This window comes from Macaca mulatta, chromosome 8, assembly GCF_049350105.2.
Source record: "Macaca mulatta isolate MMU2019108-1 chromosome 8, T2T-MMU8v2.0, whole genome shotgun sequence".
Taxonomy (NCBI): Eukaryota; Metazoa; Chordata; class Mammalia; order Primates; family Cercopithecidae; genus Macaca; species Macaca mulatta.
The window spans coordinates 145,662,681-145,734,769 of NC_133413.1; positions in this window are offsets into that span (position 1 = coordinate 145,662,681).

A 72,089-nucleotide genomic window follows, 5' to 3' on the forward strand; every position below is an offset into this window, starting at 1 on the left:
CAATATTTCTAAGTCTTTGAGCCTGTTTGAATCCTATAGGTGACATATTAAATTCATGTACAGATGAATCTGACCATAGGCACGTATGCACTTGTACTCATCTGGAAATTATAAAGATTGGCTCCAAAATTAATTAAGTCTGAAGGTGAAGGAAAAAAGTCTCAGATAGAGAATTCGCTTTTCAAAAACCTGAGAGAAGTTCTGACAAAGAAAGATGTTACCCAAGATTGGAGACAGAATAGGCTGTCTTCTCTGAGTTCCAGGACTTGAGCAATCTGAACCCAGGTCCTTAAAACATGCTGCAAATCAAAGCCAAGGAAATCAATCTCAGAGTAATGGGCATCTGCAAGGTCCCAAATCTGAACCCCATGCCAAACATGGATGGGAAAAATAGTGCAAAACAAATCAAGGAGGGTTCTTTAGGCAAGACCTGGCCCTCCCACTAATTCTCCAAGTGACATTCGGCAAGTCTTTCCCACACACTAAGCTTCAGTTTCCCCACTTGTAAAATTAAAGGATTGGTACAAGATCGAATATGGTAGATGCATAGAATAGATTCCAACATTTGTGCTTTTGTAGTGAAGATGGTCATTGTCATTGAGTCAAAGCATTCTCATCCACTAAGCACAGACACTGCCTCAGAACCCTTCTCAACATTGTGTTTGAAAACCTACCAGAGATCGCCTGGGCATTTTTGAATCAATAATGTCAAAAATTCTTTCTGTAGTAAACATGCTTTTTAATTCTATGAAAAGCAGGTTTTTTTACGTCAAAGAATTTTGGCCAGTCTAACTTCTTCTCACTACATTAGTACCACCTCTACAGGTTGCCTTCAAATGTGTAAATAGTTTAAATAATGATTTAAAATTTCTACCCAGAATGTGCATGAGCCATCATTTCAAAGTATTTGCACCTGAAAGCCATACATAACCTGAAGTCCTTGATGCTGTGGGCAATCTTCCTGATAAAAAATCCATTAGAAAGACAAAGTCATAGGTGCTGGCAGGCATCTTAATGACTAAATCCTGACTGCTTTTACAACCAAACATGTTTTTCATTGGACTTCCTTGGAGACCACCTCCTCTGTGGTGTCTTGAGGAATGTTCTTGCATGGTAACCTTGTGTGAAGGACACTTCATAAGTTTGAGAGCTAATTATCCTCTGGAGGAAAGAGAAGAGGGACCCTAACCAGAAGCTGATTCCATAATCTAGGTCAACTCTCTGGAGCTGGTCTTTTGTTATTTCAATTTCCTCAAGCTCATTATTAGGAGGAACCTATGAACTCTTGATTAACTGTGCCCCAGTTGAACAGAATGCTCAATTTTCAGTAAGCTTTTCAGAGCTCTCCTATCAAAGAGCAAGAGGCAAATGATGGCACAACAAGTTCATGTGAAGGAACTCAGAACAGCAAAAGATGCTTAGGGAAAAAAACATGCATGGCCTTACAATATTTGTTGTATTATTATGTAATTTTGTTTGTTTGTTTTAGTTGCTTAAAACAGCAACTTGTTTTTGCTCATGCTTCTTCCATGGGTCAGGAGTTCAGGCTGGGCTCAGCAGGGATGGTTCTTTTGTGTTTCACATGGTATCAGCTCAGTCAGCTCTACTGGGTTACAGGATCTAAGGTGGCCTCACTCACATGCAGTTGAAAGCCTTGCTTCATCTCTACCAAATATCTTTCTCTCCAGATGTTCTTTCATCGGCCAGGAATCTAGACTAAGCCTTTTACATGGCAACTGGATTCTAAGAATACATATTATTTTCAAAGCTTAATTTTTTACTTTCCCTGAAATATTAGTATTTTGGGGAATATCAAGAAGTTGTGGGCACCCATAACTGTGGTAAGGAAAAGGAGTTCTTGGTTCTTACTCCTGCCTTTGGGATCTGCTTACTGTCACATCCTAGGCTACTTCTGATTTGGAGATACAAAGCAACTAAGATGCTTAGACTGGGAAAACATTAGGAAACCTTCAAAACTTGGCTTTCTTTGGTATAAGTTAGAGTAGAAGTCTCTGTGTCTCAGTGTGAGATTTCTCCAAACTTCTCCCTAGTACATAGCATTATGGAGTATAAGCCATTTGTCATCCTTCAAATCCACTGCCCACATGTACTGTCTCTGAGTTTATCTCATTACCCACCTGGCTGCAGACTTCAACAGCTGTTCCATTGCCCCTAAAGAATCCACTTGTACCAAAGCATTAGTGAGCAATGTGGATTAATTGACAATTACAAAATGGAAAAAAATTTACATAGCACAACCCTCAGCAAAATTAAGAAGAAATATATATCCACTGTTAGACATTTCTCTTTTCTAATTCCCATCTCCTTCACAGAATCTCTGGGATTTTTTTTCCCTCTCCAATTTCCTCCAATGACACCCAATCTCCCTGGATCCTTTCTCACCTCTAACAGATGTTACTAGGTCCTTCAAATTCATCTTGCCTCTATCATCCGGAGTGATTCAGCTTCTTCCTCTTAAATCCTTGACCTTTATATTAAAACTTTTTTCTGTTTTAACAGCTGAGCCTACAAAACCTCCAAAGTAGAACAGAGAGGAGCATTCTGAGCCAATTCTACCCAACTGTTCCATCATCAGTATCACCTCCATCCTCACAATCAAGACAAGAGCAATAAGACATGACTCTAGAGGCTTGTTCAGTGGCCTGGGTCTACTCATTTATTCATTTACTCAATGAACATTTACTGAGAAACCTAATCTATGTCAGATGCTGTGCTATTCAGTAGCACAAGGCTGAACAACACATGTCTACATGAATCTCATCATTCTATTTATGGCACACATAAATAGAATGATGTATAGATGGACTTCAGTGTAGGAGAGAAATATTGTTTTGATAGGAAATAGGACACACTTTTTTAGACAGGGTGGTTAAGAAAGACCTCCATGAGGATGGGGCAGTTAGGCTGAAATCTGAAGGATGAAGTGAAGCATTAAACCCTTTTATTCATCCTGCCATTTTTTTGCTCTGCAGGAACAATCCCAAAGAATGTTCAGAAAAAGAGAACATCAGCATGAATGACTAAATTGGCAAAGAACTTGGCATGTTCCAGGGAGTGTGGAATATTGTAAGCAAGGGGAAAATGGCTCAGAGTGAGGCTGGAGAGGCAGGTTGAGTCCTGCTTGTGTGGGACTTAGAGGGCCAGGTATTCCTCCCAGGGTTTGGTTGGGAAGTAGAGCCACTGCAAGTATTAGGAAATAAGGGATTTAGTATAGGTGTTGTTCCTCACACACATGTGGGAGGCACTAGGAAGTGGATGTATGGAAGCAGGGAGTTGAAGAATGAGAGCAACAGTCACTAAAACTCTAGCAAGGCGGACAGGTTAGAGCTGGTAGGAACACCCAAATTCACAAGCATGTCAGATGCCTAAAGTAAAACCCTGAAGGGGTGCTCATGATGGGTCTCTGGGAGCTACTGTCTCTGGGTAGCAGTAGAATTTGTGTAAGTGCTACCTATGGAGTTGCAGCCAAGTGTCTGAGTTGTGGTCAGAAGGTAGGAAGTTGAGCTGGATGCAGTGGATTATGAACAAATGGTGCCTAATGGCCTTCTCTGTGCCCGTTCATGACCTTCTATAACCACAGCTACCTTCTGAGAGTTGGAACTCTGCTTTCCTTCCAACCAGCAAGTCCCCTTCTTAGTTAACTCTAAACCAGAACCACACAGGAAATGGGATTTTGGGAAACAGAGCATCCAACTCCCCAGGTGAGGGTTTAGCTTTTATACTCATAGAAAGGAAAGCTCACTCACCTTTACCACTCCAGAGCCTATAATAGAAAATATCAGTTCCTCACTATCTGCCTTAGCTTTCTTTTACTCCTCCAGCCACCATCATTTTCCTATATTGGATTATCACTAACAGAGTTATTAAGTACCAAATTCTTGAAGTCTCCCCTTTTCTGATAGACAACTGAGAGTATCACATATTCTTTTCTTGGACATTTAAGTTCCTCCCTGAGTTTACAGATTTCAGTGCATGCCCCACCCCTTCACAGGCTTAAAGGTCTTGGGGCTGGAGGGAGGACAGGTTTTATAGACTTGACTCAGGATGCCCACGTGGGTACTATCCACTAGATGGTAATCAGGGGCAAGTTACCTATATGTGCTCGTAACTCACCCACCTATAAAAGGGTATGGCAAACCCTACCTCATCGAATTGTTAAGGAAATTAAATTAAATAATGCATTATAAGTGGACAGCTTGTATGCAACATGTTTTATTCACAGAAAGTGCTCAGTTAAGGTTAATTCACTTTTCTTTTCCTCCGCTATGCTGCCTGGACTAACACACAACTTTGGGGTTAGTCGTTGCCCCTTGACATTATTGATTTCTATTTCTCTTCATTGCACACCACCAACGTTGCAGACATTATTAAGCTACAAAGGCTAAACCAATTCTTTCATTTATCACCATTTCTAATACTTCAACACTATATTTAGCTTTCTTAACTGTAAACAGGCATGGTAATAATGGTCCCTAACTCAGATTCCTTATGAGGAGTGAACGAGATAACATGTGGAAAGGGGTTAGAACACAGCTTGACACATAGGAAAGACTGAATGAATGTGAGCTATTCTTGTTACCCCAATCATCATTACTACGTACATTCCTTTTCCAAAGAAGCTGGTCAAGTCCTCTGTGGTGTGGGTGGGAGGAGCCAACAGGGCACTGGACCCTAAAGTTTCCATATCCTCATAAAATGAGTGAGATCCTGGCCAGGCATGGTGGCTCACACCTGTAATCCCAGCACTTTGGGAGGTTGAGGTGGGCAGATCACCTGAGGTCAGGAGTTCGAGAGCAGCCTGGCCAACATGGTGAAACCCCATCTCTACTAAAAATACAAAATTAGCCGGGTGTGGTGGCGTGTGCCTGTAATTCCAGTTACTTGGGAAGCTGAGGCAGGAGAATCACTTGAACCCAGAAGGTGGAGGTTGCAGTGAGTCAAGATCATGCCATTGTACTCCAGCCTGGGCAAAAAGAGCGAAACTCCATTTCAAAGAAGAAAAAAAAAAAAAAAGTGAGATCCTGAGACACAGGTCAAGGAAAGGCCTTGGTTGTCTGCCTTAGGAGAGCTCTAAGCCCATGGGCATCACAAGAGGTCATGAAGTGAACTTTGTTCTACTTCCCTCTGATGTGAAACTCTGGAGCCTTGTTGCCCAGGACAAATGGGCATGTTAAGCTCCTTGAATGACTTTTTCCAGGAGGTCACTGTCCTTATGTAAAAAGTCCAGAATTGTTATCTGAAGGGAAAGACCCATTTTGTCCCTTTCTAGGATCTTCAACATATTTATAATTACTGTTCTAAATGCTTATATATATTATTTCAATAAAAACAATAATGTCCAACATTTATTGACCACTTAATATATACTTGCCCTTATGTTGAATGCATAAGATCCATTATCTCCACATTGACCACTGAAGTAGAAGCTATTATATCAATTTTATAGAGGATAAGACAGATATACATATATACATACATATATATACATATATATGCACAAACACATACATATAAACACATATATAATATATACTTGTATATACACACACATATATAGACATATACATATATATAAACATATATTGTGTACAAACATTGTTCTAGTGGTGGTTACTTGGCAGTCTGAAATAACCCAGAACTCTTCCTGCAAACTACATACAACATACAAATAGAAATGGTGGATAAAATGTCATAATTTAAAAGACAAAAAATGCATACACATAGCTTTGTTTTCAAGTAAAGAAAATCAGCAAATACCAGAAACAAAGAAGGAATCAAAAGCTCAAGTGTTAAATATAAAATCTTACAGTGGGGCCACTGAAGGGTAGGGAATAGTATTGGACTCAGAAAAATGCCCAAATGTTTATGGGCCTAGATTTCAATCTCATGTAGACATAGGAGATATTGTCTGAAGTCTGTGATAGGAGGAAAGTTGGAACGTAGGCTGCAGAAAGCTGGAACTGTAAAAAACAAAACAAACATAAAACAACAACAAAAAAACCAAGCCTGAATTCTTGGTGATCATTGAATTAGAATTAGAAGCTCGGTGTGGTGGCTCATGCCTATAATCCCAGCACTTTGGGAGGCTGAGGTGGAAGGATCACTTGAGCTCAGGAGTTCGAGACCAGCTTAAGCAACATAGTGAGACCCCTTTTCTACAAAAAATTTAAAAAATTAACCAGGCATGGTGGTACACACCTGTAGTCTCAGCTACTCGGACAGCGGAGTCAGGGGGATCACTTGAGCCTGGGAGTTTGAGACTGCAGTGAGCTATGATTGAGCCACTGCACTCCAGCCTGGGGAACAGGGTGTGACTTTGTCTTAATAATAATAATAATAATAATAAAATCAGTTTTAGAAAAGAAAAATAAACAATTTTAAAGAAAGTAGACTTAGAAAAACTCTAACTGCCAACCTTGGAAATTTACAAAAACAAAAACAAAAACAAAAAAGCCTCTCTCCGTCCAGGATTCTGTGGGAAATAAAAACCCTAACCCTTCATTGCAATTGGGTTTGGAAACTGAACTACACAGTGTGAATAGTTCAGTAATCTCAACCTAACAAATTAATATGAAAAACAATTTGTGCTTTATGGTAACTTTGGAGCCAAAACAAAGTGCTCAAAAACACAAATTTACTCCCCAAAATGCATGAATGTCCCACAAGGCAGAAAAATTAGCTCCTACTAAATATGTATTAACAATAAAAATGTACAAAACATATGAGGAAGTGACTCACCACAGGGAGCGTTAAAGATCACAATCATTAGGTGAACCAATGCTCCCAAGAAGTTGGGACAATAGAACACTCCAAAAGGGATGATAAAATAATAACTTTTAAAAATTATTAAACAAGTAAACTGTAGAGGACAATTAGATATTTTTAAAAGGCCAGATTACTTTGAAAGATTGGGAAGTTAAATGACTAGATATTAAAAATTGTTCCTGAAATTCCATATCCAATGGATCAATTGGCTGTCAGACTAGACACAGCTGAAGAGGTAATACCTGAATTTGAAGGTCAGTTTGAAGAATGTCACACAGAGAATCAAGACATGAAACATACAAAGGAACCATAAGGAAATCTAGTGGGTAGGATAAGAAAATCCATTGTTTCACTAGTAGGATTTGTAGAAGTAGAAAATAAAGAGATCAAGTAAAGGTGATATTTACTGATAGGACTATAAACTTACCAGAGTGAATAAGATGAAAGTTCTTAGAATATAAGCCCTGAGCAAGAAGGGTTAGATGAATTTTCTCAAGGCAAAATAACCAATAAGCAGTGGAGTCTGATTCAGATAGAATCAATCTGAATGTAAAGTTTTGCATTTTAACCAGCATTCCTATACTGCAAGCAAATCTTTGGTATCTTCCTTGAGAGCTCAAATTGTGACTAACTCATGGAACCCTTAGTTTTGTAACAAGGGTCAATTTCTATCTGGCTCAAATCCAATTACAATCATGAAGCTGTTGAGCCAACATTTTCTAAATGTGTGGTTTTGTAGTTGCTGTTGTTAAATTTGTCCCATCAGAAGACGTTCTTTTGAGGGTGGTGAAAAGTAGCAGTGGGGAGAACTCTCTGATCAAATAAATTTGGAAAACAACTACATATGGCATATCTTTTTGTAGAGGCATAGGAAATATTAGTATATTAAACTTTCTGATATGTCGGGAACAAAGACATCTGTTTGACTCCAGAACCCATTTCTCCCCAAATACCAACAACAATTGACTTTTGGAAAACTGTGTGTCACAGCCCTGAACAATATCACAACAATTTTTCAACTTTGTTTGAATATTTTAATTTTTAGGTAATTCACTACTGGCCAAGGTAGACCTCTCTGTTTTTAGATGACTTTTATTGAAAGTATTTTTTTTTTAATATTGAAGGAAAGTGTTTCATCTTCTACCCATTGGTATTAATCATACCTTGTAAGGTTACAAAGAAAATGTCTTAACCTGGTTAATTTATGTGCAGAGACAAATGACCACTAAATTTCAGTGATTTACAACAAACTTTTTTTTTTTTTTTTTTTTTTTTTGCTCAGGTATGTATCAACTCCAGGTGGGTAGAAGCTCTGCTCTTTGATCTTCTTTATTTCAGGACACACACTGAAGAACTAGCCTCTATCTTGGTTTTGTGGCCAAGGAAAAAATGGATAGAGGAACCACACATGGTTATTAAAGCTTAATTGTGGCAATCACTATGTTCTCTCACATTTCCTTGGTCAAAGCAAGTCATAGGGCCCAGGTGATTATCACAGGATGGGAAGGCATGGTCCTTCCGAGGACAGGACAGCTGATATTTAAGAACTACCGCACAGTCAATCACATAGTCAAATCTCTGTGTCAGAAATATTAGAAGACAGCTGCCATGTGCTCCACAGCCTTGTTTTCCCCAGCTTCTCCCATTTTCAATTCTTCTTCTATTCTTTTATGACGTGATATTGAGCCTCTTGGGATCTTTCTTCCTTGGATATGCTCCTGTTAATATGAATGTTAATAACCAAAATGACTTCTGGTGAATATGCCTGTGGCTATGCTTTGTCCTTTTCTGGCATCATCTCTTATAACCCTCACAACAGTCCTGGGGATAGGTGTTACTATTCCCATTGTACAAATGTTCAGATGGGTACACAGAGGCTCAGTGAACTATATTAATTTAACCAAAGTCACACAGCTGGTACATAGCAGAGGCTTTCTGAAAGTTCAGATTTATAGGCTGTCTATAGAGCTTAGCTCCTAACCTCCAAAGCAGGCACCGTCTCCTTGTGTAGCTCTGTTCCCCAGATATGTAGGAGAAGCCTGAGATGAGTTGCCGCCTTTCTCCTTCTAAGAGCATATGCTGTGGGACATAAATGTCCAAAAGTGAGATAGAAATTCTGTGATACAACAATTGAATCAAGAATAAGAATATGTTGACACATCTTTCAGAAATGCAGTGTCCTCCAAGCACCTGGAGGCCCTCTATGCATTTAGTGTACACTAAAACTGTCTGTACAGTCATCTGTCAACTGTCTGTACAGTTGATGACTGAGTGCAGTCATCAACAGAACAATTTATGGACATGATCTGGATCACAGATGTAAAAAACATTTTGTTCTATATATAAACTGATTTTTTTTTTTTTTTTTTTTTTTTTTGAGACGGAGTCTCACGCTGTTGCCCAGGCTGGAGTGCAGTGGCGCGATCTCGGCTCACTGCAAGCTCCGCCTCCCGGGTTCCCGCCATTCTCCTGCCTCAGCCTCCTGAGTAGCTGGGACTACAGGCGCCCGCCACCGCGCCCGGCTAATTTTTTGTATTTTTAGTAGAGACGGGGTTTCACTGTGGTCTCGATCTCCTGACCTTGTGATCCGCCCGCCTCGGCCTCCCAAAGTGCTGGGATTACAGGCTTGAGCCACCGCGCCCGGCCTGTTTTATATATAAACTGGTATTTTGTAAGTGACCAACTTGAGCCCTGTGTTAAGGAGGATCTGGAGGGATAATCCAGCGGCATAACCCAGAAGCAATGTCTGATAAAAAGAAGGAAGAAGGAAGGTATGCTTTTATATACCAAGCATTTGTCATCCCTGTCCTAGGGAAAGCCACCCCTATGATTTAGAGAATAGATCTTCTTGGAGAAACACTGGACTGATATTTAATTTTATAAAAGGAAGGAGAAAACTAACATTATTTTAGCACCTACCACTGAGCATACACTTCATTTCACTTACTCCTCACAACACAGTGCAAATGGGTACAGTGTTCCCATTTCCCAGTCAAGAAGACCAAGGCTCAGAGCTGCCAGCTAACTCTTTCTGAGACCCACAGTGAGTAAATGGCAGACACAGGACTCAGTCTTAGGTCTGATGGACTCTTGATGCTACACTACGGCACGCCACCTTCTAAAATCCTCAGAGCCCAATAAAAAGTCCCACTGTTCTATGAATTTGCTTTGCCATGATACGGCCCAATTTCAAGATATTTAACACTGCTCTGTTCTTGCTTTTCCTCCTTCTCGCTGGCTGAAGTCTCACTCTTCTCAAAACACAAATGGCTATGAGGCAAGGCACTTTGTTGGACCAGATCGTGCCTCTTAAAGGTGGCAAGTTTGCATCACGACTTTACATAAATGCTCTTGGCACTGACAGCGGGAGGCAGGCAGGAGTGCGGCTCTGCCATGTGACAAATATAGAGCTGCTGTCCTTAAAGCTCTAACAAGAGACTAACCCTCAAGGGAGACGCCATGCAATAAATAATTTTTGCCATAACACATTTCTTCCCTTTGCATAAATTTAACACCCTGCTCTCTGTACAATATGTGATCTTCCTGCTAACTCCCCATAGACAGAAATAGCTCTGGTTAGATGTGATAAAAGACAAGTGGCAGAAAGGAAGGGAGACACGACACATTGGAGAACTTGACTTTAGTGTCGGCTTCTCTACAATGAATATTATCTTTTGCATTCTTCATGATTAACAATATACAAAGAAGGACAGCAGTGGGGCAGGTCATTAGTCCGATGGGGTCCCCAGTGCATCAGATGAACTGTTTTTGGACTGTAAGATGCTGATTCCCTGTTTGCTCTGCCAGGTGTTACCTGGCTTCCAGCCTGTCTTCCTTCTCTTCCCCATAGCAGCGGTCACCAGACAACTTCCCTCACCCTAAACATGAAGGTAGCCCAGGTGCCAGCCTCCAGAGTCAATCCTGCCTCCGATCAAAGGGTTCTGAGAAGGTCTAGCAAAACTCAGATATTTATCTAGCAGATCTGTGGTTTTGTGGCTCAGCTCAGGTTGTTGTGGAACTTTGAATGGGGATATGCAAATATACTTGGGGTCCTTCTTTCCAGAAATCAGAGCACTGACACAAAAGTCTGCCTTAGATGTTTCCAATCTACCTACATAATTTGTCTCATATTTTACATCCCCCAAACAGGGCCTTTTGGCACCTGGAAAATCTTTAATTTGGGAGTAGTATCCTGTGTTCCCTTTGATCTAGAAAGCCTGCAGAATCATGGTGCTCCAATCTCAAGGGAGGAAGCGCACTGTTTAGGAAGTCCTCATTCCTGCAGATAGAGGATACCCTGATTAGGTAAGGGTGCCTGGTCAATACTCCTTTATTGCCAGAACTCTGAGAGCAGCACCTTTTCTCTCACGTTGTCTTTCTCCTATCTCATGTCATTCTGCTGGGAATGCCAATCATAGTCACACATCCTCTGCACCTCCAGGCGTCAGTGTGACCATGTGCTCACAACCCCACCTCTGGAATCAGACAAGCATTTCACAGAACTAAAGTGAGGATAATCAAATCACATGTTCAGAACTGGCCAGAGTTTTTCAGTTTCAAGTGACAAAATCTCCAGCCCCCAAAATAGAACACATGGGCCTATATAAACTGAAAATCGAGAGTAGATTTACTTCCGAAAGAGTCAAATCAAGGACTTTGAGGATGTGGTCAGGTATGCGTCTCTCTCCATGGACTCCTTGTCCTTTCCTTCACCCCCATATCCAGGTCTCTGCATTTGTCCGCATTCTTCACTGTCATGTGGCTCCTCCCGATGTGATAGCAAAGGTGCCCGTGGACAGCACCAGGTTGGGTCCATCATGTTGGCAATCTGAAGGAAGCCAAGCACTTTTTTCCAACTGATTCAGTCCCAGGACTGACTCTCACTTGCCAAGCTTGTGCAGGTGAGCCTATGACTAATCCCAAATGTGATGGGTAACATTAGGTGTCAGCTTCACAGGAGCGAGGGATGCCTCAGTGGCTGGTGGAGCGTTGTTCTGGGTATGTCTGTGAGGGTGGTTCCAAAGGAGATTGACGTGTGAGTCAGTGGACTGAAAGAGGAAATCCTGCCCTTAGTGTGGGTGGGCACCATCTAATCAGCTGCCTGCATGGAGCATGGCTGGAACAAAGCAGCCAGCAAAAAGGGAACATTCAGCTTGCAGAGTCTCCTCTCTGTCCCCAGTGGGAGGCTTTTTCTCCTCCTGCCTGTGGACATCAGACTCCAGATTGTTTGGCCTTTGGATTAAGGGACTTGCTCCAGAAGCCTTTTGGGAGCTCTCTTGTCTTCACCCTCAGATTGGTGGCTGCACTATTGGCCTCCCTTGTTTTGAGGCATTCGGACTGGGACTAAGCCACGTTACTGGATTTTTTCGTTTCCCAGCTTGCAGATGGCCTGTTGTGGGGCTTCACCTGTGTAATAATGTGAGCCAGTTCTCCCCAATAAACTCCATTTTATATGTACATATATCCTATTGGTTCTGTCTCTCTGGAGAATCCTCATACACCAACAAATAGCTTAAGCCACCTTTAGATAGAATTCTGTCGTATGCAACTGTGAGAGATGGACTAATATGTTCCTTTCTGAGGGGTCTTTGACTTAGACCCTGGCATATCAAGAACCCATAGGAAGGAGATTAAGGCTAACGGAAGACATACCAGGGCATAAACACATGTGAATTTGGGGAGATGTTAAAAAGACAGAACTCAACCCCAGTTCACCTCTCTCATCTTCTCAGAAACAGTCACTAGCTGCCTAATATTGCATTAGTGGGAAGTTCTGTCAACTGCTGCACTGGCCTGGTATGGTGCATTCCTCCTTGTGTTGGTCAAATGGGCTTGGGGTTTAAACATTCTGTAGAAGTTTACACATGAGCACTGAGATTGATACTACATTGCTTTCTACCACAATTCTAGTTGGCATCAAAAGTCAAAAGAGCCTCCTGATGGCTGGGCATGGTGGCTCACACCTGTAATCCTAGAACTTTGGGAGGTCAAGGCAGGGTGATCACTTGAGTCCAGGAGTTTGAGACAAGCCTGGGCAAGATAGCAAGACCCAGTTTCTACAAAAAGGTAAAAAATAACAATTAGTTGGGCGTGATGACACATGCCTGGAGTGCCTGGGCAGTAAGGCCCCATCTCTAAAAAAAAGTCTCCTGGTTACTCTCAATGATTCAAGAAACATCAAAGATATGGCATGAGAACAGTAAAAACTAGGCTTCTGCTGCATTCCTATGACCCAGGCTTCCATTCTTATCACTCAGTCCCACTCTAGGTCATTTGGCCCAGTGTTTTCAGTTACAGTTTCGGTTCCTGGCCTGACACATAAGTCAGGACTTTGTTCCCCTAGAAATTGAAGCTGTATCCTTGAACCCCCAGCCAGTGCTGGAGAGCTACTGTGTGCTGCCATTCTTGCAGGATGACCATAGTCTGCTGTATCAGTGAAAGTCATCGAGTCCCAAGCTCAGTTACTAAACATATCCATCGATACCACCCCTGGATCAACATGCCCAGAATTAATTGCATGCACCAAATCTTCTTCCCAATCTGCTCTTTCTCCAGTGCTCTCAGTTTTAGTAGATAGCATCAAGATGTCTCCATTTTCCCAATCCAGAAATTCAGAGGCCATGCCTGTCTGTTTTTCCTTACCCCCACCCCTATATCTAATCACCCAGTCCTATTGATTCTACTTCTGATAATTGTTTGTGATCTGATTCTCTCCATCTCCACTGCTAGCTCCTTGGCCCAAGCCACCAGCATCTTTTATCCCAACTGCAGAGTTACCAGTTTCCATTCTTGCCTTGCTCTTGCCAATTTTTCTGATAGCAGGCAAAGTGATCTTTTCAAAATACAAGGTGAATTGTGTCAATCTGACACACGCTGTCCTCCAATCGCTCCTCTTTGTCTCAGTCCCTATTCATCCTGTAGATCTTAGATTAAATACAACTGCAACAGGTCAATTTTCCATGACAACTTTTATAGCATCCTACATCTAGTCTTCATAATGTTTATCACAACTTGAATGTACCAATTATTTGTGTTACCATTTTATGTTTCTTCTCCTAGGTAGATTAAATTCTATAAAAGGTAAACACTGTGTTTAGTTTTCTCCCCATTTCTCCAGAACCAAGTTCCCCATATAGTTAATGCTCAGTGAATATTTAATGAATAAGTTTATAAATGAATGTCACAGCACATTCAAGCAGTGTCTAAGCAGAGCCCGAATAGTCATCATTCTGAAATGCTGCAAAGAGAAACCTCTGCTGTGAAGTTTGGACTAGATAATTCTTAAAGCTCTAAGTATTACTTTGATTCCATTTTAGAATCTCATTGTCCCAATGTTAAATACATGTCATCAGTGCTCAGTGTTACAGCTTCAAACGTAGAAGATACAAGAAGTAAATGCTGAGATTTCGCTATTTGTTAACCTATAATGGGAGGTACCGTTTGTTGTTACAGTGTGTTCATTGTCTCATCTCATTTCCATTTTTAAGCCCTTTCTCCCAAATATGGGAGAGAGGGACAAAATTCTATTGACCTGATTTATCATCATCATAAAGATTTAAGCCAACCAATCCAATAAATTAGGGGATGGTTTTAGACCTTATGAAGGGATTCACCAAAGGGGTTCCTTGAAACAGTAAGCTCTCTGATGGCACTTAAAATGGATTTGATTTACAAAAATTTGATTTGCGCATAACTATTCAGGAACATATTGATTGCTTTAAGTGAGGTACACTGGGACATAACTACCTTTAATCTTTTACAACAAAGGCAGCAATTGAAATTGCTTTTGCTAAGCAATTTTTGAAATTGAGGGTTCGATCTCTCTGCCGGCTTTTCCTCACTCAGAAGATTCCCTGTCTCCCCACACACTTTCCTTCTCCTAATTAAATGAGGTAACCATTTTGTATTATTTGTAGACTGCAGTAGCTGACAGAATCGTACTCTCGTCTTAGGGCTACTGAAAAAGCGGCGCTAGGGGCTTAATTTCATTTGCCTCCTTCTTTGTTAATACAGACAGTTCTTATTGTCATTTCTCGGAAGCATTTTAGAGAGCAATCGATTTGTTGGTTATTAAAAAAATGGTCAATTACCACGGCATTAGATGGACCCATATTCCCCAACCACAATGTCATTTTCAGTCCATGAAAAAGTTTGCCCTTTGTGTGTGTGTCTGTTTTTTTGCTTTATTTAGCTTGTGGTGTGGAGTGCCTAATAAGGAATCCTGACACTAGTTTGCACCATCTCCAGATTGAATTTCTTTATAGATCACCCTCAGTAATTCATTTCCCAACTGGTTCTGATCAATACAGCTTGACTTGACTTAAGGTTAGAGAAACCAGCACAACTGTGGTGCTCATAGGGTGTCTAAAAGCACCTCCTTCATAAAGGGTCTCTTTGATGGTGACCTGTCAAACTGATCCACGGCCTCTTAGTGGAGTCAGGACCTGAGCTCTACTCAAACCCCAAAGCTTCATTGTCTTGTTCTCTTTGATTCTGTGAATCCAGAGGCCACAGAGGCTTCTACGAAAACAGCATGGTGTGAGGGCAAAATCAGTAATGGCACATCAGGGTATGTGAGCCCCTGGACCAGTTGTACTAAGAACTGACTGATGAGCTTCAGTGAGTGGCTCACATCCTGAGATTCTGTTTCAGCATCCACAGACTAAGGCAGCCAGACCTGTTGATATCTAAGGCTCCACTGAGCTCTGAAGTACTAAGATTCTGTGTAGAGGCAGAAAGTCCTGCTGTATTTTTAAGTATTTTCCTCAATTTTCAACAGTGTACTCTGAAATGACCACCTTTTGGGTAAAGGGAGGGAAAATCATTGTTTCTAGATCATGGAAAACTGCTTTCCCTCTGCCACAAGGATCCCAAACCAGGCTTTCGTTCTTCCCAGCTGTGTGGCCTTGGCCAAGTCAAGTGATCTCCTCTGGGTTCTGTTTCTTATTTGTAAAATGGTGACACATAGTTCTTCCTTTTACCCATTGAGGGGTGAGGATCAAATGAGGTCACAGATGATGTGAGAAGCACTTTGGAAGCAAAGCAGAATGCATAAAACAGACTGTTTAATCAGGTGGCCATTGCATTTCCAGAGAACAGAGGCATGAATACCCCCCTGGAGCTTCATAAATCTGGCTTCCTCCTGCTCCATGCCCTCCCACCCTCCCCATTGTGGCTGTAGTTCTTCCTGGGCCAGAAATCATGGCTTGTTTACAAGCTATTTGAATGCAGAGACTCATTAATGCAGGCAATGACACCCATCCTTGGGGACTACTGCAGAGATTCAGCCAAATAAACTCAGCCATCCTGTTCACCCCACCTGGACAAAAGCCCTAATACCCACTTGGTCAACCAACCAGCCAGCCAGTCAATGCTCTGTCTTACACACTGCAAGCACAGGACTCACAAATGCTCCAGGGCAGGATCAACCTTGAGGATGAGCTGACCTCATATCCTTTTAAGTCAAGAGTGACATTCATAGACTATTCAGTGATGTTCTAACAGGAGGCATGTCTATATATTTTTTTCCTAAAATATTACTGATTTTTTTCTTAAATGGCACATCTGTAGACCCTAGGATCTGGAAATATAACTATATTCAGCAAAAATATCTATAATGTCCCACATCCTTACTACAAGTTTCTTATTAGACATGTTACACAAACGTTCTCACTTAATATGTTCTTTGCAACATCTCTGTAAAATAGATATTCACTTAGCAACATTACTTGAGTGAATGAACAAATTAAAAAATTAATATAGTTAAATAATGAACACTTGTTGAATGCTTTCTACATGCTAGGCATTTTGTTAAGCAGTGGAAATACAGAAATGAGCAACATAGGCAAGGCAGCCATTATCACAGAGCTTATGGTCTAAGTATTATAATCTCCATTTGTATACAAACAAGTTGAGAACACAGACGATGAATTAACTTGCCCAAGGTACACAGTAAGACAATGTTAGGTCAAGGGATCAAAAGTTAGCCCGGCTCTGGTCACCATGAAATGAGTGATACAAATTTCCCTTCCTGACCCAAACAGTGATGAACCTATACAAATTGTGTGAAGCAAATGTTTTCAGGCATTGGACGTCAAGCAGCTCAGGACTATCATCCTGAAGGAGAGAATCACACAAGATGAGCCTCATATTTATCCTGGTTTTCTGCTTCAGAGCACTTTCTCAACTTCAACACAGAGAAGTGGGGCCCAAGTGAAAGAGTATTGCTAATCCAAGGAAGCAGAGATCATGTTTGCTCAAAAGAGTACCCAAGAGGTAGGAGCTGTAAGAGGCACACAGGTGAGACATATGTTTGGGGGTTCCCACTGCATGGGCACCAGGGCAAGACTACACAAAGCCTAACAGAGAGCAGCTGCTGAGAGCAGAAAACCCAAGGGAAGTTGCTGAGGTCATGGGGAGTTGAGATACATTGGAGTTTCAGCCCAGCCAGAGTAGAGACCTCATTGAGCACCTCGAGTATCCAGTTGAGACCTCAAGGACCAACTTCAGAAGGGCCAAACTATAGGAGTAAGGACCCAGCTCTCGATTCAGGATCAGTCCTTAGGATAAGGGCAAAATGAAGACAAACCAGGCTTCAACAAAGTAGAAAACCAATTTTACAAAGGAAGGATTTGAAAAATTCTAAAACTGCAAATTCTAATAATTAAATGTGTATAATGACTTAACAGCATATTAGAGATGACAGAAGAAACGATCAATAAACTTGAGATAAAATCAATGGAAATCATCTAAATTGAAGAATAGATGGGAGGAAAGCTTGAAAACAGGAAAAGCACTTCATTGGCACGTGGGATAATATCAAGTGCCTAGCTGATGCATAGCTGAAGCCTCCAAAGGAGAGAATATGCAGGAAAAATATTTCAAGACAATTTCCAGACTGTCCCAAATTTTATAAAAACATCAGCTTATAGATCTAAGAATTTCAGCAAACATAAAGCAAGGTAAATAAAAAGAAACCCTGTAGTAGAAGATGGTATGACAGTACTGATCTTAAAGACACCAAAGAGCGGACAAAAAATATTATAATCACAGTTTTACTAATAAACTCAACAACTTAGATAAAATTGAGATACAGACCAATTCTTTGAAAAGCATAATGTAACAAAAGTCACACAAGCCCTTTAAAAATTGAAAATTTATTCTAAAATGTATATGGAAAAGCAAAGGACCTGAAAAACAAAATGGTCTTGGAAAAGGAAAATTTGGAAAACTCATACTGTCTGATTTCTAGATTTACTGTAAAGCTACAACAACATATACAGCGTAGTATTGGCATAAGGATAGACAATTAAATTAATAGAACAGAATGAGGGAATCTACAAATAAATCTAGACATTTGGATCAATTGATTTTTTAAAAAATCACGCTAGCAATTTAACAGGGTAAGAAAGTTCCTTTCAAGAAATAGAAGGAAAATAGAAATTCTAACACTTTCCTAATCAAACATGAAAATTAATTTAAGATGGATCATGGACGTACATGGAAAAACCAGACTTATTAATCTTCTTTAAGATAAGAAAGAATATTTTCAAGCTCTAGATAGAAAGATTTCTTAGAAACTCTAAAAAAAAACCCAAAAGAAAAAAACTGATAAACTGTACTTTATCGAAATTGAAGACTCTTAGACACACACACACACACACACTCCTGTTAATAAGATGAAAGGGCAAATCATAGACTTGGAGAAATTATTCACAGGACCTATATCTTACAAAAGACTCATATTAATAATAATAAAATAATCTCTGCAAATTAATGATTTAAAAAATGATGTCAGCTGGGCATGGTGGCTCATGCCTGTAATCCTAGCACTTTAGGAGGCCAAGGTGAACAGATTACCTGAGGTCAGGAGTTTGAGACCAGGCTTACCAACATGGAGAAACCCCATCTTTACTAAAAATACAAAATTAGCCGGGCATGGTGATTCATGCTTGTAATCCCAGCTACTCAGGAGGCTGAGGCAGGAGAATCACTTGAACCCAGGAGGCAGAGGTTGCAGTGAGCCGAGATCGCACCATTGCACTCCAGCTTGGGCGATAAGGGTGAGATTCTGTCTCAAAAAAAAAAAAAAAAAAAGATGTCATAAAAATAGGCCAATGACTTCAGTAGACACTTCATAAAAGATACATGAATGGTCAATGAGGTTGTAGAAAAAGCTCACTATTTTTAGTCATTAGGAAAATGCAAATTAAAATCACAATAAAATACCACTACATACCTACTAGAATGGCTAAAATTAAAAAAAAAAAAGAAAGAAAATGCGGGTTAGAATGAGAAACAACGGAAACCTTCATACATGCCATGGAAATGTAATGACAGACTTTGGAAAACTCTTTGGAATTTCTCACAAAGTTAAATGTACATCAGTCCTAGACATTTCTACAAAAAGACTTGTCTAAGAATGGTTATAAAGCTAAATTTAATATCCCTAATCTAGAAACAGCCCAAATGTCTACCAATAGAAGAATGTATAAGCATGTAATATATTAATTCAATGAAATGCTAATTAGCAATAAATGCTATGAAGTACTGATATCCACAGCAACATGAATGAATCTTAAGAACATTGTACTGAATGAAGTAGCTAGACAGAGCACAAACTCCATGATTCATTTATATGAAGTTCCAGGACAGGCAAAACTAATCTACAGTGATTGAAATCAGAACACTGGTTGCCTTTAGGGCAGCGAGGATTACCTGAGAAGAACCATGAGATAACTTTCTAGGATGATTAAAACATCCTTTATTTTTATTGGTATTTTTTAAAGGGGGGTATGTATTTGACACAACTCATTAAACAATACCTTTTAAAATCTGTTTCCCTATGTATAAATTTATCTCAGTTAAGATAATCCAGTCTGTTTGACTCCAAGGGCCACATTTGTTCTACCATGCTATGCTGAATATCAGGCAAAAGTTAACACCTGGAAATTTTGCTATCCTGAAATGAGGCAGTGCATCGTGGAGAAAAAAAGAATGGACTCTTCTATTAAATGAACATAAGTGAGCAAGCTGTTTATAAACTATAAAAGTGACAAATATGTATAATTATATTTAAATGCTATTATTACAAATTGTTAAGGCAGTATTGCACCCTACGGGCTTTGGAAACCATGACCATTTGTATTCATTATCGATTTCTGCATAAAAGTAATCACAAAACTAAGTGCCTTGAAACACCAAATTTTATTCTTTCATTTTCTGTGATCAGGAGTTTGGGAGTGTAAACAGTCGGGCTGTCTGCCAGGGTTGCAGTCATCTGAAGGCAGGAGGGTCTTCTTCCAAGTTTGCCCCATGGTTATTGACCTGTCTCAGTCCTTCACTGGATGTCTACAGGAGGCTTTAGCCCTCTCCACAGACTGCCACGAGTCCATGCGACATGGCAGCTGGCTTTCCCCAGAGCAAGTAGCCCAAGAGAAAACACGAAACCACAATGGAAGCTGCAGTGTCTTTTACATACTAATCTTGGCAGTGACATGCCATTACTTCTGCAGTATTGTGCTGGCCACACAGCCCTCCCCTGGTGCAAGTGGCAGGAGAGTGTTCCAGCATCACTATTTCAAGAGAAGCAGGGACCAGCACCATCTTGGGAGATTGGCTGCCACAATAATTTTTTAACCTTGAACCACAGCTCATTAGATGTGTGATCTGGGACAAGTTACTTATTCTCTTGAAGCCTCAATTTCTTAATCTATTAAATGAAATGTAACTATATTTACCCTGAAGGGACTAAGCTGCTAATGTTAGAAAGTTCTTAGAAGAGGATCTAGAATAGTTTTCGTTTTCATTAATGTTATACTGAACCGCATATAAATTAGTATAGTTCTAGAGAATGTCTAGTATGACTCTCCTGGCCAGGTAGTCTGCCTAAACACTCTTACAGTCTGCCTGTAAATCTGGCTTTTGAAAATGGCGCCTTCTAATTTAGGCACCTGAATCTAGTAAGTTCAATAATCAACCTACATTTCATAGCTTTTCCCATCACTGCTATATGTACCTCGTGTGTTTATTATCTTTTTCCTTTTCTTTTCCCATTAGACTGTGAGCTCTGTTAAAGAAACTCTGTGCTTTAATCTTCTTTGAAATTTTCATGGGCACTGTTTGAAGTTCACATTGATTTTCACGTAGGCAGGCCTCAAGCAGTGCTCGCTGGTTACAAACATTTTACAAAGCAGAACACCCAGAAAGTAAAGGTAACTGTCATAAGGTATATCAATCAGTTATTGACCCAAGATTAGTGTATAAGAAACCACCTCCAAACTTAAGTCCATGTAGCAACCACTTATTCTCTTGCTCATGGGTCTGTAGGTCAATTGAGAATGGGTTGATCTTGGCTGGACAGCTCCACTTCAGGGTCAGGGTCAGCTGGGCTGGGTTTCTTGCTGCAAGTTAGACTCAGGTCTATGCCACCTGGGCTTATTCTGGAACCCAGGCTGAGGGGCAGTGTCCGCTCTGAGGAAGCTCCTCTCAGGTAATAGCAAAAATGCAAGAGGGGCAATATAACCACGCAGTGCATGTCAAGTCTTCTTGCTTTGTGAAGGCTACCACCCCATTGGCCAAAGCAGATAACATAGATGAGCCTAAAGTCAGGAGTAGGGAAATGCACACTGTTTCCAGCAGAGGGATCTTTAAAGTTACGTAAGAAAGGGCATGAGCAAAGGATTAAAAATTGCGGCCAACAAATCTACTATGTACTGGCACAAAGTTATTAGAGCTATCTAAGAACTAAGTGTTGCTGAGAATATTTGACTTTCTGGAAATAGTTGAGTATTCTTTTCCTTTTAGGACTGAGAAACACTTGAGAAGTGAGTTAAACCTGAAAATCAACATGAGAGTGCTATGATACAAAGCATAGATTTTAGCAATCCTACTTTCCCCCACATACTGGTTGGGGACCCTGTCACAGGTCTTTTAACTTCTGAGTGTTTTTTTGTCCGAAGTAAAGGCAAGATAAAATCTATGCAGGTTGTGAAAATTAACATAAATTAACATATTACATATTTGTACTAGATGTTCTCAATGTCTGTTTCCCCATCTATCTTGCTGGAGAGGCATGGAGGGTGGAGGGAGCTTTAATTTTCCAGCAAACTTGGGAGCCCTGGACTCAGTCAGGAAAGGACTCAGCTTTCCTGAAATGAAAAGGAGGTAATGACAGAGACTCTATACCACATTCACCCTCGTGTTGCTTAAAGACAAATGCATAATCAACTGTTATTTATCTCAGGTACTGAAACACTAAGTTATTGCCATAGAGACATAATTATGAGTAATTAAATGGAAGTGTTTTCTAAAATCTTTTTGAATTAAAGTCTAAATATCTACCTTTCCACTCAATTCATATAAGCATAAGTTAAACACTGCAGCACATATCTTGTTTTCCTCCAAATCAAATCAGTGAGCTATTTGTGGCAATCTTATCAGACGCAAGTGAATGAAATCCTCTCTGGCCTTATTCTGAAGGTATAGCTTCCATTCTTCCTTAGGAGTAGAATCTGGCTTACCAAAGCAATCTGCAGTATAACGTTTTGTTTCTACATCTCTATAAAGGTCTGCAAGCAGGTCTGTAGCTTTCAAAAAAGCTTTTCCAACAACATTGGAATAAATCGGGGCTCTCTTTGATAGAGAATCCCAGAGAGGAATCCTTCAAGATTTGAAAGAGACCTGTGAGTTCTCATCACCTCTGTCTCTCTTCCTCACATGCTAGAATCAGTCCCCACCAAGCCAAAGTACATTCTGCACCCAAATCACATTTCAAATCCATCCACACAACCCCATCAGCAGCAACCTGGGTTACAACCATAGCCTCTTTTTTTTTTTTTTTTTGGAAGCCAGAGTCCTACTCTGTCACCAGACTGGAGTGCAGTGGCATGATCTTGGCTCACTGCAACCTCTGCCTCCCAGATTCACCAGGTTCACCAGGTTCAAGCAATTCTCATGGCTCAGCCTCTCAAGTAGCTGTGATTACAGACATGCACCACAATGCCCAGTTAACTTTTTTGTATTTTTAGTAGAGACAGGGTTTCACCGTGTTGCCCAGGATGGTCTTGAACTCCTGACCTCAAGTGATCTGCCTGCCTCAGCCTCCCAAGGTGCTGGGATTACAGGCATGAGCCACCATGCCCAGCCTATAGCCTCTTAAATGCTCTCCCTGCATCTACTCTCATCCACCAACCCAATTCATTTTCACATTGCAACTACAGTGGTGTTTTACAAACCCAGAACCATATCACATGTCTCTCTGAAAAGAAGGCTGAAAAGCTTCCAATGATTTCTCATTGTAGTTAAGACAAAAACTCAAAATTGTTAAGGGGTCATCAGGCATTCACTTGGGCCTGCTTGCACTCCTGCTGGTCTGTATATACCTCAACCTCATCTCTAGTTACTTAACCCCACTGTACTGAACTTTCTCCCAGCTCTTTAATATTCTACTTCTTTTCTTCTAGGGATCTTTGCATAGTTGTTCCCTTATCCTGAAACACCCTTTCCCCTACTCTTTACATGTCTGTTTCCCTCTTATCATGCATCTCGATTTAAAATTCACCTCCACAAAGTGGTCTTCCTTGATTCCAATAGATCTCATCATTCACTGCTACCACTCCATTCATTTCCTTTAGTATTTACCCTAATTTATTATTGTGAATAGATTTGTGATTTGACTTGTTTGGTGTCTGACTCATTCATTGGATGTGTGCTCTACAATGACAGGAGTAAAATCTGTTTGTTCACCATATCATAACAGTGCACAGTCCAGTGCTTGGCCCTGGAAGATGTCCAATAATTACTTCTTAAATACATGGATGGATGAATAAATAAATGCATGAGTAAATGAAGGAGGCTAAGTCATCAATATTTACATAGATATCCAAAATATCTTCAAAATCCCATCAGATGGCTCTTCCTGGGGCATTGCCTGTAGGACTAGGAATCTGCTCTGAAGTCAGGCAGTGTCTCCAGGAGGACAAAGCAAAGCTTGGAAGTAAGAGAGCTTGTGTTCTGGACTTTGATCTGTTTCCAATTTCCCACATGACCCTCAGCAAATTTCAGAATCCTTCTGAACCTTAGCTTCCTTGTAGTTAAAATGAGGGTTTGCAACCAACTCAGGGATGCTTAACTACAAGGGCCATGACCCCTATGGATGTCCATCTTATCTTATTGTAGGATAGTTAGCTTTCAAATTTTAAAATGTTTTTTTTTACTCCAAAAAAGGTTAAGAAGCATTGCATTAGGCTAACTTTAAAGTCTCATATGCCTCTGACAATCTGTGTTTCTATAAAAGGAAGGCCTATGTACTGGTCAAGGTTAGATATGGTTGCATGTAACAGAGACCCCAAACAACAATGTCTTAAACAAGATTGAGAACCATTTCTGTTTCTGTTCCCTATAGGTCTGGAGGTGAGCATTTCAAGGCTGGTAGGAATTCCAAGCTGCCAGAGACTCCAGCTGCTTCTGTCTCATTCCTCCACCGTCCCTTGGGCAGGGCTCTTATCTGAGTAGATATTTCACCACATGGATCAACGGATATTCCAGCCAACAGAACAGGGATGGGGAGGGTAAGTAAGGGGAATGGCCTCCATCTTTAAAGACAGAAGTGGAAATATCACATAGCACAGCTGCTAACTTCCTATTGACTACACCTGGGTGAAAGAGTGGAAAATGCAGACACTCTTTTGAGTGGCCATGAGCTCAGCTAAAAATCAGAGATTCTAACATTTTGGAAGACCAGGGTAACAAAGAGTCTTAGCCAAAATCAGGGATTCTATGCAAGTCTTGAGAGGTGTCAGAGCTGCCCACTGTCACAGGAGGTGTGCTAAGTAAAGGGGAGTTTGGCTTATAGGCTGCCTTCTGTAACTACAGAATTTACAGAGCTTGGAACATCTAATAGAATGTATGGTTGCAAGGAAACTTAAGAGTTGTATAATTGAGTCTTTTTGGTCTCCATCAATCTTTCTATAGTATCCATTGTGGGTTTCTTCCTGAATTTATTTATATATAGAATTAATTATTTATTGAGCACCTACATCTAGTATGTACACAGACAGTGTTTTAAACTCTATATAAAGTGTCAGGGGAACCAGCGCCCAATATTTCAACATAGGTTCTTTTCTATTTTCCCTAAGTGTCGGCTCGTCTGAGAAATAAAGAGAAAGAGTACAAAGAGAGAAATTTTACATCTGGGTCTCTGGGAGTGACATCACATATTGGTAGGACCATGATGATGACCCTGAGACACAAAATCAGCAAGTTTCTATTAGGGATTTTAAAAGGGGAGGGGGTGTACGAACAGGGAGTAGGTCACAAGGATCACATGCTTCAAAGTGCGATAAGATTACAAGGCAAAGGCAAAATTAGAATTACTAATGAAGGTCTATGTCCCACTGTGCATGTATTGTCTTGATAAACATCTTAACAGGTAACAGGGTTCAAGAGCAGAGAACCAGTCTGACTAGAATCTACCAGGCTGGAATTTCCCAATCCTAGTAAGCCTGAGGGTACTGCAGGAGACCAGGGCGTATTTCAGTCCTTATCTCAACTGCGTAAGACAGACACTCCCAGAGTGGCCGTCTATAGACCTCCCCACAGGAATGCATTCCTTCCCCAGGGTTATTCCTTGCTGGGAAAAGAATTCAGTGATATCTCTCCTACTTGCATATCCATTTATAGGCTTTCTGCAAGAAGAAAAATATGGCTCTATTCTGCCTGACCCCAAAGGCAGTGAGACCTTATGGTTTTCTTCCCTTGTTCCCTGAAAATCGCTGTTATTCTGTTCTTTTTTAAGGTGCACTGATTTCATATTGTTCAAACACACATGTTTTACAATCAATTTGTGCAATAGTGGTCCTGAGGTAATGTACATTCTCAGCTTATGAAGATAACATGATTAAGAGATTAAAGTAAAGACAGGCATAAAAAATTATAAGAGTGTTATTAGGGAAGTGATAAATGTCCATGAAATCTTCACAATTTATGTTTAGAGATTGCAGTGAGACCACTGTTGGAGGCCAGTGTGCATACTGGGGCAGAGGAAATGAAGGTGGCTGGTCATGAAGACCACCACTCAAATATACTTCCTCAAATGCCACAGTCCCTTCTCAGCCCCCCATTAGGTATAATGCTAATAGCTCATGCCTTTCTTATATGGTGCCTATTACCATTTCTAACCACACAATTGAGAAGTAGTGCATGGAGATTAAGAGTGCAGGCCCACTTTCCGGGCACAGATTTGGCCCTGACACTTCTAGCTGTGTGACCTTGGGCAAGTCACTTAAACTCTCTATAAGGTAGTTTTCTCATGTGGAACATGAAAATAAAAGTGTCTATTTCATAGACTTGTTGGAAGGCCTAAATGAAAAATATCACTTAAAGTGATTAGAATAGTGTCTTGATCATTAGTGCTTAGTAAATGTTAGATATTATTAGGTAGATCGATAGAAAATAGACAGATAGATTATATTTAGATATAAAGAGACAGATGATAGATGACTAATCTGTGAGATTCGTTGATTAAGGTATATCTACCATACTACAATGTAAGAAAGGGCAAGAACACATCTTACTATTATGGAGGCAGCCTAGCAAAGTGTCTGGAATGGAGAAGGTGCTTAATAAATGTAGACTGAAAGCTACATTTACTGAATGCAAAGATGTGGCTGCAGAGGTAGGAGGAGCCAGATGACATGGGATCTTGTAAGCTGTCCTAAGAAGCCTGAACTTTTCCCTGAGAGTTGGTCCAGGTTCCTGAAGGAACATGAAATGATCTGATTTGCAGTAGCACAGATACTGGACTGGAGAGTCACAGGTGGGGAGGCCCAGAGACCAGCCACTCCAGTTGAGTGAATAATCCAGGCCCTAGCCGATGAGAGTCTGGATTGAGGAAGAGGCAGCACGGAAGGAAAGAAAAGAGTTTTATATTCTCTGACTTTATACAAGTTGTCTCACTCAATCTTAGTTTCCTTGTTGGGAGAGCAGAGCTGAGAACACTATACTCACAGGGTTTCTGTGGGGAATATATAAAATATAGGAAGAGGGATTCACATACACTTGGTGCAGTAGATAATCAGCATGTTACTCCACTTCCCTTACCATTCTCAATCAATAAACACATCCCTCCCCCCAAACACACAGGGTTAACTTTCTTTTCATTGGTCAATAATCAAGAAAATAGAACTTAATCTTCTAATCAGATACTCTTAAGAATGAAACAAACCTTTAAGGTCAATTAGTCCTACTTGGAGATGTTTAGAAATGGAAGAGATCCTAGATCATAATTTCTCCACATACAGATAGACACAAAGGATCAGAAAAGAAAGGTGACTTTCCCAACATTGCACTACTTATAGGCATTAGAACTGGTTGGATTTATACCCAACTGTTGATTCCACAACCACCATTTCTTCCAGCTTGTCTGAAAGGTTGACCAATGTGTGATGTGATGTGATTGTTAACATCCAGAAGTATTTATTAACTATGTTCACAAACACCAATGTCAGTTAGCTTAAGGTAAAAAAGAAGCCCTGGAACAATAATATCTATGATTAATAACACAAAAAGTGTGTTCCAGGGATCCAGATACTTTCTTTGTTTACATCTTTCATTTCATCTTCATTACTATTCCTATTTTACAGATTTAAAAAAACAAGTCTCAGAGAAGTATATAATTGCTCCTAAGTGATATAATTAGGACTCAAACACGTTAATACATTAAACAGGCTGCATTAAGTAGCTTGTATGGGAGCATTTATTGTTTGCTAAATACTCTGCTAGATATTAGATCAGTCCAACTCCAAACCGAGCTCTGTCTTTATTCCAAATCAGTGCTCACTCAAGCAAAGGCCCAGTGGAAAACACCATGTATTACACTCCTGGGCTAATTTTTTCTCTAGGATTCTGATTTTTCTGTATTATTATTTTCAACTACATTTTCATTGTTTTCAACTATATTTTAAGTATGTTTATTTCCTTCCTCTAACATGTCAAATTAAGTCTGTTTAATCCAATGGATGCTTAATTGAGTCATAACTATGTAAACACAATATAATAGAATAGATTATATGTAAATGTCAAATAAAACAGAATCTTTGCCCAGAAGGAGCTGACAGTTTCACAGTTTTATACTAAGCAGTATAAGGATCCAAAAGAGGTACTAGATTGCAGGGTGGAGGGAGGAGAACAAGATATTTAATGAAGGCCTATCTTGTACCAGATACTGTTGATTGGTGCTTCCCATACATTTTCATGTAAACCCTCATAAGAGTTACTTCTGGTGGAAAACAGAAGAACATTGAGGACTCAGAGAGGCTGACTAACCTACCCAAGTTCACACTGCAAGTGCTAGTGAGTGGCAGAGGAGGGGTTCTGCCCCCAGCCTGACCCCCAAACCTATACCCTATTCATTAGGTCACACTATCCCCAGGAAGCAACCAAATAGTGGAAGAGGAGGAAACCATAATTCTGAGTGGGAAGCCGTATCTCCTTTAACTGGTTTTTTACTCCCCTGTTTAAAATCTAGGCATAAAATGTTAACATGGGAAGGGGATTTTGAGATTATTTGGTTCTAAGAAGGTAAGTAGGTATGTGTGCATGGCCAGTGGAGAAAGGTAATTCCAACCTAACAACTAACTAATCTTACCTTCCAATTTATGAGATGAGCAGTCCAGAGCTCAGAGAGGTAATGTTTTTGCATATGTTGAAGACCATGAATTAATCCCAGGCACATCGATTTCTGTCCCATCCCCACAGCTGTTGATGCAGTGTGACTTGCTGGCATAAGGATGACCCTGTTTAAGTTCAGGTGGCTAGAAACGAGGAAGGATAGGAATGGCTGAAGTATAAAAAAAGCCTTGGAGAAAATAGTTGAGATGGATCTGCACTTCCAGAACCAGATGAAATATTCAGAATGGAGACATATCCAGAGGTTAGAAGAGGATGGTCAAAAAATAGACAGACAAGAAGACCCAGGTACTGGCAACAAAGAGGGCAGTCCTAAGACCTTGGAAACAGCCAAAAGTAGTGAGACAAAACCAGGAGAAGAAGTGGGGCTTGAAATCAATAATGAGGCCATCTCACAGGAGGCAGATCAGTCCCAGAGCTAAGAGGAAAACAAACATTAACTGGACACCATACTGGTTATTTTTGGATGCACTAATTTATTTAATTTTCACAAATGCATTGTGGGCTAGGTATTCTAACCACTGATACATATATGGAGAAACTGAGGCTCAGAAATGTAAATAACTCATCACACAAGTGAAACAGAAACCCTGATCTTTTATTTCTAGCAAATTGATCTTTTCTCTAGCCTAAAAATTCTCAATTCTGGGTGATGTTTTCCCTCCCAGGTGTGTTTAGCAATCTTTGGAGATATTTTGCAACTGATGTTTCTACTGGCATATTGTAGGTAGAAGCCAGGGATGCTGCTAAACATCCTGCAAAGCACAGGGCATCCCCCACTAACAGAGAATCAGCCAGCCCCAAATGCCAACCATGTTGTGGTTGAGAAGCCTTGGTCTACACTGCTAGTGTCAAAAACAATATATTTTGAAGCAAGTGCTTTGCATTTGACAGTATGCATTCACTCTCTAGTCACACATGTATTGAGTGCTACTACTTCTAGGCACTGTTTTAGACTCTGGTAATACAGAATTGAACCATTCAAATTTTATCACCTTGGAATTGATATTCTAATGAATATACCATCAATAAATACATCAGCCAATAATAATGTCAGCAGGTAGGTAGGCAGTATACAATCATAGAACTGAGGGAGCTTATCTAAGGACAGTGGCAAGCACATCCTAATGGAGGAAGAGAAAGAACGGAGTTCTGAGCCCTTAACATTCAGAGATTAGAAAAAGGAATAGCATCCAGCTATGGGGCTGGAGAGGAGCAGCCACGGAATAAGAGGAGAACCAAGAGGCGAGTTTCCAAAAAACCCAGTGAAACGAGTGTTTCCAAATGAAGAGAGCAATCCTCTGAGTCAGGAGATGTGGATGCAAATTCTGGCCTCACCACTCCCCTCCAGGGAAATGGATCACTAGCTTCCAGGAACTCAGTTTATTTCCCCGTGGCTTAATTTGTTCTTGTAAAAATAGGACTCCTGAAGTTTGCTGTGAGAATAAAATCAGTCAATGAGTATGGAATATCTTTGTAAATTGTTTTATGAATAAAAGAGATCATCATTATACCCTTCAGAAAGCCTGTGTGTCCAGACTTTGGTTTCATGGTTTGTTTGTTTTACTGAAACCATAACGAAGTGAAGCTATTGATGGGAACAAAGGGGGACGTTTTCTGATATGGCATAGCTTACAATGCGCATCGGAAAAAACCTGATAAAGGAGTGCAGGGGCGAATTTTTTTCAAATTTGTTAAGAATGCGTTGGCTAAACATTTTTGTGTAATTTATTTTTAATAAGTTTGCTTCATAAGCCATTTGCTTGGCATTAGAGTAGAGCCAGTGCAATCTATAATCACACTCCATTGTTATACAGTGAGAGTATTCGAAGGTATTTCCCCAAAGAATATTTTGGGCTTTGGAAAAAGGGAAAATAAAGAAATAAGTGCTGGGTGCGCAGCCAAAAATACTTGCTAAGGTGATAACTTGGCCTTTAAATCTGGAGCAACCTTAAATAGAGATCCTCAGTTTTTAAAAATAACAAATGTTTACATTGCATTACCATGCACCAGATGCTGTTGTAAGTACTTTACACAAAAAAATGCATTTAATCTTCACAACAGCTTTATGAGGTAGGTACCACTGTGATCATTTTACAGATCAGAAAACTGAAACTAACAGAGGTCACTTTGCTACTAAAGGGCAGAGCTGGGCATGCACCCAGAGCATCCAGAGTCTGTGCTTGTAACCACACTTCCACATCCCTTCTGTGGAGATGAGCTAACAAACACAGAGATGCATAGGGACTTAGCCAGGCTTTCTCACTAGTTAGTGATGGAGCAAGGGCAAGTTTGCAGTTTCTTTGTCTCATTAGTCAAGATGATCAAATAGTCACTTTCTTGGCAAATGAAGATTCTAGGATTTTTAAGGAGATGTATGAAGACAAGAGTGAATAGTGAGAAAGAGGAGGAGGGCAACTGAACAGCCACTACTCATAACTACTGGAAGTTGCAAAATACTGTCCCAACAAGGCCTGACTGATGCTCTTCTGCCTGCTTCATCCCAAGGCCACCAGCTCTGGTGGGCAAAACAGCCTGGATGGCCTATGCCTTGGGGATATCGTCAGTATGGTTTTGATGTTTTCAAAGTCTAAGCACCCACGAGAAGCAAAAGTCTCTGCCTGTGGCAATTCTGCAGCATTAGAATTCCTCAAGTACAGCTTCTCTGGCCATCCTGGGGACATCAGTGACCAAATCAAACAGCCAGATAAGTGTAACTCCCTCTGGAATCCATACAGGCTACAAAAGAATTAACAAGGCCGAATTAAGGGTTGTCAGAACTTGGGAAAGTCAAGCTATTTTCTACCCAGGAGCAATCACTTAAGATCATAGAAATCTGGACAAATAACTAGAAAGCACATCTCAGGGAGCAATTTCAGACCAGGGAGAAATACAGAATGATTGTCCGGCTAAGCTGTGTCCATCCCGATTACCTCCAATCCTATTGTTGGCAGGTCTCTGTGGAACCGTCTACTCAATATCATCTCACCACAAGGCACTACCCTGGATCTGCCTGAGGAGTTAATCCTCTTTCCTTTCTCTGCTTCCTCACTCCTCCCATTCTGTCCAGAACTTCCAGACAAATTCTTCCAAGAGCCACATACTTCATTTCTGATCAATTCTGGTTTATTATAAACAAAGAGGGATATATATATATATATTTATATTATGTATATTATTATATGTATTATATAATGTATTATATATTATAAACAAAGAGGAAGATATATGTATTATTCATGCACATATATATTTATTTATCCTTAGCATATATGTATGCTAAGGCTGACGGGAAAACACAGAAAAGGATAGAATTGTATCTGTATCTTTGACATTGAAAACCTGTTTTTCCTGATTGATCTTGGAGCTTACATTTTTCACTAATCAAGGAGAGAGGGCTTTTTAATACATGTCTCTTTGTGTTTAACAATAGAACAAAGAACATCAGCAGACTCATTTGCTTAATAAAACAAAACAATTTTTTTCCCTATCATTGAACATTTATCAAAATACACAGATGGATGGATGGTGAGTGTAGGGATATACGCAATGGAGCTTGAGGTCTACAGAGGCATTGAAGTCTGTTACTGAGTCAGAGAAAACAGTATTAGAATATCACTAAACTACAGTTATTTTTAGATATCTTGAGTATCTGCTATGTGCCAGGGATGGTGTCTGAGGCTTTACAGGACTCTTAATAACCCCTAGAAGCTGGTACTATTATTGTACTCTCTTATCAATAAGAAAATATAAACTCAAAGATTGAGTAACACCAAAATTACAAAGCAAGTAAGTGGCAGAGCCAGAATTTAATCTTAGTTTATACCCACCCCACCTCTCCCAGCACAGGCTCTTATCCATAGTCCTACTGTCTTCTACTAAATGATAATAGGTATTTATTTTGCTGAAATACAATAGATCTCATCCATTATGTAATCAGAGCCCTTGGTTTAATGGGGAAAAAAACCATGAAACTCACACTCACGAAACCTTATATTCATATCCCAGCTGTGACATTGATAAGGTTCAGGACCATGGACAAGCCATACCTTTTTGAGATTTGATTCTTCATGAAGTGAAGAAATGGAACTGCAGGTGCTGGGAAAATTGACTAGCCATAAGTAGAAAGCAGAAACTGGATCCTTTCCTTACTCCTTACATGAAAATTAATTCAAGATGGATTAGAGACTTAAATGTTAGACCTAATACCATAAAAACCCTAGAAGAAAACCCAGGTAATACCATTCAGGACATAGGCATGGGCAAGGACTTCATGTCTAAAACGCTAAAAGCAACGGCAACAAAAGCCAAAATTGACAAATGGGATTTAATTAAACTAAAGAGCTTCTGCACAGCAAAAGAAACTACCATCAGAGTGAACAGGCAACCTACAGAATGGGAGAAAATTTTTGCAATCTGCTCATCTGACAAAGGGCTAATATCCAGAACCTACAAAAACTTAAACAAATTTACAAGAAAAAAAACAAACAACCCCATGAAAAAGTAGGCAAAGGATATGAACAGACATTTCTCAAAAGAAGACATGCATACAGCCAACAGATATATGAAAAAATGCTCGACATCACTGGCCATCAGAGAAATGCAAATCAAAACCACAATGAGATACCATCTCACACCAGTTAGAATGGCGATCATTAAAAAGTCAGGAAACAACAGGTGCTGGAGAGGATGTGGAGAAATAGGAGCACTTTTACACTGTTGGTGGGATTGTAAACTAGTTCAACCATTACGGAAAACAGTATGGTGATTCCTCAAGGATCTAGAACTAGAAGTATCATATGACCCAGCCATCCCATTACTGGGTATATACCCAAAGGATTATAAATCATGCTGCTATAAAGACACATGCACACGTATGTTCATTGCGGCACTATTCACAATAGCAAAGACTTGGAATCGACCCAAATGTCCATCAATGACAGACTGGATTAAGAAAATGTGGCACATATCCACCATGGAATACTATGCAGCCATAAAAAGGATGAGTTTGTGTCCTTTGTAGGGACATGGATGCAGCTGGAAACCATCATTCTCAGCAAACTATCGCAAGAACAGAAAACCAAACACTGCATATTCTCACTCATAGGTGGGAACTGAACAATGAGATCACTTGGACTCGGGAAGGGGAACATCACACACTGGGGCCTATTATGGGGAGGGGGGAGGGGAGAGGGATTGCATTAGGAGTTATACCTGATGTAAATGACAAGTTGATGGGTGCTAACGAGTTGATGGGTGCAGCACACCAACAAGGCACAAGTATACATATGTAACAAACCTGCACGTTATGCACATGTACCTTAGAACTTAAAGTATAATAATAAAAATAAAAATAATAATAAAAAAATGGAACTGCAATCTCTCTAAGATTTATAAACATCTGTACTGAATCAGATCTCATGCACCACTTCCACTGTCCTTGGCTACATGCCTCTTGGGCTATACTGTAGTTCCCAGGGTCAACTGGTTACTGAGAGCACAGACCCCTACCTCTGCTTTGGCCATTCCCACACAGCCAGTCGGATCAGTTGCACTCATGGGGTTCTGGTTCTGGTTCCTTCCATCATTTCTACACTGGATGAAATGACACCATCCCTTAGGATGAGGGATCTGTCATTTTGAACAGCCGCTAAAGAAGTCAGGCCCTACAACTCAGAAGGGTGGGTTAGTTAGCTTCTAGGGCTTTCGTCCAGTAATGGGGTCGGGAGGCATATTTGTGAGTTATACAGTCATCCAGAGAATGAGAAATCCTCGCTTCTTTGCATCTAGGAGCTTTCAGTCTAGTAAGACATTATTAAAGTAGAACTTACCAAAAGCCATGATGAATATAGCCTTATATTAAACTTGAATAAGTTGTGCTAATATGTTTTATATTTTCTGGGACAGTTTTTTAAATTATCCATTCACTGGTACTGTGGGAATTCTAACCCAGTAGGAGGTTGTTGAATTGGACCCTATTAACTCCAATAGGGATGGCACCAGGTTCAGGAGGGTGAAGAAGAGACCTAGAGTTAGCATATAGACAGGGTTTTACTAGTAGGAAACAGACATGCAAAGAAGTCCAGCTGTGGTCAGCTGGGCAGGAGAACCACACCTGCCTACAAAAAACATGCAGTTTATATAGCATTTTCACTTAGCAACTTTCCCTAACGACCTCCACCTGGCAACCTTCATTTAACCCAAAACAAAGGGACTCAATCCCCTGTACTGCCCAGGTTCCATGGGAGGGGCCAGGGGTTCAGATGTTCCTCATAGATAAACATTGGGTATATGAGTTGGCCACTCCTGGATTGCCTAGCTCAGAACTCCAAACACACATTCAGTTGCATCTGCCATACAGGGTCGTTCTCATGGTTTGTTTGTTTGTTTGCTCAAGTAAAGTTATTGCTGTCAAGTCCATCTACCATACAGAGGTAAAAGACAGGGGAAGTATAGCTAATAAACTATCCGTGTATCCTCCTTGCAATAAGCTGCTCCACAGTGGGACTTCTACAAAGCCCATTGTATTAGTTCACTTTACACTGCTATAAAGAAATACTTGAGACTGGATATTTTATAAGAGAAAGAGGCTTAATTGACTCACAGTTATGCATGGCTGAGGAGGCCTCATGAAACTTACAATCATGGCAGAAGCAAAGGAGAAGCAAGCATGTCTTATATGGTGGCAGGCAAGAGGAAGAACGAAGGAGGAACTTCCAGACTCTTATAAAACCATCAGTCTCATGAGAACTCACTGACTACCATGAGAACAGCCTGAGGGAAACCACCCCCATGATCCAATTACCTCCCTCCCTCGACACATGGGAATTACAGTCCAAGATGAGATTTGGGTGGAAAAACAGAGCCAAACCATATCATTTCAAAACTAATCATGCATTCTCAACAGTCCCACAAAGTCTAAACTCATTTGAGCATTAACTCAAAAGTCCACAGTCCAAAGTCTCATCTGAGACAAGGCAAGTCCCTTCCACCTAGGAGCCTGTAAAATTAAAAGCAAGTTGGTTACTTCCAAGATACAATGGGGGTACAGGCATTGGATAAATGCTCCTATTCAAAACAGGATAAATTAGTTCAAAACAAAGGGTCCCATGCAAGCCCAAAATCCAGCAGGGCCGTCATTAAATATTAAAGCTCTGAAATGATCTTCTTTGACTCCATGTCTCACATCCAGGGCATGCTGATGCAAGCGGTGGGCTCCCACAACCCTGGGCAGCTCTTTCTCAGGCTGACATTGAGTGCCTGTGACTTTTCCAGGCACACAGTGTAAACCGTCAGTGGATCTACCATTCTGGGTTCTGGAAGACAGTGACCCTCTTCTCACAGCTCCACTAGGCAGTGTCCCAGTGGGGACTCTATGTGGGGGTTACAACCCCACATTTCCTGTCGGCATTGCCCTAGTAGAGATTCACCATGTGAGCTCTGCCCCTGCAGCAGACTTCTGCCTGGACAACTAGGCATTTCCATACGTGTTCTGAAATCTAGGCAGAGGCTCCCAAAGCTCAGCTCTTGTCTCCTGTGCATCCACAGGCCCAACATCACTTGCAGGCTGCTAAGACTTGGAGCTTACACCCTCTGAAGCAATGGCCTGTGCTGTACCGTGGCCCCTTTAAGCCATGGCTGGAGGTGGAGCATATGGGATGCAGGGCAACAAGTTCTGAGACTGCACAGAGCAGAGGGGCCCTGGGCCTGGCCCACAAAATCATTTGTCTCTCCTAGGCCTCCAGACCTGTGATGAGAGGGGCTGCTGTGAAGATCTCTGATGTGCCCTGGGGATACTTTCCCCATTTTCCCCACTGTCTTGGTGGCTACCATTAGGCTCCTCATTACTTATGCAAATTTCTGCAGTCAGCCTGAATTTCTTTTTGGAAAACGGTTTTTTCTTTTGTACCACATGGTCAGGCTGTAATTTTTCCAAACTTTTATGCTCTGCTTCAACTTTAAACAAAAGTTCCGATTTCAGATAATCTCTATCATGCTCAAAGTTCCACAGATCTCCAGGGCAGGGGCAAAATGCCACTAGTCTCTTTACTAGATCATAGCAAAAGTTACCTTTAATCTAGTTCCCAAAAGGTTCTTTGTCTCCATCTGAGGCCACCTCAGCCTGGACTTCATTGTCCTTGTCCCCATCAGCATTTCGGTCAAAACCATTGAACAAGTCTCTAGGAAGTTCCAAACTTTCCCACATTTTCCTTTATTCTTCTGAGCCCTCCAAATGGTTCCAACCTCTGCCATTACCCAGTTCTAAACTCACTTCCACATTTTTATATTTTTTATAGCAACATCCCACTCTCAATACCAATTTAATGTATTAGTTTGTTTTCACGTTGCAGTAAAGAAATACATGAGACTGAGTAATTTATAAAGAAAAAAGGTTTAATTGACTCACAGTTCTGCAAGGCTGAGGAGGCCTCAGGAAACTTACAATTATGGTGGAAGGTTTATGGTGGAAGGTGAAGGAGAAGCAAGCACATCTTACGTGGCAGCAGGTGAGAGAGAAGAATGAAGGAGGAACTTCCAAACACTTATAAAACCATCAGATTTCACAAGAACTCACTCACCATCATGAGAACAGCATGGGGAAAAATATGCCCATGATCCAATCACCCCTCCTCCTTCAATAAGTGGGGATTCCAATTCAAGTTGAGATTTGTGTGGGGGCACAGAGATAAACCATATCACCCATCATCCCAAGATAACCAACAGGTGGAGCAGATACCCTGCTAAGCAACCTGCTGCACCTCCATACAGAACATTAAATGCAATGGTCCTTATGCTACTGCATGTTTTGCATTGCTTCTATTCTTCCTTCTACCTTTCTGTCCTTGTCCTCAGTGTTACTGCCCTGAATTTACAACTTCCGAATAAAGCATTAATACTTAATCCTTGTCTGTGGCTCTTTTTTCTAGGGAACTCAAGAGTAGATAACAGTCATTGATACTATGTTTATATTTGAATACAGTGTCCATCTGGTTATAACAACCCTACTTCACACTCCCAGTCTGACAGAAATCTTCGGTAAATTCATCCTTCCTTCCACAGTGTGGCTCCATGGGAAGAATAAAGCTCAGTAGTTGGAACATTTTGGTGATACCCCTCATAACTATCAGGGCTTCTTTGAAATATCCTAGTACCAGTGAATTGGAAAATGGCCCTAGAATACACAAAACAGGTCAGTGCAAATTATATAAGTTTAATATAAGGCTATAAATATGTTTTGTTTTGTTTTGCTTTATTTGAGACAGGGTATCTCTCTGTTGTTCAGGCTGGAGTACAGTGGTACAATTATGGCTCACTGCAGCCTCGACCTCCTGGGCTCAAATGATCCTCCCACCTCAGCCTCCTGAGTAGCTGGGACCTCAGGTATGTACCACCATGCCCAGCTAATTTTTGTATTTTTTGTAGAGATGGGGTTTCTTCATGTTGCTCAGGCTGGCACATCATGGTTTATTGTAAGTTCTACTTTATTAATTTCCCACCAGGCTCAAAGCTCCTTGAGAGAATGGACTGAGAATTTCCCATGCTGTGATTGACTATGTATCTCACAAATATTCTCCTCCACTACTGCATACTAGATGGAAGCCCAGTGGCCATGTCTATATCATATAACCTTAAGTCCCAGCCACAGCTTGTTGATCCCAGAGAGATCTAACCCTCTCTCCTGTGAATTTTGAGATTGGAATAGAAAGAATGAAACTAAAGGGACATTCAAAAATTCTCTCTTTATGAATAACTAAGGCAAAGTGTGATTATATAAAACCACTACAACAGCCATGTGGCAAGACAAGGCCAACGATGTAGAACAGTCAGGTGTTCTCCTAGCAGCTGAATGTCTGCAGGCAAGACACAGTCTTGTTCAGTGAGATCAACAAATATTAATGGAAAGGATAAAGAAGTGAATGAATGAACTAGTGATGGCTTCTATGACATTGTGTTAGAGGCAACTTGCCACTTCCCCTCTGCTTCACACTCAAAGTCTTTACTTGAGGAATCTGAACTGTTCCTCAGACCCTGAGGATGAAGGTCTCCCTCTAGCCAGTCCTTGACCTGGGTGTTAGACCCTAACTGGCCCTAAAACATGTGAACAGCTCTCAAAATGCACAAGTGAGCTTAGACTTCTTAATGTTGCCTGGCAGCTTCCTATAGATTTGTCTCCCCTCTCTCTTGCACCTGCCTCCCACCTAATTTTCCACTCCCATTACACTTGCCATCTTCGCCAGCCCAATAAACGACAAGTGCCTGATCATCTGTGGTTAGATATTACATTAAATTGGATTCAGTGCCTGTCTAATGCTCATTCATTCATTCAATAAATATTTATTGAACATCTACTATGTTCCAGGCCACTGCAGATAGAACAGGGAACAAAAAAATAAAAATTATTTTCCTTTTGGGACTTGCATTCTAGTGTGGGAAGACAGGCAATAAACAAAAAACCATAACAGTTATGAAGAGAAATGAGGCTGGGTAGGTAGAGTAGGTGAGTCATACCCATTCATTCGATAGAGTTGTGAGCATTGACTGCAAAGGGACTCAGAAGGAATCTGGAACACATCTGAACTTCAAGAGGCTCAGAGTCTGGGAGGAGCAGAGACTAAGGGCTGCAGGAGATATTTGTGCCAGTTCAAGCAAAGGCAAATGAAGGGAGTGGTCACTTCTACTGAGGGGAAGGGGATGGCAAAAGAAGCTAAGGAGGTCTTTGAGAAGCAAAGGGTACTTAAGCTGAGCCTTGAATTCATTCTCTGAGCAAACAAGGAGGAGGCCTATATTCCAGTTTGAAGGATATTCTACTTAATAGCCTTGCCAAACAAAGTGTGGTCTGTGGACCAACTATATCAGCATCACCTGGGAGCTTATTAGAAATTAAGACTCTCAGGCTGACCCCAGGCCCACTGAGTCAGAATCTTTATTTAAATCAGACGCCCAGGTGACGCTGATGCAAACTAAAGTTTGAGAAGCCCTTTCTCAATGAGTGGCTTTCTAATTTTCTGGTACATTAGAATTGCCTGAGTTGGGGAAGGGGCAGAATTTAAAAAATCCTGATGCCTAGGCCACAGCCCCTACCAATTACACCAGAATATCTGAGAGTGGAACCAGACACAATTAAATTTAAAACTCCTCCTGGTTTTTAAAAAAACTCCTACCTGATAAAATTTCTTTCTCACCTCAACCTATGTGCATTGTCCTCAGTAAATACTCAAGGGTCACACAAAGGGACTACTTTGTGAAACATGAGATCTTAACTCTCACTTGAAAAATAGGGCTGCATTGGTCATAAACCCCCAGAACGCTTAATCAGAGAAAGAACTTCCAACTGGTAAGTGGGGGAGGATGCAAAAATTTTCACCAAGTGTGAAATGGATTTCCCTGCCTGGTGACAAGCTGGCAGATCCGGCCTCCTGCAGATGGCTGGGCTGCTGCAGACACAGTGCCGCATATCTGACACATACGTGTTGGGCTTAGTGTTCCTTCCTGTGCCAGAGCAGACGGATTTGGGAAGACAGGACAGCGGTCTTTGGCGGGAAGGAGAGCACGCTGTCCCAAGTCCTCATCAACAACAGGCTTTGTTCTTGAGGAGCAGCCAAAACACGCATTTCTCACCAAAATTGAGTCATACTGAAAAAGCAAGAAGTGGAGCCAAGATGTAAACTTTTCTCAGAAACTTTCTTCCCAGACCTGCATTGGGTACTACTTGCCTATGTGTATCTTTTGAGCCATTCCTCCTCAAACTCTTCTCTCCCAACCCTAAATCTCTAGGAAGTGACCAGAGCTAAAAACATATGGGAGTGGAGTGCTCTGGACTGGAGCATCTGAGACTTTGATGTGAACCTTGGATCTGGCAGTACTTGCCATTACACCTTTAAAAAGTGATGCAAATCTCAAATCTCTTTCCTTGGAAAGCTGTAAAATATAATTTTCCTCACCATTTATACCCCCTGTTCTTTCTCCTGTCCCTTTTACCTCACTGTTTTCAAGGTTGGGGGCCAGAGATCTACTGGCTCTTTCAAGAATACAACGATTTAAAGGCAAAGTCAGAGGCCAGGAATTCCAGAATGCTGGATGGGTTCAGCCCTGAGTCAGTCCATCTCCAACTCTCTAGTTGCTGGTTTCTGCATTCTTACTCTATGCTAGTTGGCTTCATCCACTCTCACGGGTCCATCTATGTCATTATCCCAGTGGCTCACAAATCTGTGTCTCTTGTCCCAGGCTTAAGCTCCTGATTCAGGCTATCTAATTGCCTCATTCAAATGTGCCAAACTAAACACTGTGGTGTCTCTGTTATATATATATATATATACACACACACACACACACACAAGCATATTCACACTCAGCAGAACCTGGGCTTCCTCCAGCATGCCCTTTCAGAGAAAGTCACCACTATTCATCCAGTGACTTGTCAAAACTTGGCTCTCACCCTTGATTCCCTTCCCTTTCTCCCTATAACAAATGGATTACTAGCCCCTATGGATGCCACAGCAGAAATGTCCCTCCATTCCTGTGCATTCTGTTGTCATGATCCTAACCCAGATCAGTGTCCTCTGCCACCTGGAGCACTACCCCAGTCTCCCAGGGATGTCCCAGGCTTGAGTCCCTTCCATCCACTGTTCTCACGGGAGTAGAGTGGTAGCTCTGGAATGCAAATCTGATTACTACCTTCCTTTCTTAGAGACATTCCTATGGCTTCCCACTGTTCCTAGGATCAAGCCCAAGCTTCTTAGCCTGCCTTCAAAGAAGACCCTTCAGGAACAACCACAGGTGCCTCTGAAAGGCTCAGCTCTCACTAGCCCCTCCTCACACCGGCTGCTCTCAGCATAGTAAACGTCCTTCTGTTTCTCAAATGCTCTGCATACCCTTTCTCATCTCTAAATGTGGGTACATTTTCCTTTCTCTTAATGCTTTTTCTCCCGGCTAATTTTTCCTATCTTTCAGGCCTCGCGTTTAGTTCTGCTTTGTATAGGAAGTCTATCCACACAGAAACTGGACTGGGTGCCCTGCTAATTGTTCTCATATGTTTCTGTGTCTTCCATGTCACAGAGCTTAACGGACTACTACCATTTACTGACCAGAGCCTGGATGAGATAGTAATCTCCATGAGAAGAGGAGACTTGTCTGTAGGGTGATAGCTCTGTTCTCAGCACCAGAACAGACACTTACCAAATATTTACTAAATGACTGAAAGTCCCCTCCTGATCTCTCAATACCACATGAGGACAAAGTCTCGTCAATCCTTAACAGTCCGCAAATCCCACTGCAGCTCAGCTAAGACTCTCGTCTTTTAATCAAGCTCCTATCACAAGACCCTCCCCAAATATTTTTTCTGTCTTGCGTTTGGCCTGTTTTCTACCCAAGAAACATCTTTCTGCTTCCATATCTCTTTGATCATTTCTCTTTCTTGGTTAAAATCTCTCTGTAGATAACCATTGTCTTCAGGATAAAATAGAACCACTTTAACATAGCAAACAGACCCCTCTGAGACCAGACCCACAGAGTCATCACCTCAGCTTCATTGTTCATCAGTTTCTACCTTCTTCACATCTCATTTTTAGGTTTCCAAATACTTCAGGGCTGCAGGGCTTTCTTATGCTTTTTTTTTTTTTTTTTTTTTTTTTTTTGAGACGGAGTCTCGCTCTGTCACCCAGGCTGGAGTGCGGTGGCCAGATCTCAGCTCACTGCAAGCTCCGCCTCCCGGGTTCATGCCATTCTCCTGCCTCAGCCTCCCGAGTAGCTGGGACTACAGGCGCCCGCCACCTTGCCCGGCTAGTTTTTTGTATTTTTTAGTAGAGACGGGGTTTCACCGTGTTAGCCAGGATGGTCTCGATCTCCTGACCTCGTGATCCGCCCGTCTCGGCCTCCCAAAGTTTTCTTATGCTTTTAAAAGTATGGTTCTTTCTGCCTGCAGTGGCCTCTGCCTTTCCTTGTTTTCTCTGTCCTGGCTTGTAAATATCACATCGTCTTCAAAGATTTACCTCACCTATTTATTAATCAAGTATTTACTGGCCATCTACTAAATGCCACGGCCTGTACCCAGCACCAGGAGCACATTGTTGAACAAGACTAACATGGGCATTACCCCCGATTATTTGGAATCTCCTGGGGAAAAACCAGAGGCTTGTGGTTGCCTTCCTAAATATCACCTTTTCTGCTATCTCTTCCCTTACTTTATGCCCTGCTGTGCTTGTTCACACTTCTATTCTTGTCTCTATTTACTTGGCTTATGTAAACAAAACCACACAGATCATGCAGGAAAGGGACCATGCCTGATTCATCTTATAGCCCCCACACTGAGCTCAACATGGTTGATATTGAATAAATGTTTGTGAGACGAATAAATAAGAAGTTAATAATTTCTTAGTTTTTACCAGTAATTGAGGCTCTGATGAGACACAAAACTGGTAAATGTGATGAATGAGATGGCATAAAAATGTCGTTCCTCAGAAGAGGGATGGTTCAAGTTGGGCATTCCAGTGGCAATAGCTCTATAGCCAAGGGATAGCAGAAAGGCATTACACAGTGAAAATGAAGGTTGTGACTATGGCAGAATGGAGGCCCCTCCATCGAAATCTGTATTTTCCTACTGGACTGTCAATCCACATTCCATCCCCATCTCTTGCATATATTAAGATGGGCTTGGATGTTGCGAGTTCAGAGCAACACTTTCAGTTGTCATGACCTAATAATGACTTAGCAACCTTGAAATATTAAGATTTGACATGCATTTGTCACATGACCTATCAATATTTTGGCAGTGTTGTGCTAATGGGAAGCTGAATCTAACTTAAGTGTGTATTACTAAGGACATGGACTAATATAGTGGATACATCCTTCAAAATTATAATCAGTAGTAAGCATGAACTTGATGGGCTTACAATAACATGGATGGTCTTAAGAACACAGTAGAGAAGTAGTCAGTTTAATAAAAGGAAAAACAAGATTTATAACACAATACAATTTATACACTTAAAATATGTACACTCAAAATGCTATACATTTTTCACAATGATAGAAGCATAATTAAGGAATAAGTATCACACATTAAGGTGGGTAACTATAACTGTTCAAGAGGAATGAGGAGATTGAGGAACAAGAGGAAAAATAAACTGGAATGGAATCTTAAACTGAATGATGATGTCAATGTAATATGAACTAATATGTTACCTGTCTCTAAGGCTTAATTTAAAACATTATTGCAAATGTAAGGGATTTTGACCTACTATCAATGTGATATAAAGTAGCCTCACACTCTAGGTGTTTGTTGAGCTGATCCCTCTGCCCTTCCCTCTATGCCAGCCACAGTCCCAGATTGTTGAAGGGGACAATTATTCTTGGCTTAGACACAACCTGGCAAAGAAGGTGAATTAAATGTAAAATCTTGCAAGACTCTATCATAAGATATAGCATAGATTCTAAAAAGAATAAAATCCCCCAGTCGTACAGGACCAAAGCTTTTAAGCCTGAAATGAGTTACTGTCTCCTCAGGAGCATCTAACCAGATCCTCACAATAAAACCTTCTGAGGCACCATGGAGCTCTCCTCGGTGCTGGAAAAAAAAAAAAAAAAAAAAAGCCCCTCTGGTGTCTTTCCTGCCATAGATCCTGATTTTGCGGGCAGAGACCCTCCTGTCTGACCCTACTCTGAGATGGCTCTTAACCACAAGGGTTTATTAAAGGCAGAGGTTGTATCTTAGAAATAAATAGGTGGTCAATCTAGTTTTTATGTATGACTAAAATTGAAAAAAATATGCTAATGATTCTCTGTCTCAGCCTACTGCCTATCTCTGTTGTCTAAGTCTTTGTCTCTGAGTCAAGTCATGTGTAACTTGGGTATGTAACAATGTAATGATATCTTGTACATACGTGTTTCCCATGTTAGACTACCTGTGTCTCTTGGGAAAACAGAAGTGAGAAAATTACAAAAATTGGGCTGAATGAAAAAGGTTTAGGGAGTACATAATTTACCTCATTTCAGCTTTACCTAATCAATGTCCTGAATGAGTTTCTAAATAAATAAATTATTAATCTTCTATCTAGACTATCTGTCTCTTTCCTACCCTAAAGGAAATTCACCTAAATGCTCCTACTATACTCTATCTTGGAACTTTGTTCCAAACAATAAAAACAAGTATAGGCAGGCACTCTTAAAAACAGAATTCTGGGTCAATAAAATGCGGTCTAATTTAAACCAAGGGCACCCTAGAAAAGCAAAGGGTTCTGGTCTGAGAGCAGATTTCACATAGGATAGCACAGAACCTGAATTCTCATTAGAATAACACAGAAAGGCAGATAATAAATATATACTGAATATGTACCACAGTTTATCCTTCGAAGAACTACAAAAAAATAGGTATTTTACTCACATTTTCTAGGTTACAAAACCAAAGTTCAAGAGATCCAGTAGGTTGCACACACTGAAACAAAACTAATTAACAGAATAAGGATTTGAACCCAAGCCTAGTTGATTCTAAAGGTCCTTTAATTTCCTTTATAACAATAAAATGTTTCCTAGTTATTAAGCACTGGCAAGGTTGGCCATGACACTAATCATTTATATGTATGACTTCATTTGTTTCTGCCAAAAGCACTAGAAGGTAGACACTGTCATTATTTACATGACACTAAAATCTTTAAGGAAGAGGCCAATCAAGCTCTTGTCTAAGGTTACACAGTTGATGAGTGGTAGAGATTGGATTCAAATAAGTTCTAGTTTTATCCAAAACCTCTGCTCTCACCATTCCTCAATAGTTCTTTAACCAACCTCAAAACAGATAACTCTAAAGTTCTCTCTTTTATCGTGAAATTGTCTTGATTTTTTTTTTCACTGTCAGCATGATCCTAGGACTGAATGCATGTCTTTATAGACTCTGCTCCAGGAATTCATTGGTGTTTTGTCATTAGTGGATCAATGCCTTCTTTAATAACATATATCTAGGTGTCATGGAATTGAATCAGAGGACACTATTGGAGTTTTTCATCTTAAACTCCTTTCCCATAAGTAGGCCTGCAGGTGAGCACAGAAGAGAGCAGGAGGAAAAAGTGGAAGCTGTGGTTTGCGCTGGTATTGGTGGGGGTTGGAGAGACAGTGACAGGTATACCATTTGATTGATGCAAACTGTAAGCTGCGAATAATAATATCTGGCAAACTACTAGCTTTTAAAGTAATTTCCATACTGTGGAAAATTGAGGAATAAATATTAAAGATGATGTATCTGAGCATCTTTCCCCCCGGAGGTCACCGACCACAGAAATGATATGGTTGGCTGAATGTTTAGATGAGACGGGGTACCCTACTCAGGTGGCTGAGGCTTGATCCAAGACTCCGTTTATTCCCACATGCCTTTCCTCGTCCTAACTTCCTTCAGGGACACAAGGAGAGTTTAGGGAATGATCTCACACAGAAGTAAAGAAAGTGATTTCCTGACCGATGTGATTTACCACCTAACTTTCCCCACAGTTGCTCCATGAAGTCTAAAATATTGCCATTAGAGGCACAACTTTAGTTGGAAAGATAGCATTGTAAAGTGAAAAGATCATGTTATGTCATTAAATGTTCTTTGTAAATATGACATTTGATAAATGCACAATATTCCATTGAATATTTGTATTAGTGAAAATTAAAGTTATTTCCATTTTCTACTACTTCAATGCTGCATTAATTTAATACTTTTATATATACATCTCTAAAAAAACCTATGATTTACTTAGAAGTGTATTCTAAGAGTAGATTGCTAAGTCAGAAGTTCTGAAGCTGGTGGAGATGTACATTGGTAAAAATTTTCGAATAACTTTTTTCCAAACTCTACAATTTTGAAACTTTTCAAATACTTTGCATATGGATTGCTGTTAAACCAAGTTCTCCCTACCCCCTACTTGCGTCATTGGTTTTTTGTGCCTGTGTTCATTAGCACATTGGGTTACCCTTATTACCCTTGTTAAATGCACTCTTACCAGTGTGAGCCAATCACCATAGTTCCCTTTAGAGTTTTGCTACAGTCTCAAACATATCATTGCCCCCTCCCAACTTTGGGTCAAAACTAAATACGTCTTCTAAGCCTCTAGCTGGATCACAGTTGGGGCACACCACACGAAGCCTCTTTCTAGGTGGAAATGAATCCATTAATAGTCAGAGCACAAACGTTCATCCAGCTCCATATCTATGTCGGTACATTGTGAGTAACAGACTGTTCATAAGGGTGCCCTTGAAAATCATTTCTGACAGCCCCTTGCACACCATTTCAGTGACGGCGTCAGTAATGGAAAATTACCTGACACAGAGGGTTGCACTGGCTCCTGGGAATTACTATTTCTTTTGTGTACATTACCACCACCCCCTCCCCCATGTACACACACAAATCTGCAGAATACTATGACATAGCATGTTTCTGGGCAGGAAGTGATGTCCACTCCGAGGGTATGCTAGTTAAACTTAAGACATGAATAATTAGCAGGGTCAGTCACAGGAACATCATGGGGAGAGCATCGTCGAGGTTGAAAACTCGCAGTCTCCCAGGACCAGGGCAGAGGACACTGCAGGACACTAAGTGGTGGGTTTGACAGAGAATGGAAAACAAGGCCTGAAAGCTGTGGCAAGAGGAGCCGAGAGAGATACCATCTGGCCAGAGCTGACAAGGAGGGAGAGTGGAAGCAGCAAGCTGTGGGTGGATGCTGTTTTTGTGACATTTTCTTCAAGAGGTTTTGAGTTCTGTTCTAAGATTTTGTTCTCCTTCAATCCAGAAACAAATCAGAATTTGTTTTTCTATTACTGATGATGTTACACGTCATATATTTGTTTATTCCTTTTTAGTTTATGCCAGAAGGGTTCTTTCCAACTCCAAACATGGGGGAGTATTTGTGTGCACATGCATGTGTTCTTTAAGAACATGTGTATGCCACCCAAGGTCTGGCGGAAGAAGATTTGTAAGTCAATGATGAAGCATTACAGGAGACCAGGGCTGTCCCTGGCACCTCTCTGTGCAAAAGAAGGGTCAAGTGGGGCTTTGCCAGATTTGGCCAAAAGTGCCTCCTACTACTAATGAACAAGAGTTTTGGAGTCAGGAGACAAGTGTTCAAATCCTAGCTCAGCCACTGTGACCTTGACCAGCTTACTCCAGCTCTGCCTCATCTATCAAACAAACATTCTCTGGAAGAGTCTAATAAACCCATGCCTATGCCATCCTAGTCAATGAAAGTATATTCTCTGCTATAGCAGAAATTTGAGTCATTGTTCTAAAACTCTTCTCCCACTCATATCCCACCCCTATTTTCATCCTGATGAGACCCTACTTGAGTCCTTCCACCTATTTCTGAGCTCTGGATTTCTTACCCTGTACTGGATGATGCTTCACCATCTTCTTGGTTCTTCCAGGCAGATGCACCAATTTTTCAGAGCTAGGGTGTAGGCACCCCTCTGGCAGAATGCAGCGGGATAAAGGAGCCCTGCCTGTGTGCTAGCTATCACTTGAGCAGAAGTCCAGACTGTGTATGGCAGAAAGTTTTTATATGTTTCCTGGACGGTTTCTGTGTCTTTATCTCTTGCTCAACTTACTATTTATTGGAGGTTTGGAAGATTCCACTGTGGCTCAGCTGTGCTCTGAGCACAGAAGTGGAGTTCTAGCCAGGCATAAACTAGAGCATTGAAGACAGGACAGCAGTGCCTTGGGACTGGTGGCGGAGGAACATTTACTCCCATTCTTTGAGTTCTACTTTAGGCATTTCTCTGACCCACCCTAAACCTCAACCTCCACCTCTACTTTGAGGAAACTCAGGAGAGAAAGTCAAGGATCCAATGAGTGAGATGGGTCAAGTCCACTGAGTTTCTTGGCAGCCTCAGGACACCCATATTTTCTGCAAATCTATGTGATTAATTAAGAAGAGTACCTGACTCTCTGACCCTGCAGTGGGAAGGCCTGAAGGCTGGGCTGGCCAAGTTAAATTTGGTGGGAGTGGAAAGAGAGGAAACTCAGTTTGTCCCAGCCACAGATTCCAAACCAACCTGTTCATTTACACACCCGATATTTTTATTTTCATTTCACTGACTCTTGCATGTCATCTCCTGATCTACTCCAAATTTGAAGGATATACAGGTATTACCTGTCATCCTTCTTAGAGTTTCACATGTTAAAGATTTGTGTGGAAGCTTCAGAGATAGTCATTGGAATTATCATTTGAAACCCCAAAGAGTGCAGAGAGACACCATTTCTAGCACAGCCGAGGTGGAAGGCTTTGGTGCTTCAGAAAACCTTGATCTTACACAATTTTCACCTGTGGTTTGCAGCATTGTCTACTATGGTTTTGTGTGTGACTGTTAAATGACACCAGCCATAGACTATTGGTGAACCTTGATCCTGGAGTCTTGCCAGCTGATTCTGACTAGAGTGAGTACCACTGAGGCAAACATCAACTTACAGGAAGAAGAGTCTTTTAGGCTCAGGGAAGGTCTAGCTCAGTGCAGGCAGAGCTTCAGTTTATGGGCTTTTTAGTCAGCAGTGGGAGGAAATATATATATATATATATATATATATATATATATATATATATATATATATATATATATATATATGGTTCTTTTACCATGTTTCTCAGCAAGAACTCTAAGCCAGGACTTAAAATTGGAAAAGCTGCAAAATTCCACGTGGACAACAGAGGCACTAATAGATGAGGATTAGACCTTAAAATGGAAATGCCGAGGCTAAGTGAATCAGCTGCCCCACGCGTGTTCTGCAAATCAGTTGCACCCTCACACGGATACATCAGCCCAGGCTGTGATTTGGATTTCAGAGTCCTGGATTGTTGCTCCACCCACTAACCAGTGTTGGATTTATCCTTGACGAAAGGAGGAGCAGAGCCCCGTAAGGCATAGGGTTAATGTTAATGTCTCAGGTTGAGTTAGAAGACAATGTAATAACAGTTTCACAAATCTGATAGACAATAAAGATACTAAAAAGTTCTGTGTAGGACCCTTTCCTTCTAAAATCATAGAATAATTCAACTGTTTGATAATAAACACCAGATTTATTGTCAAGCAGGAAAGAAAAATGAGGATGATTGTTTTTCTTTATTGTCAAGCAGGAAAGAAAAATGAGGGTGATGAAAACCCTGGGAAAATGCAGGGGATTTTTGTAGTGTTTGAGATCCGGGTCAAGTCTAGATAGCCAAGAAGGTTAAGTCCCAGAGGACAAGCTGGACAGGTGTGAAAGGAGGCAAAGATGTACCTGGGCCCAGCATTCTTAAAGATGGAGCCAGTGGGAAATAAATGGTTTTGTTGTTACTAGGTCATAGAAAGCAGTAAGGACCAAATAAATCTAATAAAAAGAGAAAGTGTCAAGAACTGAGAGAGAAAACCAGAGTGACTCTCAGGAAAGGACTCTAAGTTCAATAAAATGTTTAGAATATAATTCCCAAAGCTCCAGGTACAGATCACAATTGGGGAAATTTCTTGGACTCCAGGATAGCCATGCCAAGTGGTTACACAGGTCCGAGAGAGGTAAACTGAGGCAGCTGGCAGTATTAAGTAAGCTCAGGGGGAAATGGTGTTGATAAATGTGCCCTGAGGGTGAAAATCAAAATAATTTATGGAATTGGGGTGTAGGGAAGAGGTGATCATTATAGGAATACTGGAAAGTGATCAAAAATTACATCAAGACTTAGGCCACCTGTTGGCCTGATGGAGGAATCTTTTCTAAATTAAATATGTTAAAAGTTCAGCCAATCAATTTTGAAATGAGTTTAGAAACAAGGAGAAAGTGGACCATCAGAGGCACATGCCATAGCTGCAGGGAATGCATGAGAGAGGGCATATTTAGCTGCAACCCTGTCTGATCATCTTAATGGACCTGGAGGGCAAGGAGTCTTCAGTAACTGTTCGAGGGAAAAGCATTCCCCTTTTGGATCAAACATGCACTTCCAGCTGTTCTCCAAGTACTCAGTTTTCTGCCCAAGACAGAAGAGAGATTTATCTAATTGGGGAGACTGGGTGGAGGCAGTGGGCATCTTGTTCCTCTGTTGGGGAACCCTGCCAGGTCAAATGCTGCTCTTGCAACTTGGAATTTTCATGTTCAGTTCAAAGGGAGCTAGATTAAGAAGCCCAGGTATGTTCACACAGCTAGTGCCCATTCTTCAATCCTGCTTTTCCATAATAAAACTTTATTTTTAAATCTCCCAATTTACCAGCTGTTGTGAACTGAAGTGATGTTATGGATTCTGCTGTCTCAGACCTCAACAGTAACTTAGTGAGTATCAGGGATAATATCAGAGATTGTGGAGGAACCTCGGGAAAAGTGGAACTCTGGGGATGAGCTAGTGCTGCTTGCCTCACGTGCTTCCACACCCCAAGACTACTTTCCTCCTTCCAGCACTCCAGACGTTCTGTGATCTGATATGCTGAGAGGCATTCCCCTCACACAGAAAGATATCCCGTGATAATTTATCAATACGTCAGGTACAAGACTACATGTTTTGTTTGTGCCGTGCCACATGAATCCTATGAGGAGGTTCTATTTTTATCCCCATTTTATAGACAAAGAAACTGGCTCAGAAGAGTCACGTGACCTGTCCATGGTTACAATAATAGCAGGTAGCAGAGTTGAAGATTCAGCCCTGGCACTGTCTGACACAGGGCTTGTGCTACTCCATTCCAGGGCCTTTCTTGATGCTTCATAGAGGCAAGGATGAGGTCTATACTCTAACCTCCAAAGTAACTTCCACAGGACTTTCAACCAATATTGAAAAGATGGTAGTGAAATTAAAAACAATGAAGAAACTCCCATGTTGTCCAGGGCGTGGGCAAACAGGAGCTCATATATACTACTGTAGGCATTTAAGCACAATCTTTACAGAACTCAATTTATTGATGTGTAGGAATTTGTTCTAGGAAAATAATTATAGCAGTACACAAAGATATATGTGCAAAGCAGTTCTCTGAAACATTATTTGTAACAGTTAAAAAATGCTTTAAACAACCTAGATATCCATCTCCAGGAGGACTGGTTAAATGCATTAGAGTAAAACCATCTGATGCACTGCACTGTGACCATTTACAACGATAATATAGATCTATATGTATTGACTCGGAAATATGTTAACTGAAAATGGCAAGTTACACGACAGTATGCATAATAGCATCCCGTTTCTCTGAAAAAATAAAAAAGTGTAAGTAGGCCCACATAAAAAAGACTAAGAGGACCCAGAAATCAAACCTCAGCAATGAGGCAGTCTGCTCAGTGGTAAGGAAGGAGGGCTGTAGCCAGGGGACCTAGATCCCACTCAGTTCTTGCTCATGACCATGGACAAGTTCCTGAACCCTCTCAGCCTCCGTCTCCTCATCTGAAAAGTGGAGATTGTTCTTGCTGTTCTCATCTTTTGCTGTTGACTTGAGGATTAGATGAGGTGGTACATGTCAAGTCTCAGCATAGACTATGGCACATGCTAGATACTTAGCACATGGCAGCTGTCTTGATATTTATGGGGTATCCATTCCAGTTATCTAGTGTGGTATAAGGAACTCCCCCAAAACTTAGTGGCTTCAAGCAATAACCACTTTGTTACGTCTCACAAAGTCAATGGGTCCCAAATTTGGGCCAGTACTTGTCTGATTCTTTGCTCTCTGTAGCATTGCTGGGGTTACTCAGAAGTGCTTGGCTGATGGATGTGCTGGTTGGAGCATCCAATGTCATTTCACTACCGACTCAGACACCTTGGCATGGATGGCTGGAAGCCTGGGCTCAGCTGAGACTCTTGATTGGAGTACCATCTTTGGCCTCTCTAGTATGATGGCCTCAGGGCAAAAGGACGTTTTACATGGGGGCTGGCTTCTCTTAAAAATACTGTTGTTGTCATCTTTGGAAAATATAATCTGCCACAGAACCTGTATCTTACATCTCAGTGTTTTGCAGATATAAAATATACACATCAATAACATAAAGCATATCTCTATAGACAGAGCTTTAGGAACACTTTATATAACTGAACACAAATAGAGACACGTATAAAGATAGGTATACATTCTGTAGCAGAATTGCCTTGGCTGAGGAGGCAGGCCTGTTGCATCTGAAGTCTGAAATGTTTGTGCAGAAAAGCGATGGAAAGAAGAAGGAGACGCTCGCTTGTATATATAGCGTAGGTTTTGCCCTTTACAATAAAATGATGTATTTCACTTTGCTTCCCCTGTTGCTATGGTATCTGTCACTTTATTTATAACTGTGTCTGTTCAGTTGCATCCATATACTTGAGAAGCTTTTCTGCTCTAAGAAAGAATCATAGCAAGTATGGGGGTGCACTGGGGTGGCGTGGGGGGTGTGGTCTGGGTGTTCTTGCCCATGCTGTTTCTCTGCTCTCCCTGAGTTGCCTCTCCAGTTCCCCACAACCCTTAGGCAGAGGGTCTTGCATGCATCTTGCATTCCCCACAACTGGTCATGCATGTCAGAATTGAGGTCTGCCCTGAGCTCTCTGTTACATCGCTAGCTGTGTGACATCGGGCAAGTTACTCGGTCTCTCTGAGCCTCCCTCTTCTCTTCTGTTTTCCCTTGGTAAAACAAGAAACCTTGAGCAAAACTTACTAAGGCCTCTTTCCAATCTACCACCCTCCATGGTTCTCTCAGTTTCTGGAGAAACCTGATCCCTTTCCACTTGATGGCCTTCACCTACCTGCCTTCCTCTGCCTGTTAGACTCTTCCTCTGCTCCTCATTGTCCTTAATGTCACTTCTGAAGAGCCTTCCCTGATCTGCCCATCTGTTGCAGACGCACTCAGCATTCCACCCTTAGGCTCCCATTTCCTTAGATCAGATTCTTGGCAATCTTTGGCACACTGGCTTCCTGGGTGTATTCACTTTCATCAGCCGGCACCTGAACCTCTTCAGCCTGTCTGTTCTCTGGTTCCCAGAAGTCAACTTGTCTGAATGCAAGGATGCAAGGGCTTGGGGATGTATGTTCCCAGGGCTGAAGGGCGCTGAAGTGTACCTGCTTCAGCACCCTCATCCGATTGGAAAAACTCTGTCCTATGCTATGTCCAGAGCTCCCGTGTTGATTGACAAGGATTTGGCTCAAATTCACTCACTTGTTTGTTTCCTTCCCCTCTCCATTCTACCCACCATCCCACTTCCCCACTCACCGGGTTGTCCTGAGAAGACTTCATAACACATGGCTCTCACTCACAAGCTCTTCTCCGTGTCGACTTCTGGGAAACCCAGCGTGAATCACTCTCTGAACTAGCTGAACTAGGTCCCTCTGCAGTGCTGCCTAACTCTGCATCCTTTTTGTTTCCAGGACGTCAGGCACATAGACCAATCCATAAGTATTTTTTTAACTTTATAAATCTCTCTCAGCCCCTCTAGGCTGTGTGATTTGTGAAGACAGAGGCTATTTTTATCATGCGCACTATTTTGTGACATGATGTAGTTTTTGGAACAGGAAATATATGCAACAAAAGTGTTAAATGAAAAAAATTAAAGAATCATAGGACAATTATCTTTTTATGATATCCACCTGGGCACGTTCATCTTTGTTCTCGTTGCTGCCTAAGATATCCTCCCTACCATGCTTCCATCTAAATTCCTTTACTAATTACAACCAGTAAATAGATGCTTGGAAAATGTCCAATGTCACTATTAATTTACAGAAGCAAATTAACATTAAACCAAACATATAAAGAGCTCTTACAGCTCAATATGAAAAGGACAAGCCAATTAAAAACGGGTAAAGGACATAAGTCGACATTTCTCCAAAGATATACAAATGGCCCATAAGTCTATGAGAAGATGCTCAGCATCACAGTCGTCAGGAACATGCAAACAATACCAGGCCTGTAAAGAAGAATATTGGGATGTGGGCGCATAGGATGTTCTACTCTATGCTTCCAAATTTTTTTTGTAATGTTGATATGTTCATTTTATACTTTTAAAAATATCCTGTAACTTCTCAAAGCTCAATGCCAGTCCCAACTTCCATTTGACACCCATCCAGAATAATCCCCCACGCTACATCGTTCTCTCACTTTTCCAAATTTTTAGGTGATTTATGGCTTATATGACATGATCTGGCTTGTGATTAAGAATAACGATATTGATAGCTATCATTTATTAAGTGCTTTCCAGAAGTCAGACACTTGATATAGAGTATCTTACTCAATCTTCTCAATACCCTAAGTATGTAGGTACTTTTATACTCCATTTCTGGATGAAGCAATTAAAGATGAGACAAGTAAAGTAACTCATCCAAGGTCACACATCTCTTAACAGTGGAACTCTGATACGACCCAGGGCTCCCTGGACCCTTCTTCTCTGCAGCCCATCATGGCAGCTCCAACATTTCTACAGAAGAGACAGTAATAGACACCTTTGGGGCTGTCCACATACTATTAGCACTTGTCTTCCCCATTGGAAACTTTTTGTTCCAAGGGGGTGGGATTCTCTGCCTGAGGGATTCCTCTGGCCTCAGAGCATGGTCCGCCTATGCAGAGGGCAGGCTAGAAGTATGGAGGGTGAAGAATTCCAGGAGAGGCCCTCGACCCGTGTGAATCGGTGTTGGTGGATAAGTACCCCAGCTTCCTCGCCCCTTGGGTAGAACACCTGAGACATGTTCTGCCCAGTCTCCCAGAAGTCCCCGTGGGATTGGGCTTCGGTTGCCCACAGCAGTGCCCTGCTCGCGGATGTACCATGACAGCTTTCTTTGGTCCCCTCCCCATGACCGCTTCCTTGGATTCACTTCCAAAAAGAAAAAAAACCTACTTGCATCATATCATTGTGTCAAGGTCTGTCTAGGGGAACTCAACTTAGACAAGGGCCATGAGGAGGGACTTACATCTGAAAGGAAAGTGGGTCTAAGAGCCTTGCCCTCATGCAATTTTTTTTTTTTGAGATGGAGTCTCGCTCTGTTGCCCAGGCTGGAGTGCAGTGGCACGATCTCAGCTCACTGCAACCTCCGCCTCCCGGGTTCAAGCGATTCTCCTGCCTCAGCCTCCTGAGTTACAGGCGTGTGCCACCACACCCAACTAATTTTTGTATTTTTAGTAGAGACAGGGTTTCACCCTGTTGGCCAGGATGGTCTCGATCTCTTGACCCTGTGATCCACCTGTCTCAGCCTCCCAAAGTGTTGGGATTATAGGCATGAGCCACCACTCCCAGCCGCAACTTTTATTTAGTTTTAAATGTTATTATTGGTGGTGGCCCCAGGGGAAGGCTAGCAAAGATTGTGGGTGAGGGGCAAGGCAGCCATAAATCTCTCCTGATTATTTGCTGCAAACCAGCCTCAGATACTCACACCATGAGCACCTGGATAAGTCTCTGTTGTTGCCTGACCCTCAGCACCTGGCACAGTTCTGACCACCCAGGAGTTATTAAGCTCATGGTTTTGGGTTTCACATGCTGACCTCATTTTGCTGAACTGCTGGCTACTTTTAGGATAAGAAAGAAGACTGCAAGTTGAGAAATCATATCTCCAAGCCTCAAGGGATCCTGTCATGTGGAAATACTGATCTGCTCTCCCAGCAAGCCTGGGTGGGCATCCTCAATCTTCTGCTTCCAATCTGTGTGACCTGGGATAAGTCACTTGGCATCTCTGAGCCTCAAGTCCCCAATTGCATGCTGGGAACATATCAGTGCCTCACTGAGGGGGTGAGTCTGGGGCTGAAGGGGAAATTGACATGAAGGGAGTGCTCAGGATTGGTGTTCGCAGGTAAAGATTAAGTAAACTCCGCTGCTGTGGGTTGCTGGAGTATTCTGCGGCTCTGCCCGCTCTTCCCTGGAGCAGACTCTTGACCTTGAACCCCAGACTTGTGATGGGGGCCTGTACTACAACTAACTTCTCACATTGGCTTCTGCCCAGCTGAGCTCCCCTGGAGCCCACTGGTGTCCGATGCCTCCTCGGGGCCTCTTCCCCGAGGGATGCACCTGTCTCCTCTCAGGAGCTGTCCTCCTACGGTGTGTGCTAGATCTCGGCTGATAATTGGGCCACTACAAGATGAAATAATAGTAATAATAATTACTATTATTATTTATAAGCAACTCTGTATTGGGTATTGTACATCTATTCTCTCTGATTCCCTAATTATTATCACTATTTTACAGATGCATACAAAGGCAACGAGTGAGCAAGGGGCTGACCGAGGTCTTCCCAGACCCAGAACTTCACTGCCTCATGGACTCATCAAGCACGTCATCAAGTAAGAAGTAGCTCCAAGAAGTCTTTTTGTCAGCAAATGTCAGTTCATCGCGGGTCCACCCCGCATGCTTTCTGTGTTGTGACCCCAGGTATGCACACAGGCTTAGGAGAGGTGAGTGAGGCCCTTTGTGCTTTGGAGAAGCCCAGGACCAGAGTGGGTGTGCAGCTCCACAAACATGGAAATGCTTCCCAGTACCAATTGCTCACATTGGACAAATGAGGTCTGAAAACAAATACAAAGCAGTCTACCCATGTCGTGAATTGCAGCCTTGTCTAGGCACTGCCTCCTGGCTAATTGCTTTTCTTAATAGTAGACAATAACTCTGTAAAATCCATTAACAGTTCAGGGTCCTGCTGGGCTCCCCATGCCCTGCAGCCTCTTAGCCAAGCCCCAGCACCTTGTGCAGATAGATAATAGAAGGTGTGGGATGCTATGGACCAGTTTGGGGAAGGTGTCCCCAAACGCTACCCTTCAGAGGTGGGGGGTCCCCTCATTGGAAAGCTCCAGATATGGGATAAGAGGGGATTGGATGGATACTTGGAAAGAGGCTGAGTCCCAGGTAGACTGGGACTGGAACACTGATCATCGTCATTCATGAGCTGTGACACCTGGTTTGCCTTACCTCTTCTTCCGTCCCCATCATAGAATGGGCATGGTACAAGGGCTATTGTGCATCTTTCTGAGGATCCTATCTGAAAATCTGAGAATCTCAGGTACAGGACCCAGCACAGTACCTGGTGCATTGACAAGCTTGGAGCTCCCTGTCCTTCCCTAGCAGTAAACCCTAATTTTGCCTTCAGGCGTAGAATGAGGACTTTTAAAAGGATGGAAAGAGGGAACTAGAGTTGATAGGGGAGAGCATCACAAAGCAGAACCACAGGCGGGTTCTTCTGGAGCGCTTTTCCTTCCCCTTCATCAGTTTCTCCATCAGGAAATGAGACCCCTGGGACCAGGAGGGCCCGTAGTCCTGCCATTGAATGTAGCAGGGATAGGACAGTGATGGAGGCCAATGCTCTGTGTCACCTTGAGAGAGAGCAGGACTAAGGAGGGTAGGTGCTGGGAGGGGACAGAGGAAGCAGAACGGGACCGAGCTGCAGTGCCACAGAAGGAAACCAGGAGCCTAGGGGCCAGGAATCTTGGGGAATCTAGGTACTTGATGGTGCCAGGTTCCCCAAAACAGAGACCCTTCCAGACAGGACCACCAGACTCTGGTGCCTCCCACCCAAGGGGATTGGGACTCCTTCTCCTGCAGCTAGGAAGCATTTTTTCACAAGTACGAACAACAGAAGGACAAACAGCCTCACTGGCTCAGAATTCCTTGGGGGCTGTCAGGGAGGGGATGCACCCAGGAACCCCCTACTCTCAGGACTATCTCCACCCATTCTCTCCTTCTTTGCCTGCGACTTTCCCTGCCTTTCCCGGTCTGTTTGTGACTGGCTGATGCCAGCTTCATCATTTATCGATACACTCAGAACAGTTCCTGGAGCCCTTGGGAGGCAAAGTACTCCAGAGCCTTGTCAGATCAATACACAAGGGCGAGAAATTGTTAGAGGATTGTAAGTAGTGGTTTACGCTGAACTCTGCCTACTGCAAAAGGAAAGGCCAAAAGGGAAATAGTTTACTTTCACTCCTATGTGGCTTTGCCATTTCAAAAGACAACATGAGTTGCTTCTAGCCCATGAGTGGCCCTTGCCTTTCCAACTGCAGACACCTCTTCTAATGGAAAAATTGCACAGGTATGGGGTTCCCACCCCTGCTAACTAAAGAGTAGCTGTTGATCCTGGAAGAGTCACTTATCCTCTCCAAAGATCAGGTGCTGCTTCCATAAGACTTTGATTGTATTAATAACTAAATTACATGGAGGATACCATTTAATTTATTTATTTTTATTTTACTTTAAGTTCTGAGATACATGTGCAGAACATGCAGGTTTGTTACGTAGGTATACATGTGCCATGGTGGTTTGCTGTACCTATCAACCCATCATCTAGATTTTAAGCCCCCCATGCATTAGGTATTTGTCCTAATAATCTCCCTTCCCTTGTCCCTACCACCCGACAGGCCCTGGTGTATGATGTTCCCCTCCCTGCGTCCATGTGTTCTCATGGTTCAACTCTCACTTATGAGTGAGAACATGCGGTGTTTGGTTGTCTGTTCCTGTGTTAGTTTGCTGAGAATGATGGCTTCCAGCTTCATCCATGTCCTTGCAAAGGACATGATCTCATTCTTTTTAGTATTTCATAGTATTCCACGATGTGTATGTGCCACATTTTCTTTATCTAGTCGATGATAGTATTTTAGAACTATTTAGATATTAGTTCCTCCTCTGATTTTTCTGTTATGCTCACTGAACTTTCTGCTTGTCCAGAGACTTTAATCCCCTGATTATTAGTAATACCTTTGTTTTCTAAGCTTCCATCTGGAGAAGAACCAACAATATCATTGAGAAATATTTGATGACTAAATATATAGATGAAAGCTTCACCAGTTAATCATAACCTATAACATTGATGACGGGAATCCAGAAGTGTACTACCACAAAGCTTCCTTAAAGTTTCAGGACTGCTATGTGCCTGGAGAAACCTCAGCCTTAAATGGAGAGGAGGATGGACATGAAGCCCAGAAGGACAATTTTTAATCTGAAGGTAAGCTAAACAGAGAGAGACCTTTCAGAACACAGACAGAGATGGTGGATGAGAAAAGGGGTGGGACTAGAGAAAAGGAGTTGGGGGATAAAACGGAAAGGAGGTGTAAAAGGAAACCAAAGAGCTCAAAGCCAAGGTCCCACACTCAGAGGGGCTGGAGGCAGATACCAGGGATGGCTTAGGCCATGAGGGTGAATTGCAGGGAGGATAATATAGCATCAACCATCTGCATCCGTAATGGTGGTCCAAACTTTGATCCCATCATCTGACCTGCTGAGGTGGGATCCTAGGGGGAAAGCGTTGATGTCTCAAGTCCTTTTTAGAATAAGCTGGGATGGACAATATTAAAATAAAAGTAATAAACAACAAAGGAGATAGAAGCTCTGATTCTGTAAGGTTGAAATCCATCGTCTGAACCATGGTAGGCTGTCCCCGGCAGTCCCTGCCTGCCCCCTTTACTAGATGACAGTAAAGCCTTAGGCAGAGCTAGGACCTTCTGTCTGTCAGCAGGTGTCAGGCACCAGCAGTGTGAGCACTAGTCCATCCCAGTGAGGGAAACAGGAATAGAAAGCCTGGCCCAGCCCTCACAGGACTTCTGGCCTAACATGGCATCAAACACAGCAGGTACAGAACAATCCAGAGAGTGTGGGCACCAGGAAATGCTGTAGGAGTCTCACTCAACAAACATACCAACTGCTTGAGGATTCCATGCATGTGCAGAGAATCTCTGCTGCTGTGCTCTCCTTCCTCTACCAGTGGACAGAGGCTACTCACCCTTCATGTTCAGATGGCAGAGCCGGCCTCCAGGAACCGCTATACCCACTCCCTCTGATGGAGTGATGTAGTTGTGGTCTCAACTGTCGAGCATGGGGGCTTCCTGAGGACAGAAACTTGAGCATACGTGGCTAAATAGTTGTTGGATGAATAAATAAGCAATGGGTTTTGGAGCCAGCAGTTACTAGCCATGAAATGCTCAATGTGGTTGCCTCTCCTAGTCTGAGTATCCTCATCTATAAAGTAAGAAAGTGGATAGAATTTATGATTTTTTAACCCTTGCCCCACCAGTCACAAAACTTTATCCAGATTTGCTTTTGCTGTGGCTTGTACTATCCTCCCAAATTATGTTAACTTCATAAAGTTATATGATAATATTTAGTATGATTTTATAAACTATATATTCTGCTCCCCACCCCACCATCCTTCCCCTCTTGAGAATTGCAGGTCACTCGTGGCTTCATCCTCTCAATCTCAGGGTGTCTCCAGTTCTCAGGGGCTATTTTCACCAGTTTCCTTATTCAACACAAGTTCATTAAGCGTCTATTATGTGCTCTGTATTGGGACAGTCTGTGAGCAGAGTGTCTCTGCTTTCATGGAGCTTATCAGCCAGCAAAGAAAGTAAGCAATGAGCAGGCAGTGAGGAAAGGGTTCCACAGCTGTGGCTGTGATGGAACCAACATAGATTGAAAGCTTATGCGAAGCTAGGTGCTGTGCCAAGGGCCCTACGTGGAGCATTTCATTGCAACCTCACAAGGGCTGTGCAAAAACAAATACTACCATCCTTTCTTGTCTTATTATTGTTCAAATTGAGACTCAGAAGGGTCAGGTCATCAGTGTAAGGCAACAGCTAATCAGTGGTGGTCTTGCCATTGCACCTGGGATTGAACCTGTGTGGTCTCTCTTCTGTCTACGTTCTTAAAACCTAGGCTAGATTGAGTCCTATGTTGGAGAAGTCCAAGAAGCTATGGGAGCCAGAGCAAAAGCAAAAGCCTTGCAACAGCATGTACAATGTCCCAAGGCACAAGACCAAAGTCTATCTGAGGAAGTTCACTACACTACAGTGGCAGGGAAGTCAAGTGCAAGGAGAAGAAAGGCCAGATACTGGACAGTCAGCTCTTCTCTGCTCCTCCTCCTGGGTTTGGGGATCCTCAAGCCCCAGGTAGAGATAAACCTTTTCTGGTCAGGCACAGTGAGTTGGGCCCAGAGCCATCCTAACTAATTGCCTAGAAGTGCTGTTTTATTTTTACCTCCTGCCTTCTGATCCCAAGACCACTCTTAGCTGAGTAATTTTCCTCTTTTTTTTTTTTTTCATTTTTTATTAACCAGACCTGACAGGCACAAGGATGGAGCCACTACTTGTTTCCATAATCATTTGACGAGCACATAATGAGAATTGCTTATCAGATAAATATGCTGCAATTAGCTTGGAACCACAATGCCATCTGTGTTTTTTTAACACCCAAATGTGGTTGAAGTTGATGGCAGGAGCTCTTCTGATGATGCAGAGACAGGCAGGATGACACCTGAGGGGGATCCCAGGAAATGACATGGCCAGGTGTTGGAGATAGAAGGCTGAAGAGTCTGGGACCTTTCCTGGTGACTCAGGGCTATAGGGTCAACTCTGGCTGGGGATCTGAAAAGAAACTGTCACTTCTTAAGGTTCTGAGCTCTGGAGGAGAGAGAGGTGGGCCAAACACATCTGTTCCTTTCTTTCATCACTTTGCTAATTGGCTCGTGAAGGGAATGAGTCTTTCCTGACGGAGAACACAGTGTATTATTCATAGCAGGCAACGAATACATCTCTACAGGATTGAACTGCATAAAGGTTTCTGTTAAGTCCAGACTGACTCTCTAGAAGTCTTGGGCAAGATGCTCGAGCTCAGAGAGTTCCTCCAAGTTTATCACCTGGAGGTGAGTGGTGGGAAGGATCCACATGTCACAAGTAAAACAGATCCAGACTTGGAGAGCATAGTTTTGTTAGGTTTGCTTTTGAACAATTAACTATGACATGGGATTGTAAGATTTCTTAGCATCCCTGGGCAAAACTGTGGAGCTGATTAAGTTTGTCCTTCAAGGCACCCACTCCTTTTATCTTCATCTCCACTTTCTCTCTTTTTGAGCCGACAAGGCAATTCCTGGAAAGCTAGTTAACACTGGTCCAAAATGCTAGCCTCTGTTAGGGCTGATGTTTGGCTGCATGAAATAAGAACCCAGCCAGGGTGACATAAACAAATGAGCATCTGAAAAGAAGTACACCCTACTAGACATGAGAGAAATAATATTAAAGCAACAAGAATCTACTTTTCTCACTTAGCAGACTAGTAAAGAGCTAATATTTGTGAGAATGTGGAGAAAAAATAACTTTTATACATCACTGGCAGTGACACAAACTAGGAAACCACCTAGGAAAGCAGAAAGATGATATCTGGTGATGCTGAAATAAGCCTGCTCCACTGTCCTGAAACTCCAGTGCTAACAGTGCCCTGGGGGAACACCACAGGTGTGTCCAAGCTCATGCCCAGGGTGGCCAAGCCAGCATTGTCTGCAACAAGTGAAAAAGAAGAAAAGTTGGGGGAGAGAGGGAAGAAAAGGGAGGGGAGAGGAGGGAAGAGGAAGGGAGGGGATGGGAGGGAAGACTAAGAAAGGAAAATAAATCTATTTATTTATCAATAGAGAAATGAATAAATTGACACAGTTGTGAAATGCAATACCTAGCCATTAATGAACTAGACATATATTTATCAACATGATATTGAATGAGAAAAGCAAATTGCAAGATCCATAAGGATAAAACTATAAAAATATATGTGCAAATATTTTAACATACACAAAACTATGTATTGCTTCCAGAACCACACATGTATAGTAAAAACATGAAGCCACGGTTCAATAGGAGGGGCACAAGTTTTAGAACCTGATTACCGCCAAAGATAAGAGCTGAATGGAGGGGCTTCCGTTTTATTTATATTTATTTATTTTACCTTTTAGTAGTATATGAAGAAAATATCTGATTGGAGAATCTTTGTTTATCATTTACTTTACTTTTTAGTGTAATTTTATAATTTAGGCAATTAAAGATGACCAGATGCTTGCATATGTGGCTGTCAGAGCCTGGGTAGTGGGAGGAGTGGTCCTCAGCTGGCTAAGACAGGAGGTAGTGAAGCCACTGGTCCTCAGCTGGCTAAGACAGGAGGTCTCCACCCTTTTCTAAGGAGTGAGGTTTGGCCTCTCCTCCTGGTTCACCATGTCTCACTTTCTTGGGTTTCATCTTTGAGATTTAAAACATAATCAGCACCTCCACTTCAAACTCCAGATATTTCTGGCCATCTCTTACTTAATAGATCCAAGATTGCCTCTGGCTTTTAAGGATATTATTTTATTTACTTTTATATACCAGGTAGACTGGATTTTTAGCCAGGACCTTAAAAGGCTATTTACAAACAAAATGAGGAAGTGCAACAGAGGTGTTCTATAGCAATTTTGTGGAAGATAAAAGAGAAAACAAAGGAACGTTCTTATGCAAGTGTCTGGTCCCCTAAACCTATTCTGCCTTTAAATGAAGTCAGATAGGGACAAGGAGGAAGAGAGTCCTAAATACTTCCTGCCTATCTGCATAGCTTAATTTATTCTGTTTGAATACTAAACTTTCATAAGCCTAATATCCTCAGGACAGCTGATCTCATTTTGCAGATAAACTGATTCGCATTAATATTGATAATAACAACAATGAATAGAGTCCTTTCCACTTGCCAGGCACTGTGCTAGGCATTACTGTCCTGTTTAATTATGTATCATCCCATTTAATCTCCACAACTGCCGTAGGGGAGGGGATGCATGTGCTTGTTTTTATGGTATGTCTGCAAAGAGGTGAAGAAATGTGTCCAAGGGCACATGACTGGTAAGTGGCAGAGCTGGAACTCAACACAGCAGCGTAGCTTTGTGTGTGTGTGTGTTTATACATTCCTTACTGAATAGTGCCTGTTTATGCCACTCATACACTGTAACAAATTGTACCTCTGGTCCTTCCCACCCGCTCTGCTCCGCACTGCCTACCTACCATCCTCACTGGGATGTCTAATACACATGTTGAATTTAATATGGATTCCAGCAGTGTTTTCCTTCACAAACTGTTTCTCCCCAAGTCTTTCCAGTTTCAGTAAATGGCATCAGCATCCACCCAACAACCCAGACCAAAAGCTTAGAAGATGCCTTAGGTTTTCTCTGTTCCTCAAGCTCCTTCCCATCCATCAGCAAGTCCTGATGTCTTTACCTCCAAATAATGATATGGATCTGGCCACTCACTGCCCCACTACTACATCCCATTCCAAGCCACCATTGCCTCTTCCTCAGAGGACAGCAACACCCTCCAAGCTGGTCTCCGTGCTTCCATCCCTCCCTACCACAGCCCCTACAACTCACTCCTCCAGAGCAGTCAGTGATTTAAGTGAAATTACTCATTGTATCCCCTGATTTCTACCCCACAGTGGCTTCTTACCAAGGAGACTACATGGTAAGTACTGGCTTACCCAGCCCTATACACAGTCAGCTTTGCAGGGTGCGATCTGTATAGCTATGCTCACAAGGCCCCTTGGTTTAATGCTGTGCTGTCACTGTCCTGAAGTTCTTAGTAATATTTGAACAAAGGGCCCTGCATTTTCATTTTGCATTGGGCACTATGAGTCATGTAGCTGGGTCTGTCTACACACTAGTGTGAAAGTTGACATTTTTTTCATTCTCTCTCTGTCTCCATCTGCTCCAGTGACACTGGTCTCCTTGCTGTTCTTCAAACACACCAGGCTTATGCCCTCAGCTATTGGTTCATCCCAAAATGCTATTCCTCAAGGTGTGTGTATAGTTCCCTTCTTCCCATCATTCAAGCATTGGCCCAAAGGCCACTGCCTCAGAGAGGACTTCTCTGATCACCCCAGTGAGGAAAGCCTATTTGTATGCCCAGTTACTCTCTATCTACTAGAAGCAAGTAGGCTCAAGGGCTTGGTATTTTTTAACCAGCACTGAGTAGGCACTTGGTGAACATTGGGGGAGTGACGAGGGAGGAGAATGGACCAGCCCAGGCCATGCTGACTCCAGAACCCTCACTCTTGTCCCTTTAGGAGATATAGAATCTCCTAAACAACCCTGCTTGCTCCCCACAATCTGGCCCCAGCTTCTGGAGATAAAGCATCAGAGTAACAGTTTCCACATTTTGCAGGTCTTCACCAGCACACAAATTAAAAAATCTGCCCTTTCAATGATCCTACTGAGAATTGGACTGTCTTCAGCCCACCTGACTATGAAATTCTACCCGTAGTCATTCTTGCAGCCATAGCTCATTCCTTACGTAACGATGTGCTGGGATGGGTAACATTTCCCACAGATGCTACAATCCATACGGGTCCCATCAAAAGTTATTAAACCACTAGGAGAACTCCCATTACACAACACTTTCCCCATTGAATGTGTGTTCCCATTCCTCCCACAAAACTGGCAGATGATGAGGCTTACTGATATCATCCCGGGCAATTCAGCTTGCTTTTCAACAACTATTTAGAGCATAGCCAAGGCGTAGAACACAGAGTCCAGTAAATGTTTGCTTTGTAAATAAATGACCACCCACTATATGTCAGGCACTATGTTACGTATGGGAAGCATATATTAATGGAACATGGAAAGAGCCAGAATCAAAGTGAGAATTACATTCAGCAGGACACAGGAAAGGACTGATGCATTCTTGCTATGAGGAATGTGAATTGGGCCTAAAGGATGTCTAGTTTCTACCAAGCAGAAGGGCAGACATCCCTGGTAGAGGGAAGGTGCATGTAAAAATCTGAGAGCTCAAACTGCCCAAGAATCTCTGCAAGCATTTTCATAAGCCCCTGCAGTTGGTAGCAATTAGAATCATCCCCAGTGTACACATGAGAATACTGAGACTCAAAGAAGCCAAATAACCTCCTGAAGGCCATGGAACAGAGCCTAGTTTGCCATCTTTTCATCAAGGTTTTCTCGGGTCTCTTCCATCCTCTGGAATAGGTCTGCACATGTTCCTTAACCTTCCAGGTCTCTGTTTGGACGTCCAGAGCTTATAGTGAAATGAGCTGAGTTACAGTGGTGCTACAGCAGAGAGACTTGACAGCTAGAGTTGTGGAATTGATTCATCTAAATAGTCCGCATCTTGAATTGAAATTTATTGAGGAGTTTAAAATCCTGGTTTGAGCCCTGGTTCTGGCACTAGTTTGCAGAGTAATCTTACACATACTAATTGCCTAGTGAGCTCATTTTCTCATATGAAAAATGGTTTGCTCCCATGAGAGAGTTAATCCAATAATAAATAGGATACTCCATGTGGTGGTATTCTGTGTGCTCTAAAGAGCCGTCTACATGTTGAATTTATTATTGTATTTTATTATTATATATCATAGTATATATTATGTTATAATATGCTAACGTCATATTATTATATGTATCATTAATAAAATATTTTCACGAGGAAAATATGTTTTAATAGGGGATTGCTTGGGACAAAATACCGTAGCTTAGGGGAGTTGTTCAAACTTCACGTAACAATCCTATCACAGGTCCTGAAAACAAGTTGGCCTTTTTTTTTAATGTAAGAGAATACAGTTCCTGATACATAATGAATTGTGACATAAAATGTAGTACTGCTGAAGGATCTTGATCATAAAACTCTTAAAAAACTCTACAATCAGAAGAAAAACCTAGCAATGTTAGAGATCAGTAATTAAAACGGATCTTGGAGATGGTCGAGTCCCACCACCTCAGTGACTAGATAGAAATCTGAAACCCAAAGAGAGAGGGTATGATTTGATCAAGGTCTTACAGCTGCCAAATGGCAGAGGCAGCTCTCAAAGCCTGGCCTCTGGATGAGGCACTAACCCAGAAAAAGACGAGCTTAGAAATGAGAGCTCTTGCCTTCTAGGAAATGTATTCAAGTATTTAATATTTATTGAGCAGCTACTCTGTGCCTAGACCCATGCCTAATTTCAAGGATTTGCTAATTTTTTAATGAAAGTTACAAAAATATTAACAAAAATAGTACACTGAAAAGTAAAAACTATTGCTGGTTGAAATAAATTCAATGAAGGAAGTAAACAAAGGAAGAGATAAAGAAAAGCAGGGTAGAGTCTACTTGAAGGTGGTCAGGGAAACCCTTATCAACAAGTGACACCGAATTCGAAAGCTGACGGATGATGGTGTCTCTGAGCTTGTCTTGGTCTTTTCTTCATGATCGCAGGATGGCTGCTGCATGTGGGGTGACGTGCTCTGTTCAAGTCAGGAAGAAGGGGTAGGAGAGGGAAAAAGATGATGCCATGTGCTTATTTATTTTTAATGAGAAAACAATTATTACCAGAGGAGAAACTTCTGATTAATTTTTTAGATCAATACCTGTGACCTGGCTGTGCCCAGCTGCAATGGATGCTGAGAAAGCAAGGATCTCATTTCAGCTGATCATGTTGCTTCCAAATGACAGTGGGCTTTGATCATCAAAGAAGAAAAAGAAGATGTATATTGGGTAGGTGGCTAACAGTAATTGCTACACATATCATTCTATTACCCATTCCTGTGCATTTGTTCATGGAATTCCTTCTACTCAGCACATGCCTTTTTTTAATCTAATGAAAGAAATTAGCCTGTGGCAACCCTGTTTTCCCTTTCCTCCCCCTTCTTCCTGACTCACACAGAGCACAGCGCCTCACATTATGGCAGCCATCCTGTGATCGTGAAGGAAAGACCAAAATATGATCAGAGACTTTCATTCTGATATTGACAAGCAGTTGAACCAATATGAGCAATAGGCAACTTCCAGATTTCTCTTTATACAACAGAAACAAGGTATATACTTGTGTAAGCCACTGTGTCCAGCTTTCTCTTACTTTCAGCCAAACAGAATCCCAACTGACCTGTGGCAGAGTGAGAAGCAATTTTGTACACCACCCAGGATATCCATGCGTTGCCTTCCTTATGTGATGTGCCTTCACTTACCTGTGCACCCTTGGGGAAGGAGGGCTCCACATCTCCCTGGAATTCATTTCTGCACTGACACTCAGTAAGGTGTCCAATGTGCAATCAGAGCCACCATAGAACCACGGTCTCCAAGACTAATGCCATGCCTGCTGCCCTGCCCACCTGCCTGGCTGAGAGCCACTGACCTGTGATCTTAATCATCCTGCCCCGTGTGATGCTGGGCCACTCTATAGCTTTTAATCTCAAACCCTTAAGTCTGGAACCACCCGCCACCTGCCCAGAGTCTGTTGTCTCCCATGTCTCATTCCTCATCTACTTTAACTGCCCCGGTCTTGGTTTCCAGCTGCCTTAAGAAGGACCCTGGAATGACATGACCATGTCTGATCGTATTTTAATCTATACCCTGTAAGGTAGTGAACTTTGTTTTTCTAATAAGCAGCACATTTCTTGATTCATAATTGATTATACATTATTAGTCCTAGCTTTTCCTTGGCCTGATTGTTTCACAAATTGCAGGCTCCCACTTTTAAATTAATGCTGATTAGGACTTTTCCACCTGCATTATCTTACACTTATCTATATTAAATCTCATCTCATTTGCTTCCAAAAGCTCCCATTCTTCTCTGTTCTCTTAGTCTCTCCGATACTCATTATTGTTTGGAATTTGGTAGCATCTGAAATGTAATCAACTTTTCTTTCTTTCTAAATCATAAATGAGCTTAGAATAAATGTCTCTAACATGTATAAGAGAAGAACTAGGATTTATTGCCTAGTGACTAGGTATCTCAGCTGGGATTTCCCCAAAAGTGCACCCTAAGGTGAGGATTTGATACATGACATTTATGTGGAAGGACAGTGAGGGGATGGAGGAAAGGAAGCAAAGGGTGTGTAATTGAGGGTGTTATTGAGGTTAGCTTCTGGGGCTCAGCCTACTGAAGACCCTCTGGGAGACTTCACAAAGTACTCCTCACTGACTCCTGTTCACCATAACTTGATGGTTACTTGTCATGGGGTGTAGCATGGTTACCTCCTGGCATTTACAACTGAGCTTCAGCCTAGCAAGCTCCTGTAACCAGAAAATGCTTTCAGGCAGAGATGGACACGGATGTTAGAGTAGGAAGGTTCGTCCGCAGGGCTGTGGTGACCTCTATGCTAAGGATATATGAGCGGCTGCTACAGTTCACCCTTTGTACCACTCAGATCCACTCTTGCCACCCTTTAAGAACACTTTTTCTTCTCACTGGGTCTGCAAGGAATACTGAATATTCCTTATCTCCCTCCTCTACCATTCATTCAGGATTGTCCTCTGCCTTAGCAGGTACTTCTGCTGGTGTAAGTTGTTTTTCCAGTGGGGGACTGAGAGCTTCATCATTGAGGATTAGGAGGTCCTGACAGTATGACAATGTGGCAATGTCCTTGTTACATCATGGCTGATGCACTGCCCATTTACAGTTATGACCACCGGGCATGGAAGCACCAAGAAGCAGCCCAGTGAATCTGTTGAACTCCACACTTACTCCTCTATGCCCCTATTGTAACCAGCAGCCCCAGCTCTTCCTGATAATCAGTGATTTACCTTTGCAAGTACAGGACCTCTCTGTTTTTGTTTTTATTTTTTGTATTTCTGGTCCACCAGCATGAAGAGTCCAACATAACCAGGAAGCAACAATAACCTTAGGCTTAGTAGGATCCTTAATGTGTTACTTGGAAAAAACACCCTTGTCCTAGGAAATATGACCTTTAGTCCATCAGGGCCAACAGTTGTAGGTTTTGGAGGTAAAAAAATTTCCCAAGAGATTTACAGGGAGTGATGGTGACAGGCCAACATGACTGAGGCTCTTCATGTCCACTCCGTGGGTCTATCTACATGCTTCTTCCCTGGACTTCTTGGTCTTCAATCCTCCAATCATATGTCTTTAGATTTCATCCAACCAGTGATGCCATTCACCCCTGCGTGTAGCCTTTCCTCAGACCAGTTCTACCTCCACACAAAGTGGAGGCATGCTGAGATGTCCCCTCCCCACCTTCACGGACACTCCTGAGTGGGACTGAGTGTGGCAGCAGACTGTGGTCAGCACAGTAGCAGATCTAGGTGGCCCACCGAATAATTAGGACTGGGATTTTCCTACTCCTTTACTGGTCATAGGAAACCCTATAGCACAGCACAGGTGTGAGTGGTGGGAGAGATTCTGTTGCAACAGAGGATCTGGGTCAGCTGTCTGTGCAATTTATCTGTGCCCTCCAGACTTGCCTGAGCTTGACCAGCATGAGCCATTTTCATCATAGAATGATTGTTGCGCACCTGCCCACCTTCATGACCTGGTAGATCTAACAATACCCAGCTCCTGCTGAGCAGCTCCAACTGCAGGGTTATTTGATGTCCCATGATCAGATATTCATCCTTTATTGAGATCCAGTAACATAGCAGGATCTGCTTTTTGAAGAGTGTATAATTCTCTATGATAGAAACACATCTTTGATCCAGAAACCTAGATGTCTACTCTGAGATTACCCTGTTGAGTTTGTCAGGCTCCCCTTACAGTGTCCTTATTTACCTTGGATGGGTCTGATATCATATGATCTGCCATATTATGTGGCTTCATGGCAGAGAAACTTGCTGTAGCCTGAACCTATTGCAGAGCCCTCTCTTTCTTTTGGCTCCAGTCAAAACTGGCAGACTTCCAAGGCATCCAATAAACTGTTGGAGCAATGCTCCCAAACATGGTCCATGCTGCCTTCCAAATCCAAAGAGGCCCACTAAACACTGTGCCCATCTTTTATCTGTAAGAAGCTCAAAGTGCAATAACGTGACCTGTAGTTTGGAGGGCATGTCCAGACATGCCCCAGATGATTAGACACCTGATTTCACACAATTTCACCAATGTGGCAGTCACCAGACTCCCCATTAGTTTATCTTCCATCCTTTAGCCGTGTCAGGGGTGCAGAAAATGATACCCCAAAGTATGGCACTGTGACATGCTAAATACTTTGAACTGAAGGCTATTGGGAGGGCCTCAGGTACAAGGTCTCTCTGATCTTCCCACCCTCCTTTCTTTCTTCCACACCCCTGTTTTCCCCAAGGAGAATCAGAAACCAGAATTCCTCCTGTCCCCCAGCGCAAGCCTAGAAGCTCACCCTCTGAGCTACCTCCCCTGAAAATGGGTCATATGATCCTCATTATAGGGGGTCCTGCCCCATACCCAGGGTGATATGGTTTGGCTGTGTCCCCACCCAAATCTCATCTTTAATTGTAGCTCCCATAATTCCCATGTGTTTTCAGGGGGACGTGGTGGGAGGTAATGGAATCATGGGGACAGTTTCTCCCATACTATTCTCATCACAGTGAATAAGTCTCATGAGATCTGATGGTTTTATAAAGGGGAGTTTCCCTGCAGAAGCTCTGTTATTCTCTCTTGTCTGCTGCCATGTAAGATGTGCCTTTCACCTTCCACCATGATTGTGAGGCCTCCCCAGCAACGTGGAACTGTGAGTCCATTAAACCTCTTTTTCTTTATAAATTACACAGTCTCAAGTATGTCTTTATCAGCAGCAAGAAAACAGACTAATACACAGGAGGAAGGAATGCTACACAAAGAGGCCAAAAAGAATCTAAACAAGCAGACCTTGCTAGGCTCTCCTCCCAAGTGTATTAACATTAGATCAGACCCTTCTTATCCAATCATGTTTCTCCACAACTGTCCACTTCTTTCTTAAGATTTAGCATAAAAATACATCATTTTTCCCTGGCTCTTTGAATCTTCACTTCTGGAGGCTCCTGCATCACACAAAACGTTGTTAAATAAATTTGTGATGCTTTTCTGTTGCTACACTGTCTTTTGTTATAGGATTGTCAGGCATGACCCTTATGAGGAAAAGGTATTATATCTTTGCCCCTACAACAGGCATGTGAGTTTTGGTGAACACACAGCAATCTCTGCATGTACATGGATATGCATATTTGTGTGTGTGTATATATATATATATATGTTTAGATTTGTCAAACAGTTCATCCCAAGCTCTGACACAGGGAAGCATGAGCAGAAAAG